Below are 72089 nucleotides of genomic sequence, written 5' to 3' on the forward strand. Positions count from 1 at the left end.
TCAATATATAACATGCATACAGACATACATACCTACATGGAGACATATATGCAAACCCCTACCCTCTTCTTGCATGGGATAAATATTGTGGCAAGAGGTTGGGCTTCTTGAGATTACACCCTCACTCTTCCTCTCATATGAGTCACCTTGGGCTGATTTCTTAAAATCTCTACCCCTCATTTTACTATCCACTATTTTTAAAATCTCTACCACTCATTTACTATCCACTATTATTAAAAGTATTAATAACAATACTTTCCTCAGTAGATAATTATATGTATAACATTGGTTAATGATTGTAATGAAGATATGGAGAGTGGAAAACACTGCAATAGTTCAGTAAATTTCATAATTATTGCATTATATTAAATTTCATAATTACTATATGGTGAGTGGCATGTATGTTATCTCATACATTCCTAACAATAATATTATATGGAATGTCTTCATATGTTGCAGATGCAGAATTTTAAGATCAGGTAGGATAAGTAGTAGCTAATATCACATAAAATGTTGACTATCAGAACCAGTCTTTCTGGCACCAGTGTTAGCTTTTTAAATTCAGACATAATTAACTTATCATAAAATTCACTATTTGAAAGTGTACAATTCAGTTTGTTTCTTCTTCTTTTTTTTTATAAATATTCATAGATCTTATTCATTTATTTGAGAGAGAGAAAGAGCACAAGGAGTGGGAGCAGCAGGCAGAGGCAGAAGCAGGCTCCCCGCTGAGCTAGGAGCCTGATGCAGGGCTCAATCCCAGGAACCTGGGATCATGACCTGAGCCGAAGGGAGATGCTTAACCATCTGAGCCACCTAGGTGCCCCTCAGTGTTTCTTAAATTGATGTTTCATCATCATCTAATTACAGAATATTTCCGTCATCTCCAAAAGAAACCCCATACCCATTTTCAATCACTGCCCACTCCCCCATTCTCCCCAGTTACTGGCAAAATAAATCTATTTTCTAACTGCAAAGATTCTGGACACTGATATAAATGAAATCACGCTATATGTGCACTTTTGTGTCTTGCTTTCTTCACTTTGTATATTTTCAGGGCTTATGCACATCACATGTGTTCATATTTTATTCCTTTTTTCCTAGATATATTTACTTATTTTAGAGAGAGAGAGAGAGAGAGCAGATAGAGGCAGAAGGAGAGAAAGAGAAACTCTAGCAGACTCCTTGCTGAGCTTGGAACCCCATGCTGGGCTTGATTCCATGAACACGGGACTACAACCTGAACTGAAACCAAGAGTCAGACACCCAATCAACTGTGTCACCCAGGAGGCCCATATTTTATTCCTTTTTAAAGATAAATAATATTTCATTGCATGGATATATTACATTTTGTGTATTTATCAGCTGATGGACATTTAGGTAGTTTCACCTTTTGGCTATTAGGAATAATGTTGCTATAAACATTCAAATACAAGTTTTCATATAGGCATGCATTTTAAATTGGAGGGGGCAGTATACCCTGCAGTAAAATTTCTGGATCATATGGTAACTTTATATTTAACTTTCTGTAGAACTGCCAAACTGTTTACCAAATAGCTGTGCCAATTACATTACCACCAAAAACATATGGAAGATTTTCATTTCTCTAAATTCTCCTCAGCACTTGTATTATATGTTATATTGTAGCCAGCCCAGTGGGTGTGAAGTGATACCTCACTGTGGTTTTGATTTTCATTCCCCACATGGCTAATTATTTTGAATATTTTCTAATGTGCTTACTGGCCATTTTATATTTTCTTTGGAGAGTGTCTGTTCAAGTTCTTTGCTCAAAATTTCATTTGTTTCACTTCACTTTCATTTTACTCATCTTTTTATTCTTGGATTGCAATATTCTGGATGCTAGACTCTTGTCGGTTTTATAATTTGCAAATACTTTCACCCACTATGTAGACTGAATTTTCATCTTCTTGATAGGGTCCTTTGAATCATAACGTTTTCACAGTGTTGGAGTTCAGTTTATCTATTTTTTTTTTCTTTTGTGGCTCCTGTTTTATGTGTCACATCTAAGAAACCACAATATATTCAAAGCCATGAATATGCCCATTTATATTTTCTGATCTATGACTTTTTTTTTTTTTTTTGGTTTTAGCACTTATATTTAGGCCCTTGATGCATTCTGAGGTTAATTTTTATATGAAGCATGAACGAGAAGTCCCATTTCATTCTTTCAGTGGGGACAATCAGCTGTCCCAAATGATTTGTTGAAGTAACACCTTTGCCTATTGAATTGTTTTTGGCATCCCTGTTAAAAATCAATTTTTCTTAAGTATCTGGAGTTTATCCTGGGCTCATTTTCTCTTTCTTTAATCTATACATCTATCCTTATACCAGAACTACACAGTGTTGATTATTGTAAGTCTATAGTAACTTTTGAAATCAGGAAATCTGTTTACCTCAGCTTTGTTTGATCAGTTTGTGAATTTCTATAAAAAAGACATGTTTTGTTAAACATATGCAACCAACAAATCTCCAGCCTTTGCCAAGGTGTTTTGTGTACTTTTTAGGACATGTCTTCAATGTTCAACTCCTTTGTTGACAATGTCACCTTAGTCTTCAATTCCTGCTCACAGGGCAATATTCATGGTTAAGCAGAGATGAAAGCTTAGGGCTTTTTCAGGTGTTTCCTAAGATTGTCCAAGTCCTTGGGTATACATATAACTATATGCATACATAGAGACTTCTAGATTCCCAGAAATATAGCAGACTCTTTCAAAGTGCACATAAGTATCTCAACTCTCAGATTTTGGCATTAAGCTTTTTAGTTGGCCTAATATTTGCTCCAATAGTTATCTACATTCTAGGAAGCTACAAAGTTAAACAAATACCTTAACAATTTTTGGATAAGTGCTTCTGGAAAAATAGCTTTTGTCCTGGATGACTTCCCAATCAGAGCAAATAAAGACAAACTTGAAGTTGGGATCTTCCAGGGAACCACCACGCACACAAAGATAGTAATTTTCTGGGGCATCTGGGTGGCTCAGTGGGTTAAAGCCTCTGCCTTCAACTCAGGTTGTGTTCTCAGGGTCCTGGGATCAAGCCACACATTGGGCTCTCTGCTCAGCAGAGAGCCTGCTTCCCCCTCTCTCTGCCTGCCTCTCTGCCTACTTGTGATCTCTGTCTGTCAAATAAATAAATAAAAATCTTTAAAAAATAAAAATAATAATTATTTTCTGGGGCACTTGTTGGCTTGGTCAGTTAAACATCTGCCTTCAGCTCAAGACCCTTCAGCTCATGGGATCAAGGCCCACATCAGGCTCCCTGCTCAGTGGGGATTCTGCTTCTCCACTGTGGACTATCTGAATTTGTTATTTTCTGTGTGAGTCTTCATTTGTTATAAACTGAGGTTTGGGATGAATTTCAACTGCAACATAGCATGGGTTAAGTAACAGGCTTTACTGAGGGAAGTAAACTCACAAACTGAGGGTCAGAAATGAGATGAGTTAGGGCACAGGTTCCTCTAATTTCCCATCATCCCATTTCTTGGAGCTAAGGTGAAAGTAGATTTGCATTATGGGTCTCTATTCTAGTGCAGGAGCTGCCACAACCATCATATTGCTCCTCTTTATGGCACAGTCATGAAAGCAGCTTCACTAAGTGGAATAAACATTGAGCCGCTTGACATCAAGCAGTCTAACTATGGGTGTCAATTGTGTTAGAGTTGTCTGGGGATAGCTAGCTGCTTTGTCCCTGAGGATCTGGGGCAACAATAGGATGTAGGGTTAACCAAAATTCCAATGGGAATATTACCTTAAGTGCACTCCCTTCTGGAAGAAAGGTGGGAAGATGTTTCCAGTACCTGATAGCTCATTTCACAGGTAGCCTAGGGTAAGCTCTCAGGGTCGTGTTAGACAATTCCATTTATTGAACTACTGTGAATCTGTTTCTTCTGTCAATCAAACTCAACATTTCAACTGACATGAAAAAATCGAACAATTTTTGTTTCCACTGCATTTTCCTCTTAGAAACTGACCTAGTTAAATGGGACTGTCACTAATGTCAGTCTAAGATAGCAGATTTTTGATAGGGCTAGTAGGTCATGCCATTTCATTTAGAGTTTACTCTCCATGGTGTAAGCAGTTGTTTTGAATGACATGGTAAAGATATTTTTCAACCTGAAGAAATTAGAGATCAAATAAAAGTATGTAGTTGTCAGTAAAAAATTTATATTGGAAAGTGTTATTGCTGAAAAATAGATAGATGTATCTTTTTGGAGTTACAAGATCACAGAGACCTAACACAACGGAATTGAAATGAGCCCAATGGCTGGTCATCTCTCTCATCAGTGATTTTTTTGTAAGAACTCTCACCAATGTTTCACATCTATCATATCTTAATCTCCATGTTTCAAAAAACCACTATTCAAAGTTGAAATATTTGTAACTGTAATTTAAGCAAAATTAGAGATATTCAGGAATTCATGCAAACAAAAATCTGACAAAATAAGGCATTGTGATTCTAATTTTATTCCATTCTTAGTATTAACTTTTTGCCCTCTAATTTTGAGTTGTAGGAGTATCTATGTAGGATCATTACTTCCTTTACTATTTGTTCAGTTCTATCACCATGGCCCTAACTCAAACTTGTTATTTCCTGTTTAGTTCTGAGGTTTAGGTGTAATTGTTTTCCTGGTGCACATACCTGTGTATGCCTTTCATATGTATAAATAACACTTGCTACTTCTACGGTTCTCTGCATTTTTTTTTCTTTTTTTACTTGAAGTTTTCTGGAAAAAATGAACCTCTATACACAAAATCCTTCTGAAAACTCTGTTAATAAATGTCCCACCTTTATTCACTCAGTGATTGGCAGTTAACAGAGGCTGGCCAAACATAAAGTGCCCTCAGGGACAAAAATTCAACCAATGCAATTGGACACAGGGAGCAAATATTCAAAATCCTCTTATGGGGACAGATGCAAATGCAGGGAAATAGATAATCTTTCATACTATTATAGTTTTAAAGAACATATATATATATATATATATATATATGATTTGTGTTTATGTTCTCTACTATGTTATTAGGATCTCGCAAAAAAAAAGAAAAAGCAAGTATATGGAAAGGGGAAGATTTTTTTTTTTAATTGCAAATTCTGACTTATCTGAAATAAGGTAAATCCTTATTGCCCTAAATCTCTGTTAAATTAATGTGACTTGGACTTAACTTGGACTGTCTTGCAATTGAACTTTCATGCTTTAGTCACCTTACCATATAGGACCAATATTAATTCTTGCCAACTCCAGGACTCTGAATACAGATTTGATTCTAAAATAGTTAAAGATGAATAACCTTCAGGGGGAAATTTTTTTTTTTCCCATCCACAGTGAAGAGACTTTCAACTTCTTTCAATATTGTTACCACCCATAGCCAAAGTTATTAAATTTTTAGACTAGAGGTCCAATGCCAGTCGGTGAGCATGTGCATTGCTCTTTATTAATAAAAATATTAGAAATAGTAGAGAAAAAATAAGAAATATTTCCAAGGGCTTTAGAAAAAAAAATAAAAGGTAAACTTACCAAAATAAATCATATGGAATATGAAGTCTCCACAAAACACAGAATAGAATAATGGTAACAGAGTATATAATAACCAAAAACTGGCAAAGTATAGATCTGTTGGATATTCTTCACCAGGGGATTCCAGAGGGACTTATAACTTGGAATCTATACATAGAAGTGTGGTTGAGACACAGGACATTCCTCAAAGTATTTAAAGAAAGACCTATAGTTCACCTGGCTCATACATAGTTACCCTACCCAAGCTATCCAGGATACATTATGCTAGTTTCTTTGAGTTTAAATCAATCAGAAACGTTTTCTAAACCAAGTAATAATGTGCCTAAAAGAATTGTGCCTGAATAGAATATTAAAATTAAGCAGAACCCAATGTAAGAATAACAAGCATAGAGCAGAATGTCAGAAAAAAAATCAATAAAAGAAGAGAAGTTTCAACCAGGAATGAAAAAAATACCAAAATAAACTTAAAAATTTAAATGTGTGGGCATGTGTACTGGCTCCAAACTATACCTTTTATTGACATAAAACCAGCCTATCAAAATCCCTTACTATCTAACTGAAACCTAACCTTAAGAAAATTATTTGTACACACAATACATTACACATTGGTAAGAAAACCTATAACAGCAATTTATTGTCATTGATAAAGAATTTTATTAATAAGATTAAATAAACAATCATCTTTAATTTTGAAAAATCTAAAAAAACCCAGCTTGGAATGAAATTAAGAACATGAACAATTGGTTCTGACTGAAAGAATGACTGAAAATGAAATACATGTAAGGCTATTTTTGAAATGTGAAATTTGCATCCTTGACAAGATTTTTAAACAACAAAACAAGGAGGAAAGAACTGGACAAAGAATACTTGCAAACAAAAGAAAAATAAGTAATTAGAGTAGACAAATACCATGAAGGCTTTAGACAAAATTAATACATTTGAAAGGTGAAGTTGGAACAACCCCATAAATACAACGAATTCAGAGGCAAAATTATTCAGAGTAAATAAAAATCAGAAATTATAAAATGTGAAAGACAAATCCTGAAAAAATAATATTCAAATAATAGCATATTCAGAAAGAACAGACAAAAGAAACTAAGAATATGTGATCATTTTCATTGTGGAAAAAAAAAACTCATGTTTGAAATTGACAAATTATTTCTAAACAAGATTAATTTAAAAATAAAACACACTTAAAAATAGCCATATAGACTGAGTGTTTGCATCTTTCCAAAATTCATATATTGAAATTTAATCCCTACCATGATGGTGTTTGGAAATGGGACCTTGAAGGTGATTAAGTAATGAGTCATGTATCTTACAAACAGAATTAGCGACCTTCCCTTATCCTTTCTGCCATGAAATGACAGAGTAAAAAGATAACTATTTATTGAACTAGGAAGCAGGTCTCACCAGACAATGAATCTACTGGTACTTGGATCTTGGACTTCCCAGTCTCCAGAACTGTGAGTAATAAATGTTTCTTGTTTAAACCACCAAGACTGTGGTATTTATGTTATAGCAGCAGGAATGAGCTAAGCCATATACTTCTTAAATTTCTGATTTTCAGATTGAAGAAAATAAAGCTCAAATATTTTCATAACTGGAGATACTGTAACCTATGAATAAGAGATATTTATATTGGCATAACATTTCAAACTGATAACAAATGAAGGAGCACTGTCTTGAAAACTGATATGGAGTATAACTGTGAATGTATAATTTATTTATCTAGACAAATTACTATTCAAATATATGTGTATATTAATAAAGAAGCAAGGTTATACTGAGGGGGGTATAAAAAATTAAAATCTCAGTGAACCAAGTATGATCATTCTCCTTCTCTAATTACATATTACTGCAAGTAAACTGTTGATATTTCTACTCAGTATATAGTCCTTTGGTGATAGAGATGTACAGAGAAGCCACCTTTTCAAGCATTAGAACCCATCCGATAAGAAAGTAATAATGCATAATAATTTGTGCATTCGTTTTTAAAAATTACATGAACAACTGTTAAGTTTCTAATAGCATTATTTACAATAGCCAATATATGGAAGCAATGTAGGCAATCCAAGTGTCTATTCTTAGATGAATGGATAAAGAAGATGAGATATGTACGTATGTATACACACACACACATACACACAAACACACATACAGAATGGCAATATTACTCAGCCATAAAAAAGAATGAAATATTGTAATATGAAATAACATGAATGGATGCAGAGGGTTTAATACTAAATGAAGTAAGTCACAGAAATACAAATACCACATGATTTCACTCATATGTGAAATATGAGGAAAAAACAAGCAAAGAGAAAAGAAGAAAAACAACAACAACAAAAAAACCAGACTCTTAAATACAAAGAACAAATTGGTGCTGCCAGAGGGAGGTGAGTAGGGAGCCAACTTTTTTGGCTCAATGTGTCTGCAACCCTAAAACTACTTACTCTAAAAAAAGAGTTTATTAATTAATGAAACAATGCATTTTAAAAACTCTCATTGAAAAATGGGGGGAAAAAGTGCAGAGCAGGAGGACAGATTCATGAGTTTCCCTTATAAACCTGGTCTGTTGAAATTCTTTCTTTTTCTTCCAACTTATTATTCAAATTCCAGTTAGTTAACATACAGTTAGTGTGACATTAGTTTCAGGTGTAGAATTTAGTACTTCAGCACTTACATACAATACCTGATGCTCATCACAAGTGCCCTCCTCAATCCCCATCACCCATTTAATCCATACCCTCACTCACTTCTAGAGTTTCAGGTAATTATCAATTTATTCTCTATAGTTAAGAGTCTGTTTGTTAGTTTTCCTCTCTTCCCCCAACCCCATGTTCATCTGTTTTGCTTCTTAAATTCCACATCTGAGTGAAATTATACAGAATTTGTCTTTTTCTGCCTTATTCCACCTAGCATAATATTCTCTAGCGCAATCTATATCATTGCAAATGGCAAGATGTCAATCTTTTTTTACTGCTAAGCAATATTCCATTGCATGTATATTTGTGTGTGCACGTGAGCACGCACACACACACACACACACACACACACACACACACACCACTTCTTCTTATGCATTTGTCAGTTAATGGATATTTGGGCTTTTTACATAATTTGGCCATTATAGATACTGCTGAAATAAACATTGGGGTGCATATATCCCTTTGAATTAGTATTTTTTGTTTCCTTTGGGTAAATACCTAGTTACCTAGTAGTGCAATTGCTGGGTCACAGGGTAGTTCTATTTTTACCTAAAAAAAAATTGTATTTATTTGACAGCGAGGGAGGGAGAGAGAGCATGCACACAAATAGAGCAGTAGGCAGAGGGAGGAGAAGCAGTCTCCCCATTGAGTAGAGAGCCCCATGTGGGGCTTGATCGCAGGACCCTAATATCATGACCTGAGCTGAAGGCAGATGCTTAACCAACTGAGCAACACAAGAGCCCCTATTTTTAACTTTTTAAGAAACCTCCACTGTTTTCCTGAGTGGTGGCACCAGTTTGCATTTCCACCAACAGTGTAAAAGTGTTCCCCTTTTTCTGCATTCCTGCCAACATCTGTTGTTTCCTATATTAATTTTAGCCATTCTGACAAGTGTGAGGTGATATCTCACTGGAATTTTGATTTGTATCTCCCTAATGATGAGTGACGTTGAGCACCATTTCATGTGTCTGTGGGTCATCTCTATGTCTTTTTTGGAAAAATGTCTATAAGTCTTCTGCCTATTTTTTAACTGGATTATTTGTTTTTGGGTGTTGACTTTTATAAGTTCTTTATAAATTCTGAATACTCAGGGAACAAAAGTTTTAATAGTCTTGGAGAAGGTGACTAAATTAGGGTACCTGGGTGGCTCAGTGGGTTAAAGCCTCTGCCTTTGGCTCAGGTCATGATCCTAGGGTCCTGGGAGCCCTGCATTGGGCTCTCTTCTCAGCAGTGAGCCTGCTTCCCTTCCTCACTCTCTCTGCCTGCCTCTCTGCCTACTTGTGATCTCTCTGTCAAATAAATAAATAAAATATTTAAAAAGAGGGGGGATAAATCCCATTATTTCTGAGTTCTCAGGCTCTGGGAGGGGATACTCAAATCCACTGTGGTTTGTAGCCCTAGTCTCTTACATCTTGCCTCTCAGAAGTTCTGCTTTTTCTTTAAATTTCTGGCACCTTCTAAATTGTGCACTGGAAAATGCCCCAGGTTATTTAAATCTGAAAGGGACAGAAGTTATTTGTTTTAAATTGATAAATATTTTCCAAAACAATTGTCTCAAAGGTGTGGTACTGTGTGTGTGTATGTTTTTGTTTTTGTTTTCCCATTTATTTCTATCAACTTTTTTGGCTAATTGCCACAGTAAAAGGGTTTATTGCTGTTGTTTATGTTTAGTTCTTAGATTTCTCTCTTTTGCTGTCTCCAACAATCGATCTCTCTCTCTCTCTCCCCCTCTTTCTCTCTCTGCTTCTCCCTCCCTTTCCAAAAAAAAAAAAAAAAATTAAGTTTAGCAGGCTTTCATGGGTCCATCAAACACTTAGCACTTACAAAATTTGCTTTTAGTCATTTTGTCTTATTAAAAGGGTTTTACCTGATAATGCCTTAATCTTTTTTCATGGGTTTCTAGCTATGGATGGGACAGCCAAACCCCTTAATTTGATTTTAGTTGCAAACCGAGCTTTACTAGGCCTTGTTGCTGAAAATCTTTCCTAACTGTATATATGATTGTTTGGGCTTGAGAAGCAATAATTTAGGCACACCCTATAAATTAGTGGATGTGTATACTCCTTTTCTTTTTTTTTTTTTTTACTATTATGTAATCTTATCTCTGTCTTTTTTTTTTTAAAGATTTTATTTATTGGGGCGCCTGTGTGGCTCAGTGGGTTAAGCCGCTGCCTTCGGCTCGGGTTATGATCTCAGAGTCCTGGGATCGAGTCCTGCATCAGGCTCTCTGCTCAGCAGAGAGCCTGTTCCCTCTCTCTCTGCCTGCATCTCCATCTACTTGTGATTTCTCTCTGTCAAATAAATAAATAAAATCTTAAAAAAAAAAAGATTTTATTTATTTATTTGACAGAGATCACAAGTAGGCAGAGAGGCAGGCATAAAGAGAGGGGGGGAAGTAAGCTTCCTGCTGAGCAGAGGGCCCGATGCAGGGCTCGATCCCAGGACTCTGAGATCACGACCTGAGCCAAAGGCAGAGAGGCTTAACCCACTGAGCCACCCACATGCCCCTCTTATCTCTTTCTTATAACTACTTTTCAAACACAGAGGAGAGCAGAAAACCCACAATGGTTAACTCTCACTGTTGCTGATGTTTTGTTTTATTTTTTAATTTCTTATTCTAGAACTACATGACAAATCATCCTGCCTCCTATAATAGATTTCTTTATTTTCACCATATTTCCCTTCTGAAATTGATACATATGCTAGCTTTTTGTTATGACTGCACCTGATTTTAGCTAGTATTTCATATTATTCAAAAGCAAACAGATGATGTTATATACTCAGATATCCTGCAGCTTAAAACAACAATGGATAACTTGTTATTCATTCTACAGGACCTTTATGATTGTTTGAAGGAAGTGGGGAGATATTGTTCACTGTAGATGTTAACATTTCCACACCAGTGAAGAAGCTATCATAACATTGCTATTGCCATAGCAGAAATTTAGAGATTTCTGGATCACATCATACCAGCATTTAAATATCAGCAGTGTGGAATTCCTGCTCCCTTCTTTTTGAACAGAACCAATCACATGTAGTGGCTGAATCAGAAATAGATAATTATGAGAAATCTTAAACATCTGTTTAATATAAAGATATATCTTAAAAGTAGGCAAAAACACAAAACATATTACTTATGTACACTACAAAAGAGGAAAAATATAATATAGAAACACAGAATATTATACCGAAAAAGAAATGAAATAAAAGAAAGTTTACAACCGAGACACCGAACTTTGTAAGATACTAAAAATTTATTAATAATGAATTTGTGAAATTAACACAACTGTGAAGAACTGAATTTTTTAAAAAAGAAATATTCATAATACACAATCTTAAATTATCTATCTGAATTTGAATTTTTAGGTAATTTAAAAACATAAGAATAAAAATTAAGGAACATGTTTAGGAATAAAGATAATGAGTAATGTGTATTGTTAGTATTTCTGTGCGTGTATATGTCTGTGTGTGTGAATAGCTGTGCCGAGAAAAAAATTTTGATATTTATATTAACAGATATAAACCAAAATTCAAGGTATAGTCAAATAAGATGTATACAAATATTGCAGCACACATAATCAAATTGTACAGATTTTAACCAACCACAGATATAAACTCTGGAATATGGTTAAGATATTGCTAACTAATCCTCACCCTCTGAAGGATACACAGGAAGACATAGAATACATTCTTGACAATGTGAATTTATACCATCATTTTGGAGGAAGTCAACTGGAGTGATAAATAGCATAGAGGAAAATGGCAGAAATGAATATAAAAATAGGATTGTCCCCTCCACTGTTCCCCATAAAGCAATTTGAAAAAAAAAAAAGCCAGATTATATAAACTCAAATCCCATGACTTACTTCATATTTAATTCAAATTCAAACAAGAGACATTATAGCCTGTGTGATTTCTACTTCTTCCTCTGGCCTCTCTTCCTTCCTTCCTTCCTTCCTTTCTTTCTTTCCTTTAATTGTATTTATTTATTTGTTGGGGGAGAGCACGGAGGGAGAGTAAGAGGGAGAATGAGACTCCCTGCTGAGCAGAGTCCAATGTGGGACTCAGTGCCAGGACCCTGAGATCATGACATGAACCAAAGCAGTTGCTTAACTGATTAAGCCACCCCAGGTCCCCTCTCTCTTGTTTTCTTACCTCCACAACCTGCTGCTACGCTTTACTGTTCTTGGAATATTCTTTCAACTCAGAGACTTTAAATGTGCTCTTTCTTCTGCCTTCCTGCTCTGTCCTCAAATATCCACTGATTCATTGCAGAACTTTTTTCAACTTTCCACTTCTCAGTTTATCAAAAAAACAAACAAACAAACAAACAAAAACTCCCACTCTCTACAAAATAGCAGTTTCTTATCACAATTCCCTTACCCCGAATTAGTTTCCTTATAATACTTATCAACTTCTGACATGTCACACATTTATTTCTTATTTTTTCCCTTCATTTGAAGGTCAACTCCATTAATCCAAAGGGATTTTTTGGCAAATTATATCTGATGTATCTTTCACATTTTGAGACATGTTCTGATTATTGCTTACCTAATATCTATTACCTGTATCTGTCTTATTAGCAACATCTAAAGTTTAGGTATACCTAAAAATTTCCCAAATGAAATACTTCATTCCATAAATTCATTGAGGTTAGAATTTCTGCAAATGACACGTAGAAATTTTTGTGCCGATTCTAGTAAAACTCTTGCAGTGTTAGCAGGCTCACTGGTATGTGTTGTTTGCTCTTTAATCTTCTCATTATTTTTGCTTGGAACATGGGTCTGATGCTTGCAGAGCTGCAGCTATCTTGTGAAAGCAAGACAATTGGCTATACAAAGGATGGCTGAGAAGAAAGATAGAAGGGCCCTGGGTCTCTAATCAAAATCTTCAGTAATTGCTCCAGATTTCATGAGAATTTCTTTGATGAGAAATTAGTTTTTAAAGATCTATTTTTTAACACTTAATTTTGGTTTCCAAACAAACATAACTTCTATCTCATAACCCTCTTCATTCAGTTAGTTTTTTAAAGATTACTGAAAAAGTTAAGAAAGTTCATTTCTGTCAATTATAATTGTAATTATAATTGTATTTCATCATCAGTGTTCATCTGGATAGGACAGAAGGACAAGTAATTAATATTTCTCCTTAAAGTGTTCTAGGATTATGAAAGTACATAGGTTTCAATACAAAATCTGCAAAAAAAATAAAATTCAAATACTTATCCTAACAGCCTCTGAGCTGTTTTTTATGAAAAAATATCAATCCCACACCCAAAAACGTTCATGAAAACTCATGTAACATTATTTTCATTAATATTAAAAATATATTAAGACAGCAAAGTATGCATATTAAGAATAATATGCATATTAAGCCATATTCCAAAGGCACAGCATGAAGATCTTAAGTGTTCTGTGTAGTACCTAAAAGTTGGCATGCACTTAAATCAATTTACTTTCCAAAGGCACATATTTTATCACTCATAAAGATTAATGCTAAGCCCTGATTAAAATGAGGTGCACAGCCTTAGAAGCTTACAGAAGTTGACACACAACTCAGAGATAAGTCAATACTAATCAAAAGGTTTAGGAGAATCATATAATGCTAGTGCCAAGAGAAACCTAGTTAACACAGATCAGATATAATTTCCTGTGATGATTATGTTTTACAGACTACAGTCAAAAGGCTGCAATCAACGGTGTTGTAAATAAAATTATATATATATATATATATGATGAATATATAAAATTTTAGGTGAATACATAAAGTTTTCTTTTCTAATTATTCTAGACCTTGACCATCTCAGACAACTTGGTGGGGGGAGAATAAAAGAAAGAGTGAAAGACTTTAAAGTAATTGTCTTATTTCAGCAATGTATGCATTATATGAATAAAATAACAATAGGATTTTAGGTAATGTCATTTATATCCCATCTTCGCTTTATATTTTAACTTACAATTCACAATCCCTGAAAGCAAACAGTCTGCAATGTGCATAGACATATTTTTGACCAGTGGCTTTCCCTAGAAATACTTTGAGCTATACAAATGAATAAATTGTACTCATTAGCTTTAATGTATAACCATCACAATTATAGAACAGAAAATATTTCTCTAGAACAGAAACTTAATATCTAAAATGAATGGAAAATTAGAAAGGTGTTTTTCTCTTGTTCTGGGGCTGGTATTAAATCAGACTGAGTCTCCTCACCTTAGCATCTTCTATCCTTTATTGATTCTGTTCCTACGATGATAGCATATAGTAGATGATTGGCATATAGTAAGCATTCAAAAAATACTCCTTTATTGAATTAAGGTAAGAATAGATAAATGACTACAAATAAATTGGGAAGGACATTGAATTGGACATGACATCTTACATAATCTCTCTCTTTCAGGAGAGAGGAAGAGTGAAATTGAGAAAGAGATTACTTATCCCAGTATCCCATGTCTCAGGAACCCATCTATCCCCAATCATGTCTCTGACGTTGGCATAGTAGAACTTCCAAGATTGAGAATTAACCCTATTTTGGAACTCAGCTACACTTAAATCTTGGATCTGATCCTCTCTGCCCTCTGATTGTAGGAGGTGAGAGTCAAAGAACTTCTCTGACTTCCATATTTCACTTTCAATTGTTGATGAATATATCTGTTTTTCTCCAGTATGTAAATATTCCCCAGCAGTAATCATACAATATCCTTACAACTATTAATTATAAAAAAAAAAAAACTTCTCAAGTGCTTAATCCATTATGCCTGTCAGTACATTCTCTTCCTGTGATGTCTCTATAAAAATATTATGCTATTACAACATGCCTGAAACTTTTCATGTTTCATTTACTACTGATGCTAGCCAGCCAATGGATGATTCAGTTCTAAAATCCTTTTCTTCATATCACTTCTGGAACTAACAGTCTTGGGTCAGAGTTTCTGTACAGAAGACTCTGAGATGAAGATTTGTATCCAGGTGGTTTATTGAGTCAATCATTGGTATCAAAAAATGATTGGCAGTGGTGGAAGAAGACCTGGACAGAGTGAGAACACTAGATTACAGTCACAACGGGGATGCCAGACAACCTCCCAGTAAACTATGAATAACTTTCAGAATTGTCTGCCTTGAGGCAACCACACTGGGCCTTATATGCCTCCACTCTGACCAGTCATTGGATCGTGGAGGGTGATGACATAAGATGAGGCAGCTCCCTCTCTCTTTGACTCTCAGACTAGCAAAGAGTCAACAACATTTGCCACAACTCCACAACCTGGAGAGATGAGTGCCTCACTTCTAAAAGTGTGGGAGGCCATGCAGCACACCAGATTGTAGCGTAGATTGGTCCCAGAAGAGAGAGATTTTTTTCCCTGTTGTTTGTGGGTCTTGTGAATATTACTGCCTTATTTATATTATACATATTACATTATTATTATTATGTGTTATGTATATGTATTATTTGGACTATAAGATGAATAACTAGAAGAATAATTATATTTTGTAATTATGTGTGTACTTATAGTAAACAATGACCTAGTAATGTCTTTCTTTTAGAAACTCACAGAAAAATTTTGGTAAATATTTTTACATCTCGAAGATTTTATTTCTTGTGTTTTCCTTGTATTGTAGCAGAGAAAATGTATTTATTTGGAAAATCAGTACAAGGAACTATATTTTCTCAAATAAGGAGTTCATGTTTGGAAAGCAAGTATTATTGAAATAAACGCCCAATAAAATTTATAGCAACACATTTTATTAACTTTATCTAACATGACAAAATATATTATAATGTGATAAGGATAAGCAATATCCTTGATGGCTTTGACAGTGATGATAATCTTGGTAATTTCCCTTAAAATGCAGTATTATGCAGAATGGTGTAACAGGCTTCTTCAAGGGTATTATAGTATCTTTAATTGCTTTTTGTTCTTTCTGCTACACTTCTACTTTCACTACTGGTACTATTAGGGCTATTTTTGCTACAACTACTAGAACTACTACTACTACTACTACTAACAGCTCTACATCTGCAATTAGGGGAAATAATAAAATTTCTTACTCAATAAAAGGCTGTGTGTGTTTTATTTTTATTTGTTTTAAGATTTTATTTATTTAAGAGAGTGAGCATGAGTGGGCAGGGGGACAGAGAAGGAAAGGGAGATTGAGAAGTGTACTCCTTGCCAAGCAGGGAGCCAGACTTGGGCTCAATCCCAGGACCCTGAGGAACATGACCTGAGCCAAAGACAGACACTTAACCCACTGAGCTGCCTGGGTACCCCTAGGCTGTGTTTTGTTGTTGTTGTTTGTTTTTGTTTTGTTTTGTTTGTTTTTGTTTTGTTTTGTTTTCAATGTAATGACTCAACATGGTTTATTTTTAAGGGTTTTGGTGGAATCAGAGGGTTTTTTTGTTTTGTTTTGTTTTTCATTTATTGTCACCCTGCTGTCAGGATTTTTATTATTATTATTATGGTCAGTTAGCCAACATCTAGTACATAATTAGTTTTTGATGTAGTGCTCAACAATTCCTTATTTGCACATAACACCCAGTGATCATCACAACACGTGCTCTCCTTAATATCTATCACCCAGTTACGCCATCCCCCTACTTCCTTCCTTTCTGTAACCTTCAATTTTTTTTCTCTGGAGTTCAGAGTCTCTTATGGTTTGTCTCCCTCTGATTTCTCCTCATTCAGTATTCCTTCCCTTCCCCTATGGTCCTCTGTGCTACTCCTTATATTCCACATATGAGTGAAACCATAAAACGATTGTCTTTCTCTGCCTGACTTATTTCACATAGCATAATCCCCTCCAGTTCCATCCATGTCAATGCAAATGGTAGGTATTCATCCTTTCTGTTGGCCGAGTAATATTCCATTGTATATATAAACAAATAAGTAGGCACAGGTAGCAATCTATAAAAAATATGACTGACTGATTTTGTTGCTTCCTGGTGTCTGATTAAATGTTTCCTCTCACATGATTTTATATATATATATATATATATATATATATATATATATATATATAATCGTATTTTTCCAATGGAGCATGGGTTATCCAAATTTATCTTGATCTTCACTACAACTGAATTTCCAATTGTTATTATAGCCATTCATGCTAGCATACCTGGCCTGCTGATGCTAGGTCACTTTTTAAATATTCTGATTTTCTTCAACACCATGAAGAAGGGGAAAAATAGTTTGTCCATAATCTGAAGGAGACACTGAGAGAATCCATGGGCCACATACCCATAATAGAGCCAATCTAAAAATTTATTATCCTACAATCATTAAATGCCTTTATAATATTATGCCAAGAACTTTTCTTTTCTAAATCTTTTTTTTCCAGAACCCAGCATATAAATCCAAAACAAACTAAAACCATTTTAAAGAGAATATATCCTCCAATTTAGAACTCTGTAGGTAAATCTCTTATTGAGCAAGATCATATCAATAATTTTGAAAAGCAGATAAACACATTTGCAAGATTTCTTATAAAATTCTATATTTGTACATACTTTATAAGTAAAATCTTTTTCTTTGCTATTCTAATGTTTTACCTCCAAACCCCTAAGGACTGCATGGCATTATCCTGGTTTCTTGGTGAATTTTTATGAAATTACTAGGAAAGGGACTTTGAGCTTCATTTATTTTCCTTTGCAAGAGAAAATAGCTTTGTTAGACAAGGTTTCCACAGTGGAGGAATTTCTCCAAGCTTTTAATATCCATCATGATAACAGTCCTCTAATTTTTCTTCTCCTATTTTTTATCGATCAGTGTCTTCAAGTTCATACACAGTAGCACGGTCAATTGTAAATTCAACTGACATTATAATGCAACAACCGAAAGAATCAACCAACCAGTCTGCCAAAAAAAGATGTCATTTTTAGAGTCACAATGAATAACAGGATCTTTCAGTTTGAATAGAGAAAAAACACTGGGTTACATTCTGGATGTGTGGTGAACTTGATTTCAGGAGCTCAGCTGAGCTATAGGCACAGAGCTGATATCCTATGTATGGGGGTACATGACTTTACGTAACCAGGAAAAAAAGAATGAGTTAAGCCTTTAAGCATTTACTGCAGTGGCAATAAACAAGAGTTTAAAACTGGGGAAAATAGACTCTCTCTATTCCATTTTCACCCATGAAATAATGGACTGGTAGACTGATCAGTGTACATAACAGAGGTGGATTGTGCCACTGTTGAGAGAGCCCTGAAACAAGAAGCTTCAGAAGTTTAATAGACTCTGGCATGGGTGGAAGGTCTAGAAGTGGAAAAGCACTGAAAACAGAGAGGGAGGATAGTGTCTTTAAGTTTTCTCCTTCCCCCCTCCTTTGTAAGGAAGCCTCTAGAGGTGCTTGAAGAAGACTTCTACTTAAGACCTCAGATAAAGACTTAAGAATTAAAGTGCTTGGGCTAGGAATGCAAACATACAAAGAGGATGCCTAGCCAGGAGCCTCAAGACTGCCATTCCCCTCAATGACTGCAGCTCATTGGCTGTACACCAAATCTAGTGTGGGGTGGGCAACATCCCCCCATAGAGCCTGCCAGGGAAACCATGAGTAACTGTCTAAGGTCAGAGCTAAAATATCCCTCAGATTTTCAGCCAAGAACAGGACCCTCCACTTGATATTTAAGGGTATAGATTTCTGTGTTTTTATTAATGTCAAATCACCTTCCTTAAACTGTGTCTCCAATATTTATATTAACTTTTAAGTCACCCTATGGTAGTAACTATCTTGCTCACAGCATCTCCTTCAATAAATTCATGGTCCCACATGATGACACATAGCTTGAGCACCTAGTTTTTGAACTTCCCAAAATAAACTGTTCTTTTACCACTTTGAAATATGAATCAGACACTCATTGCCATTCACTAAAAAGCAGCTCAGTATTTAATTCCAAACACATCATATATTCCAGAGGGAATAATACCTATAGGGTCGCTTTCTGCAAACCAATTTCAATAATTTATTGAGTTTTCTGTTTGCCAGCTACAGAAACCAACAACGACTAATGAAAAGAAAATAGCTTATAGAATTAAAGAGTTTAACCGCAAGAATTTTGTAAGTTTTGAAGAGATGACAGTCTTTTGATTTCAGCAACAGAAACTCTGAATTATCTTCCTAAGAGGTCCAAGGAGTGATTTAACACATATCTGTCCCAGTTCCTAGTAGAAATAATTAAAGTGGTCTGGAATGTGTCATATACATACACGTATTAAGTGAAGGTGTGAATCCGGGCATTCAGGGAAGAAAATCTCCCACCATAAAGGTCTATTTAAAAACAAATATATCTGGACAAATAAATGGTGAACTTCCACAATTCCCAAATCTGAATTATGAACTGTGATCTCTTTTCTGAGATCAAGACATGTATAATATTAATTTTGGATACCTGTATTTGTCTGCCTCATAACATGTCCCCAGATTAATTCTAATTTTTTTTAAAGATTTTATTTATTTATTTAACAGACAGAGATTACAAGTAGCAGAGAGGAGGAAGCAGCCTCCATGCTGAGCAGGAAGCCCAATGTGGGGCTCAATCCCAGGACTCTGGGATCATGACCTGAGCCGGAGGCAGAGGCTCTAACCCACTGAGCCACCCAGGCGCCCCCAGATGAATTCTAATTTCTCACTACTGCCTCTCTCACTCACTTTTACCATTGCCTTCCACAACCCCCAATCTATTTAATATCATGTCACACAGTCAGTCCAAAGAAGAAACAGGAATAACTTCTAAGCTTCCTTCCATTGTGCTGCCAATGCTCAGTTTCCATGTACTGTTGATTTCTCTTTAAGTTATCCTCAGTATATAATATTTTACCTCACTCCCAATACATTGTTCATTATCTAATTATTGGATACTTGAAATATCCTTATGGTGATATCCTTAGGACATATTTTCCCTGATGACATAATGATTATCTATGGAGTAAAATACTGAATACCTCATTTCCCAGTGTTTGCTCTGAAATACAGTGTCTTTGCTTATCTACATGCCCTTAATAGTATAACACTTTCTAACAATCAGCCATACTTATGTCTACATGTTCATTACAATCAGCTTCAACTATTTGCCTTTGATAAGTACATCATATAACCATAATGAATTTAAATATATAGTGTGTTCTTTCTGCTATAGTAGATTAAACAGACACACAATCAGTTACTAAAATAATTTTATGACTTCATACGGCATCTCATTTTTCTGTATTTTATTTACCTTCTTTTGTTTTTATTTATTTTTCCTTTTTCTTTTTTCATGTACTAGATTTATTTTGGTTCAGAACATTCTATTTTTATTCCAATTCTAATTCTAATTTTTATTCTAATTCTAATTCTTCTAATTGGAGATTGATATTAAGCACTAGTTTGAACTCTTTTTTACCCCCATATGTCCACATATGATTTCACACAAACACCCAATACCTCATCTATTTTTGTGTTTTCTATTCAGTAATTTTAGTTATTAGAGGTATATATGCACATGAATTGATTTATGTGTATGTGTGTCAGTTTGTGTTATATACCATATATAATTTTCTGATCTTAAAGTTTTTTAGAATATAAACATTACTGAATACCTTTGCAGTCATTTCCTATACATCATTCAACTCCTTCCCTGATTTATCAATTTTCTGGAGTATGTTCTCAATAAATATTTGCAAAAACAGGTTGTTATGTTGTAATCTCCTGAAACCATATATGCCTGTCATTAATTGTATTCCACAGTTATTTAGATGATGACCAAGAAAGATTCAAATACCCCATCGCAGTAATTTTCTGATGCCTAATAAGCATTTGGGACTCAATGTCATATCTTGACAAATTCCTTTTTTTTTTGCATTCTCAATATTAGTAAATGAAAATACATTTCAATCAGGTTTTAAAAAGGTAGGAGTTCACATTACCATTTGGTTTCCCTTGCATAGTCTATCCTCAGCAATTCTCCTTAGTGGTTTTTATCAAGGCAACTTAATCACATTGCTCTCAATGGCCATAAGACTCTCATAGAATTTTACAAAATCATTGATTTTCATGCTTCCAATTTCCTCCACCAACCACACTTCACTATAAATGAGATTAGAAAATGTAATTCAAACCATACACACCATCACTCTCCTGAAAACTTCTGTACCATTGATCACAGACTTACCTGGGGCCATTGCTTTTAAGGTCTGACATGAGAGGACGTCCATGCACGTGTCCTTCCTCACTTAATATTTTCTTCTTGCTCCCAGTATTCCAGTCTTTCTTCCAACCTTCCAGGAATTGAAATAATTCTAATTTAGGGTGGTACCTATTCTCTTTTTTAAAAAATACATTTCCAGTGACTATTTTTCAAGTCTGCCCTATGTAACATCCTTACAGACGATGCCTTTTTCAATCTATCTGAAGTGGTCAAAATGCCAGTCACTTACTCCTTAATGAAATATGTTCCATTTACTTATTTACTAGTCTATAGGTTAACTACCCAGTTAATTATATCTCTAAGAACTAAAACATGCTAAATTAAATGGATGGATAGACAGGTAATAGACAACAGATACACATACAAGTATAATCTACTTAAAATAAAGTTAGATATGAACACTGTTCACTGTCATTCTTTTCTAAGTATTATAAGCAAATATATAATACAAAGATAAAAGTTGCTTGTAGTTCTGAGTATACTTTAAATATTCCTATCTGTTTTTCAGTTTATTACATGAAGCTTGTGAATTTATCTGCCATATCATCACGGTATTGCTGACATAATCTTGATTTAAATATATTACCCTGAAGCCTTATACACACAGAAAAATATTGTGAAAATTAAATTGAACTCATGCAAATTAAAATGTCAACCTTCGAAAAATCATTTCACAGTGACTGGACACATATTTAATCCCTTGTTATTTCAACCTGAAGAAATTACATACCTTTCAATTAAAGTATTACTATTATTTTAAACCCAAGTAGAAGGTGTGGTCATGCTATAACTGGTTATTTCAAGTCTTCACTTAAGAGGAAATACAAAGTTTAACATCTGAATGGGTTCATATGTGTTATGTAAGAAGAGATTGATATTATATTTTCCTAGTAAGTCAGAAGTTTTATAGGATATTCAAAAATTAAATAGTGCTTGTTGCTTCTCCAAAGTGAAACTATACATTAGTATCAACATAACACAGTCCCTTTTCAGATTCAAGAACTTGAGAAGAGCTACTTTGGAATTACAGGTAAAACTGAGTAGATCAAGACTGGTATACTAAACACTCGCTCATGGAGAAATTACAGTGTTTACAGTTTTTATTTGTTTTTAATCACTGAAAAAAAAAAGATTTCAAGTTAACCAACTTAGGGTATCTAAAATTTTTATTTTAGTAAGGGAATGTTAAATCAAGAGCAAATAACTGCCTTACTGGTTTGATTTTATACTATGATAAAAACTGAATAAATAACATGAAGAAGGAACATATGATTTTCAATGGATTTGGTTGAATAATTTGCAAAATTTATAAATGTTCAAGAAGAGAAGAATTATGCAAATTCTAACATTTATCTCTCTCATGTTTTTTTATGTAAGGAAGACCATAATAACCTAAATGAGTTTCTTCTTGAGTCTTAATAGATGAAGTAAATCTTTCTTTTCCAATTAATTTATCTGTGGCAGTTAAGAGAACCAGAAAGTTCATTGGTTTGGGAATAAAACTTAACAGAGTTTAATCACAGTTTTTGTCTGACTAGCTTTGTACCTTCTGACATACTACTTAAATACATTCTGAGCCACAGATTTCACTTAAAAATTAATAATTATTATAGCTACACGTAGGTTATGTAAATATTTTAAAACAGGTTAATCGGTCAAATATAGAAGTGTACATTTAAAAAGAATAGAATGGATGCTTTAAGGCATCTTCTTTCACTTGTTCTCTGAGTCACTACAAACAGCCTCCCTCAATGCAAAGATATGCATTTGTTTTTGTGTATAGACACATGTAAGTTTTTAAAGAATACTTTATATTCTTAATTATTCTATATTGTAAGTGAATAAATTTAATATTTATGAGTAAAAATATTACCTAATATGACATTTCTAGTTTCTTTCATTTCATGTTCTGTCACCTTCAGTGTAGGCACTGAATAGGACTACTGTGTATTTAACTATTCAAAAGTGGATATTATTCTTTGATTATAAAGCTCTATTGAAATACATCAGAGTTTATACAATTTCCCCATTAAAAGTATGTAAGACCCATGAGAGACTGTGGACTCTGAGGAAAAAAAAACTTGAGGGTTTTGGAGGGAAGGTGGGTAGGAAGTTAGGTGAGGCTAGTGGTATGTATTAAGGAGGACACATATTGTATGGAGCACTGGGTGTGGTGCATAAACAATGAATCTTGGAAAACTGAAATAAATTAAATTAAATTAAAAAAATAAAAGCATATAAGACAATGGATTTTGGTATATTTAGAGTTATGAAAACAATAATACACTCAATGTTAGAATATTTCAATCTCCCCAAACAGAAACACTATTCATTAGCAATCCATAACAACTTCCTCTATAGTTCCAGTTCTAAGCAATAAGAATTCTTTCTGTCTCTATAGATTTGCCCATTTTGAACATTACATGCAAATAGAATTATATGATATGCACCCTTTTTTTAATGGTACACTCTATAGAAAAATATTTTTCAACATTCATTCATGTTGTGGCATATATCTGCATTTGATTTATTTTCATAGCTGAATAGTATCTCATCAAATGCAAATGCTACATTTGATTTATCCATTTATCAACTGATGAGCATTTGGGTTGTGTCCACATTTTGGCTGCTATGAATAATACCATTTTGAACATTCATAAACAAATTTTGTGTGAATACATTTTTCATTTATTTTCGGTAAACACCTGGGAGTGGAACTGTTGAGTTATATGGTAATTCTATCTTTAATATTTGTGGAATAACTAGACTATTTAACAAAGCCATTGCATCAATGTATATTTTTACCAGTAGTATATGAGGATTTCAATTTCTTCACATTCTCACCAACACTTGTTATATAATTTATTATTACTATTACTATTATCATTTTAGTGGATTAAAATACTTTCTTACTGTAGTTTTTTAAAAATTTTCTACTCTTCTTTGTAAAATAAAATATAGATACAGAAAACCACTCAAAATAAATGCATAGTTTACTGAATTATTTAAGGCAAAAACTCATATATCTTTTCACCCATATCACAGAATGTTGCCGGCCACCAGAGAAGTCTATTCAAGTATTCCAGCCCTAATGGAATTTTTATTTGAATTTTACTGATGGCGAAAGATGTTGAAAACTTTTTTATGTGATTTTTGTGCATTTACATATCTTCTTTGGAAAACTACCTATTCATGTAATTTTCATATTTTGGGGTTTTTTTTGCCTTTTTTAGTTTTGAGTTAGAAGTGTTCTTTCTATATGTGAATAAAAGTCCTTGTAAGATGTATGAATTGAATTGCTTCTATGTGGTCTCTTTTTTCAGTTTCTCAAAGAGGAGAAAATTATAGAGAAATAGTATTATACATTATATATCATCAAGCAATTATATATACATATATATGGAGAGAGAATATAAAATATATATAAATGTATACATGCAAATTAATGTGTTTACAATGTATTTGGAGTGTTTAAAATTATTAATTATGGATCAATTCAATAACATTGTTAACTAGATTTACTAGAGAGAGGTGAATTTGTAATGATATCTAAATTAGTTTTAATTGTCTGTATTACCCCACACCTTAGATATTTCAGAGGCTAAGATAATAAAAGCTATAATCACAACAGCCTTTCATATTTGTTGGATATTATTTATAGAAAATATTCTAATAAATGCAGGTAAGTGATTCTATTTAATGTGGATGCCACAGATAGGTGTCATTATCACATCTACTATATAGGTAGGAAAAATGAAAGCACCTAATAGGCCCCTCTTCCTTGAAAGCAAGACATAATGTCCAAGAAGTTAAAAAGCATTTCTGAATTATTAGTTGCAAAATAAATACCATTAGGAATTCAAGTTAGAAAACTGAAAAATATATCCATTAATCTCTATAAAATATATATTATACTTTGAGTATATCAATTATATCTTTACAACTGTGACTATTTAATAACATACATAAAATTCTAGACATTGTTAATAGCTATAAACAAGTTCTGTATTTATTTGAGGGTGCAATTATTATAGATGATATGTTTACAATCAGATTAATTTATTTGCTGAATAAAAGGTGGTTTGTTAATATTTTATTGTTTTTGTACACAAAAACATGCATCCCCTAAATTCATAATATGATGGGAGAGTCTTTTCATTCAGGTTATGTTTTCTTTAAATTATTTATGGTGCCTGGGTGGCTCAGTGGGTTGAAGCCTCTGCTTTTGGCTCAGGTCATGATCCCAGGGTCCTGGGATCAAGCCCCACATCGGGCTCTCTGCTCAGCAGGGAGCTTGCTTCCCTCCTCTCCTCTCTGTCTACTTGTGAGCTCTCTCTGTCAAATAAATAAATAAAATCTTTAAAAGTAAATAAACAAACAAATAAATAAATAAATAAAATTATTTAGGCTTTGGTGCACCCGGGTGGCTCAGTCGTTAAGCATCTGCCTTTGACTCAGGTTATGATCCCAGAACCCTGGGATCCAGCCCAGATCAGGTTCCCTGCTAGTGGGAAGCCTGCTTCTCCTTCTCCCACTACCCGTGCTTGTGTTCCCTCTCTCACTGTATCTCTGTCAAATAAAAAAAGAAAAGATAAAATAAAATAAAATATTTAAGCTTTAAGGAACTAGTGTAATATTGTCACAGCTTAGATTAAATTATCTGTTTAAGAGGCAGAATGAGGTGTTTATTTCAAACTATTTTAGATTTTGTTAGATAAAAAAAAATGAGCAAGGGTTAAAAGGGCACTATTTCAATCAGAGTGCCTTAAGAAAATCAAAGGAGATTTAGTCAGTTGAGTGATTTCCTTAAATATCCAATTAATTTTGGTAGCTTCCTCTTTCTGTGAATTGTCAAAGCAGATTAATTTTTACAGTATTTATGTCTGTTAACCTTATTAGATCATGGTGTTAAGATCCTAATGAAATGTTATGACAGACACAGATATTCCAGATCTCTAAGCTGTTCATAAGGTAGTTATACCCAACTCTTATTGAAATTAAAAAAAAAAAAATAGGACTTTCATTAATCAGTTATTTCCCCCCCTCAGGAATTTTGACTTATGGTAGCCATTCTGATGAATGATGTCTTCTTATATTATCTCAAAGTTTTTCATGTAAAAATATCAGTTATTTTTAGTAGTTCACAGCTGTTAATAAGCAACTGATTTTATCTATCTAGTGAAATACTAAATATCTTGTGAAAAAAATCAGAATATCTTCTAATTAATGAAATTAAGTAATTTCATGCTTGTATTTTAGAAAACTAATATTTCTTCTATGATGGCCTTATTACATTTAATCAAGAAATATCTCACAATTATCAATATATTTAATATTTATAATCTTGTTATTATATTTTAAAATATAAAATAACAAAATGAATAGAATTTGAAAATTATCACATTCTCAAATCAAGAAAAATTGTGTAATACTGATACAAACAAAGCAAGTTATATCTCAATTAAGTTGAAATAATTTCAAACTTTAGATATATTTTTTACTTTGATTACATATAGATGAGAGCTGAAAGTTTATCATCTAATTATATGCTAGGCAAATAGTAAATATCAGAAATATTTAAGTATTTTAAACAATTTGAAACAAGTGCACTATATCTATTTGTTTGACACAGTAACAAAATTCAAGCTATATTAGATATAACACTAAACATAATTACATTAAAATGTAATAATGTAAGACCTGATGACAATAAAATCTATAAGCTTTTTCTGATGAACTAACCATGCAATTATAGTATATTTTAACTTTTTTTACTTTATGTTTTTATTTTAATTCCAGTTAGTTTACATACAGTGTTATATTAGTTTCAGGGGTACAATATAATGACTCAACACTTCCATACACTGGCTTGTGCTCATCACAAGTAAATTCCTAAATCCCCATCACTTACTGAACCCATTCTCCAGCCCTCTCCCCTCTAGTAACCATAAGTTTGTTCTCTAAAACTAAGAGTCTGTTTCTTGATTTCTCTTTGTCTCTTTTTTACCCTTTGCTCATTTGTTTTGTTTCTTAACTTCCACATATGAGTGTAATCAAATGATATTTGTCTTACTATGACTGACTTAATTTTGCTTAGTATCTAGTTCCATCCATATCATTGCAAAATACAAGAGTTCATTTTTGTGGCTGAGTAACATTCCATTGAATATATAACCAGCCCTTCTTGATCCATTCCTCAGTCGATCCATGCCTGGGTTGCTTTCATAATTTCACTATTGTAGAAAATGTTGCTATAAACATCAAGGTGCATGTGTCCCTTTGAATCAGTTGTTTTTTTTTTTTTTTTTTGTTCCTTGGGGTAAAGACCTAGTAGTGCAATTACTGAATGATGGATTAGTTCTATTTTTAACTTTTTGCAGAAACTCCATACTGCTTTCCAGAGTGTGTGATTAAAAAACAAATAAAGTAAATGAATATTATAACTTATTTTTAAAATTCACTAAACATTAAGTTTTATGGAAATCCTACATGAAGACCTGATCTTACTCTCCTGTGGAAATAAAGAGTAATTTTCTCAGTGGTCTTGGATAAATCATATATATCTTCCCTCATGAAACTCATGGTCTCTTGGTGGACACAGATAGAATAATGATGAAACTTAATGGTTTAAAAATGGTATTAGTTGAGATAAAGAAATTGAAGAGGTTATACATTAAGAGGTATTAAGATTTCAATAAATATCCTCTCTTTCCCGTGTGAACAGTACACAAATACCTGATTCTTCAAATTAGTCATGCCTCATGTCCCAGTGTAATAGTCAGCAATGCAATCATAACTTTCTAAATGATAAAGAAGTGACCATAAACATAGGCTTCTTTGGGGCTTAGGTTGTAGGATGATAGAAGAAGAGTACATCACTTCTTTTATCACTTGGCATTAGTAATCACAGTTTGCTTAAATTTTAGCCACTATGATTAGAGAAGGGTGAATGGAGTAAGAAGTACTCATACCACAAGGCACTGAAATTTCTCCAGTATAGCAATACATTAATAAAATTGCATTAATAATTTCATTGTTGCAGTTGATGTATATTTTTTACTGATTGAATTTTTATATCTTCCTAGTCAGCTTTGTGTTTAACTCAAAATTTATTGATTCAAATTAAATTTCTATTCTGTAACATTATTATATCTATTGTGGTACAGTGTCAAACCTCTGGGTTTAGGATTTGATGGTAAACTCTTCCACATTTTATTTAGAGAAAGACATAAAAAAAAAAACAATTTCTTTGTTTTCATGACACTTTGTATATAAGTAACTGATTAACAGAACTCAGTGACGCAATTTATTTTTTTTATTATTTTTTTTAAAGATTTTATTTATTTATTTGACAGAGAGAGATCACAAGTAGGCAGAGAGGCAGGCAGAGAAAGGAAGGGAAGCAGGCCCCCTGCTGAACAGAGAGCCCGATGTGGGACTCGATCCCAGGACCCTGAGATCAGGACCTGAGCTGAAGGCAGCGGCTTAACCCACTGAGCCACCCAGGCGCCCCTCAGTGACACAATTTAAAGACAGATATTTTCAGTACTCACTTTTAGCAATTTAATTAAATACCCATGAACTGACACTTTATATATCTTTAAATTGATCTTCAAATTAAATTTTTATCTTTAAATTGAAAAAAACTATGTTCTCTGAATATTCAATTCACCTGTTTATATTTGTTAATTTTGGATTAGTTTAATAAATGTATATGTATACAAGAGACAAGAATGAGAAGACAGAGAAGAAGATAAGAACTGACTTATTTGCTTAACCTGGAACTCCTCAATAAGACAGTTTGCTTTTGTCAGGAAGTTGCCATGTTTTTGGAGGAGTCAGTCTTTTCATAATAAATTGTATAAACTGTGTAATTAAAGTTGTACTTTTTAAATAAAGTGTAATTCATACTCGACTGTAAAATAGATATATTATCGAATGTTCAATCTCATTATTAATCAAGAAATTAACAGTTCCTCAAGGTAAAACTTAACACCATACAAACTGATTATTTTTTTGTAGCCCTATGAATTCCATTTTAAGATACAACTTAACAATACCATGAAAAAGTGAGAGGTCAAAGAAATACAACCATCCTATTTTCAGGTTGTTTATCTTGGAGGAACTGATGAATGTGGATACACGTGCAGGAATGTAGATTATAGCACTACATTAATCCTCCCAAGGTAGAAATAACTTAATTTTTCTTCTGTAGGAGGGCATATAAGTAAATTATGGATTAAAAATACAATGCCGTACTAAAAAACTAGTGAATATACAAATTATACAGGTCTAAGTATGAATAAATTTTCACTAATATTTTCAATAGAAGCAACCTGTTTAATGACCTAAAATAACATCATATATTATCATAAAATAACATCATATATTCTTATGACTGTATATTTAAGAAAATACAAATATGCCTATTTATGTGATGGGTATTGAGGGCACTTGTGATGAGCACTAGTGTTCTATGTAAGTGATGAATCACAAAATTCTATTACTGAAACTAATATTACACTATATGTCAACTAACAAGTTTTAATTTAAAAAATTAAAAAAGGGTGCCTGGGTGGCTCAGTGGGTTAGGCCGCTGCCTTCGGCTCAGGTCATGATCTCAGGGTCCTGGGATCGAGTCCCGCATCGGGCTCCACAGGGAGCCTGCTTCCTCCTTTCTCTCTCTGCCTGCCTCTCTGCCTACTTCTGATCTCTCTCTGTCAAATAAATAAATGAAATCTTAAAAAAAAAAAATAAAAAAAATAAAAAATTAAAAAAGAAAAGAGTTACGTGGCATAGAGGTGATCCCAAATGAGACTTAAAAAAACAGAAATTCAAAGAGAGTAAAACGGAGATTGTTACTGAGGCTAGTGAAAGACATTATTTGTAGATATCAGTGTTGTCCATTCCTTCAAGGTAACAAATTTTTAAATAACTGAAAGCCAGGAATTAAGATTAGATATAACAATATGCAGGTGATATTAGCTGGAGTCCCTTCAGAAAAGTGTTGTGTATGGATGCTAGTACTTGGTGCACTGAGGCCATGAGAAGTGAGTGAGAGAAGACAGAAAATCTTTCCTGGAGACCTCTGTCTATAGCTATTCAATTAAAAATTGAGGGGATGAGGCCCATCAATCTGCATTTTTTAAAAAACTCCAGATGATTCTGAAAGTGTTAATGTTCAAAACGTTCTATGTTTCTAAAAATATAGACAACACTAAATCTTAAGAAAGCACTCACGAATAGAGTATGGATAGATATATAGAAAGGGGGTAATAACTGATCGACGGCGGTTGCTGAAGATTTTATGTTTAATTCCAAGCAAAGATGAGATTCAGGGAGTTCTCAAATTGGGATGGATTGAAAAGGAAAGTCATTAGTGAGAAGGAGATAAAGGAATCTATTCCAGTGTGTTTTGGGGGACATAACCATTGATGGAGAAATAGTGTATGAAAATATCAGAAATTGGCAAATAAAGAAAAGAGTGATCCAGATACTCCTCAGTGAATTTGGGAAGTAATTAACATGTATGAACAAATGACAAAGCTGGGGTGATACAGTAGTTTAATATTGTAGTTGTCCCCTGAACCTTGGGGCAGCAGAGAACAGGAGAGTAAAGCCTTGGAAGCTACACTGGGAGCAAAGAGGGTCTCTCACCCTTTGTACTGAATGATTTAGTGTTTGTATTATAAAGTACTTCAAATGAAGATTGCTTTTGGGAAAAAGCTGACCTCAACAGACTTTCAGGTTTCAAATAAAGGAGTTGGATGGAGCAATAAAAACGTTATTTGAATAAAAAAAGCAAATTTTGGTAACCAAGAATTCCAGTTTCAAGTGGCATAATGTTAAAATAGGGAAAATGGGAGGTGACTGGATTATAAAAGATGTGTGCAGTACAATGGAAATCAGTTTGTGGAAGATGGTGAAAAACTGAAGATGCTTGAATTTAGGAAAGAGAATCAGAAAAATGAGAACTCTATTTAATCAGGAAGGAAAATGTAAATTATAGCAAATTATTTTTAGGTGAGGAGATGATCGTCAACATTTGAAAGAATTGATCTGAGTGTTCCTCAATGAATGTAATCCCTGACAGTTATGGAGTGTGGTGACCAGAGGTAAGAAGGAAGTCTGGAGATGAAGAAAATATTTCAAAGAGGGTAGAAGAAAAGCAGGTCACAGAGGATTTGACAATGGCTCAACCAAGTTTAACCTGTGTTTTCTGGAGTGTGTTTGATTTTTTTTTTTTTTTTAAGATCATCGGGCCATCACACATAAATTCTTCCCAGTGGAATTGGTTTCTATAGGAAAAATTGTTTGAACCATATAAAAATAAGATTATGCAATAAAATATTATATGAATGTTATTAAAGGCAAATAACTGTTTCTAAGATGATTAAGAAATAATACTGTAGGATGTATAATGACTATGTAACTTTCCAATTCTAATAAATTTCAAGATTTTAGGCACAGAATATCAGCTATCTCCAATCCCTTAAACTTTCAACATCAATATTAACTCCTTATGTTGGTAGATAAAATAATTAAAACTAATTAGATACCATCTGCATATAGATTTAGAGCTTAAATGAAATTTCCATATATAAGTGTATATATATATTTATATATATGAATATATATATCTATTTTTGTCTCACGAGTAAAGGTATAGTGTGGATAATATAAATAATTAACCCCAAGCCATTCATTTTATTATAAATGATCCAACCGTCTCTTATGCCACACACATTAGTTTTTACGATGCATTAAACTTCCTTTGTTTTTCTTTGCATTATGCTCAAATGATTGAAGAATGAAAGAATAAATGAACAAACAAGTGAGTAAGTGAATGAATCTCTGGGACCCTGATTTATACTTTTATTGCTATAATTGTAGTGACTATTGTTTCTGTATCCGTAACTGGGAAATATATTTTGTACTAGACCTTGAAAATAGGCAACATGTGGCATGCTACTGCATGAGACATTCAGTCAAGTTAACTATAATGTCATGGCTGATGATGTAGCTTCCATTTGGCTAAACTGCTTTGTGGTTAATAAACTGAAAACTTCTTACTTCTAAGGTATATGCATAATCTATCACTGTCTACAGCTAATATTAAATGGGAAACAGTTAAACAATGTTTGGGAGGAAAGAATGAGTCATTCACAATTCAATAAATACTGATCAATATAAAGTGTCTTTTGCATCAGTGCCTTCAAACGCCCTCTATAATGAAAAATATAGAAGTCAATTTTAAGTTTGTGTGTGTTTTCTAACTTAGGGCAAGTCAACATTTTGTAAAATAAAAATTTGACTACTTGCTTTTATTTCTAAAAAAGAGCAAATTTCTCAAGGTTTTCTCAAAAAATATCAGGGAAATAGAATTAATAGAAGTTTATTAAACACAATTTGTAAAAACAAAAGTGCTTGTATATCTATTTGTAAATTTTAGAATTAATTATATGTGAAGGACTGTTCACAGTTATTGAAAATATATCTGTTTAGGGGAAAAGGAAGATATTGTCCCACTGTGGATTAATAAGTACTCCTGCCACTTCCAAGCAAGCATGAATGTTATTAGCTCAACTCTTCATGCACCAGTGATAAAGAACACAAGGATATCAATGGAGGCCTTGTATTTGTATGCAAGAATGAACACAATAGACAGACATCCTAGAACAGCTGAGTTTTGCATTCATATAGTACACTGCACCCCCCAAAAGGAATCCCTTTATAAACAAATGGCTCTGTGAGAAGTAAGTTATGTAATAAAAGCTCACCTGCATGCTTGCATTTTTCTTTCTCTCTCAATCTCTCTCTCTCTCTCTCTCTTTTTTTTTTTTTTTTTGGTTGAGGATGGATTGAAGTCACAATTAGGGAAACAATCTCTCTTCTCTAGAATGTGGAAGTACATCTTCAATAATTTTATTTTAAAAACATCATGATTTTAATGCTCCACCCAGCAGATGAGAAGTTCTAGCAAAAAGTTGGTAAGAGCTTGAAGAATAGTTCTGTATAGAGTTCTATAGTAGTACTGGGTTGGAAACATTGACATTACTTCTGGAACTAACCTCATGTATTCAGTTGTAGGCTCCTAGGAGAGAAGTGACTGTATTTCACTTTGACTCTGTTAGGCAGGGCTTCCCTTCGCAGTCTCCTTTTGGCTATAGATTACTGGAACCATTCTAGATCTCATTCTGTAACTGCATGAAAGAGAAAAATATACACCCAGAAATTTCCTTTTACACTAAAGTACTTTTTAAAAATTATTCTGAAGGTTGTTCATAGATTTCTCAAATACAATATTTTCTAATACTATTTATCACATTCTGCTGAGAAAAAGTTTTAATTTAGAATCTGACTTGTATGTATGATAGTATGATTCAGACATGTCTAGGTTTGTCTGCACATAAGCCTATTATTTTATTCTTGCAGAATACATATGAAGAGAGTATTGTAAGCACACTGGTTTTACAAATGAGGTAACTAATAATCTAGATATTAAGTACATTATTTAAGATCACTTCCTTAAATACTTTTACATAAATTAACGTATTATTATTTAAACACAAGCGCTCCTTTTTCTTTTTTTGTACTTTTGGGTAGTCATTCATAATCTCATGAAGATCAAGAGTACAATATTCTGAAAGAAAATTTGATATTCAAAAACACAATGTATTTATAACAAGGTGCCAAAATTATTCAGAGGAAAAGACTACAAGTGTGAAATTAAAATCCAATCCTTCGTTCCTCAGGCAAAATCATTTGAATCACTGTCTACATCATAGAACATTTCAGAACAGAGTAGTATCATTAATGAAAAAATTATATTTATCTGTAATGACTTTACACATACATATGGGAATTTCTGTTTTTTCACTGTTTTCTTTTCTGCCAATACAGATTTATTAGAAAAGAAACACACACACACACACACACACACACTCAAATCTTAAGTTATTTTAAAAATTCTGATTAAGGCAAAATCTTTCCTGTTTGCCATTAATCTCTTTTCATGGACTCCAATTAAAAAAAAAAAACTGTTACATAAATTTTTAAAAAAATGAGTTGAAGATCTGAATAGACATTTTTCTAAAGAAGACATACAGGTAGCCAATAGGCACATGAAAAGATGCTCAACATCACCAATCAATAAGGAAATGCAAATCACAACCATAATGAAATATTACATCATACCTGTCAAAATGGCTATTACCAGAAAGCCAAGAAATGTGTGTTGGAGAGGTACAGAAACAAGGGAACATACAGTGGTGGTGGAAATGTAAATTCCTGAAACCACTATGAAAAATAGTATTGAGGTTCCTCAAAAATCATAAACAGAACCACTATCTATCTAGCTATCCCATTTCTGGGTATATAATCACCACCCAGCCCCCTGAAAAAAAGCACTAATCCAAAAAGATATATCTACCTCTATGTTTACTGCAGTATTATTTACAATAGTCAAGATATGGAAAGAGTCCATGTGCCCATCAATGGATGAATGGAATGGATAAAGAAGATATAGTATATATACACAATGTAATATTACTCAGTCATAAAAAAGAATGCGATCTTGCCATTTGTGACAACATATGTGGACCTAGGGGGCATTATGCTAAGTGCAAAGAGTCAGGAAGATAAAGACAATGGTTTCACTCATATGTGGAATCTGAAAAACAAATGAGAGGTATGTGGGTGGTTCAGTCCATTAAGCATCAAACCCTTGGTTTTGGCTCATGTCATGATCTCAGGGTCATGAGATCAAGTCCCTCATCAGGCTCTGAGCTCAGTAGAGAGTCTGCTTAAGATTCTCTCTTTCTCATCCTCTCTGTCCCTCCCCAACACTTCTAAATTCAATAATTAAATCTTTAAAAAATAAAATAAAAAACAAATGAGCAAACAAACCAAAAAACAGACTCTTATATATAGAGAAAAACTAGTGTTTTTCAGAGGAAAGGTGGGTGGAAGCTGGGTAAAATAGATAAAGGGGAATAAGAGGTACAAACTCTTTGTGTAGAGATAAAAAATACAACATGGGGAATATTGTTAGTATTATTTTAATAATGTTATATGGTGACCAGTGGTAACTACACTTATGGTGAAGACTAAGTAATGCACAGAATTGTTGAATCAATATTTTATACATCCAAAACTAATATAACAGTGTATGTTACTTATACTTCAATAAAAAAGTAATAAAAAGAAAAAGTATTATCTAAATTTAAAATAATTCTGCTTTCAAGGGCATCTGCAGGGCTCAGTAGGTTAAACATCTGCCTTTGGCTCAGGTCATGATTCCCAGGGCTCCCTGCTGAGCAGAGTTTCTGCTTCTTCCTCTGCTTTTGCCCCTCCCCCCTCCTCACTCGTGCTCTCTCTAGCTCTGTTTCTCTCTCTAATAAATAAAATATTTAAAAATAAATAAGTAAATAAACATTCTGCTTTCAAAAAATAAACTACTAGGACTTCATCAAAATAAAAACCATCTGCACCCCAAAGGAAATAATCAACAAAAATAAAAGACAACCAACTGAGTGGAAGGTGATATTTATAAATGACATATCCAACAAGGAGTTAATATCCAAAATACATGAAGAACTTACATAACACCTAAAAAACAAATAATCCAATTAAAAATGGGTGGAAGACATGAATAGACTTTTTTTTCCAAAAAAGATAAAAAGATGGCTAACAGACATAGTGTTCAACATCACTAATCATTGGGGAAATGCAAATCAAAACCACAATGAGATGCCATCTCACACCTGTCGGAATGACTGAAATTAAAAAACCACAAGAAACAAGTGTTAGTGAGGATGTAGAGAAAAATGAACCCTCATGTACTATTGGTAGGAATGTTAACTATTGGTAGGAATGCACACTATTGGTAGGAATGCACTAGTTTGCATATATTCCTGTGGAAAATAGTATGGTGGTTCCTCAAAAAATTAAAAAATACAACTACTCTATGATCCAGTAATTCCACTATTGGGTATTTACCCCAAGAATAAAAAGCACTAATTGAAAAGATACATGCACCCCTATGTTTATTGCAGCATTATTTATAATAGTCAGATTATGGAAGCAGCCCAAGTATCCACTGATAGATAAATGGATAAGAAAGCTGTGGAACACACACACACACACATACACATACACACACAATGGAATAGTCAGATGTAAGTAAGGATGAGCTCTTGCAATTTGCAATTGCAACAGCATGAATAGATCTAAGAAGTATAATACTAAGTGAAATAAATGAGTCAAGAGAAAGACAAATACCCTGTGATTTCACCCATATGAGGAATTTAAGAAACATACAAAGAAAAAAAAAAAAGAGAGAGAGAGAGACAAACCAAAGAAGAGACTCTTAACTATAGAGAACAAACTAATGGTTACCAAAGGGGAGGTGGGTGAAATAGGCAAAGGGGATTAAGGATATACTCGTGGGGGTGCCTGGGTGGATCAGTCAGTTAAGCATCCACCTCTTGATTTCAGCTTGGTCATGGTCAGCATGGTTATGAGTTCAAACCCTGCACTGAACTCTGCATTGGGCATGGAGCCCCCTTGGGGATTTTTCTCTTTCTCTCCCCCTGCCCCTCCCCCACTGTCCCTCTCTCTTAAAAGCAAAAAAGATTATACTTATGTGAGCACTGAATAATGTATAGACTTGTCAAATCACTATATAGTATTCCTGAAACTAATATAATGCTATATGTTAACTACATCAGAATTAGAATTCTAAAAATTAAAAAAATTCTGCTTTCAAAATAAAACAAAATTTCAAACATTTTTGTTGTTCAGACACCTCAGTATGTTAAGCACTAAACTTAATTAGTTTTTTATTTTTAATGAAATGTACTTTGTATCACCTGACAACACAATTTCTCAGCCCTAAGCACACTGGACACGATCCTCATAAATTATGTCCTCTCTAAACCTAAATAATTGCATGTTTCCACTCCTTGAAATGCTTTTTCTTTTCTTCCTATTTCAATTTTCTAATAATCTTAATTTAATATCATTTGAAATTTTTACTTACTATAAGCATCACTTCACTAAATGCTATGATTACACCAAAACTGTAATACAGATATTTTTTACATTTTACACCACTCATTTGACTTTTGGCAAATTAAAAAATTTGTGATTGTTTCCTTGCTAAATAAACCATATGCTGGAAATCAATATGTTGTCTCTTTTATTCTCCTTCGATGTCATAAAGTTACAATTGTGCTTAATATATACTAGGTGCCAATAACTATTCCCTAACAAATATGTGTGACCATATGGACTCTTAATACAAAACTATTTACTGGAAACCATATAAATTTGTGACATGAACATAGTATTTAGCAGTGAGTATTTCCATATATTGTTTATGTGTACATATGTGTATAAATGTAATATGTATATATGTTTATAAATGTACATATAAACATATATATCTATATTAAAACTGGAACATAGTTGTTCAGTATAGTTTATTATTGTTTTTTAAAGATTTTATTTATTTATTTGACAGAGATCACAAGTAGTCAAAAGAAGCAGGCAGAGAGAGAGAAGAGGAAGCAGGCTCCCCACTGAGCAGAGAGCCTGACGTGGGGCTCAATCCCAGAACCCTGGGATCATGACTGGAGCCAAAGGCAGAGGCTTTAATCCAGTGAGCCACCCAGGCGCCCCAGATTATTATTACGAGACTACTACTACTAGAAGAACTAGGCTTGGTGCATAACCAAGGTATACATTGTATTATAATTTTTTTTTAATTTTTAAGTTTTCAGTCAGGCAATGCTTATTAAGTATTTTTCTCAATGTAAATGTAATTTGCATTAATTATTAGCTATTGTCATCATATTCTGAGAAATTCAGATTTATTTTGCAATAAGCAGAGAGGCAAGTAGCTCATACTTGGTGAAAGTAAACACTTAGGTAGTATTTTAACAAGTGTGAAAAAATAATATAGAGGCTTAGATTATATTTAACCAAATTGAGAAGAGAGTGGGAGCTGATTTTGTTTCATATTTTTGTTTTCACTCCTTCTTTTGTTTTACCTTTCTTTTCCTTTCTCCACTTTTCATTTTCTTTTAAACCAGAAAAAACAAGCTGATCCTGCGGGATAACAAAGGAATAAACTATTTGAGCTCCATTCATGGGATAAAGAGACCTCCAACTGATACATGTGATTGTTCCAAGTGAAGAGTCTGATTACTCATGAAAAGAGTGAAAAAGTGGTAATAGGGGCATTGTTTTCACAGACAGCCCATGGCTTCTGCGTTTGCATCCACAGCATAGTAGGAAAAGTAAAGAAATCAGAGTGGGACGTTTCAGAACATGGGTTGACATGAAAGGAAGCCAAGGCACACGGGACGACAGAGCATTAGCCTCACCTCAGCAGCTTGAGTTAGTCACATCTTTATTTTCCAGCGATTTGTATGCTGGAACAAAAATGATATGCTGTGCACACTATACCCAGCTTCTCTCCATTACTTACTGTTCTTTGGTCAGGTCAATTATTTTCTTAGATATTTTGAGCATTGCTCAAAAGTAACAAATTATTCAAATACAAGTAACCTGAGCAATTCTGAGTACTTTGGCTGATGTAGTAGTTCTTCCACAGTGATTTAAGTCACTTAGATGAACATCATGAACATCATAAGAATAGAAAATTGTGTGTGTGTCTGTGTGTGTGTGTGTGTGTGTGTGTGTGTGTAAAGCTTAATATCTTGGATTTAGCTGGTAGATAAGTAGAGTTGGTACAAATAATGTTACAATGTCAAATAAAGGTCTAATTCATACATGTTTTCAATTATATTGGCCTTTTTGAATGGCATAAACAGCTCCACTTTACATTACACTAATGAAAATGGCTTCAAAAGAAATGCAGCAAACACATTTACAACAATATTCCTTACAGAATTTATTTTTTTAATTATTTCTTTAAAGATTTTATTTATTTATTTGACAGAGAGAGACATAAGGAGAGAGGGAACACAAGCAGGGAGAATGAGAGAGGGAGAGAAGCAGGTTTCCCGCTGAGCAGGGAGCCTGATGTGGGCCTGGATCTTAGGATCCTGGGATCATGACCTGAGCCAAAGGCAGAGGCTTAATGATTGAGCCACCCAGGTGTTCCCAGATTTTATTATTTTAATCACAGATTTTTAAAAGCCTACTAAAAAAGTAATCTAATGAACAATGTTGCATAACTTTATTTATTTACACATATTTACCAGGTTTCTATATTAGATTTCATCATATTTAATCTTCATCTTTGATAGGCATAGCAAAGTGAACTTAAGAAAGATGCTAAAGTTACTCTTTCTTGTTACACAGTGGAATATCAGCCAGGGCAAACTTGTTGAACTTCATCCAACCAGTATATTCGGAAGTGAAATTGGCTAAAGAAGCTTAAGGTCTTAACAAACAAGCACCATCACTCCGGGATAAATTTATGGTTCACTCATCTATGTCCCATTCAGACATGTATATTATGGCAGTTATTGTAGTGTGTCTCCGTTTTTTGTGTGTGTCTGTATCTACAAAAATGTGATGAGCTCCCCCAAACTGGAGAAGTCTGTGATTCACTTCTGTATCTGCTATGTAAGTACCCAATAATGTTCTAATAGCTTATGTAGATTAGTCACTTAAGAAATTGATTTCATACATTTGAGATAAGGAATTTGAAGACTTAAAAAAAGATAATCAATCCATTCCATTATTTATAAGAGAACATCCAATGAACATTTCCTTTCAGTACTCTCTTTATGCTATTTCTATTGAAAAACTCAGAAATTAAAGAATAAACTGTGCCACACACCAACTGTGCTCATTCGATTCTGATGATAAGAAACGATGCACTGTGTAAAACATCTTTGTCAGCAGGAGGCTGTCTTTTTACAATTTGGCTCTATCAAGAGTTGTTTCTTTTTGAAATGGTAATGAGCTCATTATTTATCAACTCTTGCAGAGTTCTACTTAATTCCAAAAATTATATCAATGTTAATTTCAAGTACATTTTAAATCATGCTTATGCAACCATTTCCTTTGTTTTCTTTAATATCTTAATTTGTATAATATTTATTCATTTTGTTCTTATGCACAATTTGGTTTTAAAAGAAAAATAAATGATGCTCAGGTTGAGATTTCCAGGCATTGGGTATGAATAAAATATTGATTAGATTATATAGATATCTGGGGTGCCTGGCTGGCTCAGTCAGTTGAGCATCTGACTTGTGATTTCGGCTCAGGTCATGACCTCAGGGTTGTGAGATAGAGCCCCGAGCCAGGCTCCATGTTCAGTGGGAAGTTTGCTTGGAATTCTCTCTCTCCCTTTCCCCAACCCCCACTTTTTCTCTCCCTCTCTCAAATAACAAATGCATAAATCTTTAAAAATTAAAAAAAAATAGAATACATAGATATCTAAGAGGTTTAAAATTTAGTAATTTTTTTCAATCTTAAAGCTTTGACTTTCTTGGGGCATATGGGTGGCTCAATCTGTTAAGCTTCTGCCTTCAACTCAAGTCATGATCTCAGAGGGTCCTAGGATCAAGCCCCACATCAGGCTCCCTGCTTTGCTTAGTAGGGAGTCTGCTTCTCTACCTGTCCAACTACCCCTGTTGGTGCTCTCTTGCTCTCTCCCTCTCTCTGTCAAATAAATAAATAAATAAATAAAAGCTTTACATAAAGAATTTCTTTTCCCATTTGTAGATTAATATTTTTATAAAATACACAGTTACTGCAATATCTATTTTGTTTAAAGGAACTCCTAAGAATTTTGTTAAAGCATATTTTTGAAAAACTGAATCAAAATAATTTATATTTTATTTCCAAATATTGTATTAAAGTCCATGAATTATTCCCCAAATAAATGAATGGGCTGATACATAACACATGATCATCTGATTTTTGCATGATATCCAAGATGGATCCAATGCGTTTAATGTCAGACTGTAGAGACAGTTATGATCTTAAACAAAAGAAGGAAATGTTTTATAAACAGAACAGAAGTTGGACGTTTAGCTGTTTGCTGCATGTACTTGGTGAGACCATCCTTCTTCATCTCTAGAGTTGAAGCACATAAAACAGTGAAACATAAATGTTAGGTGTTGTTACTCTAAAGCAATAGGTTGAAAGGATTTAGAGTGCCACTTCAGGCCTAAATATAACAAGAGGGACTAGATTTGCCTTCTTGTATAAAACACATAAAAACCCAGGCAAAATTTATGATACTATAGTTTTCATGACACTGATGTATGGTTAACAAAGAGCAGTGAAAAAAAAAAAATGATAAAATGAGCCCTATGATTGCATATAGACTAGTGCCTTAGGAGAGTTAGTTGGCTACAGTACATGAAGGTGAAAACCAGGAGGAGTCAGCAGAGTCCCAAATGAGGAAAGATATAAGTTTAGAGTGACTATAAAGTGTCTAAAGTTCACTAGGCTGAGCAATAAAAAAGAGAAAATTGCAGAGATAGAACTAAGGAGATCCATAGATGGTCTCCCTCAAGAATTCAGGAAACTGCCCAAGACCAGGGGATAAAAACATAAAATGATTAAAGAAACATTGCCTGTACACACAAAAGACTGTGAATAGCACCTGTTCCTATCAGTCAAAGTAGAATGCCACATAATTCAAGGCTCATTAGGTAGAATATTTAAACCTACTCTAGATTAAATCCTTCTTTGTATTGCCTGACAAAGTTTAATAGCAAGCCTCAATGGGAAAAAATATCTGTCTTCATGTAACTTAAACTCTATTCCAGGACAAGGATGAAAAATATTGATTGTAATATAAATATTTATGGTAATAGCACCCAATAAAGTAATATTCACAGTGTTTAGAATTTATTAAAAACTAACAGTCATACATACATATATACAATCCATAAGAAAAATCAATTTCTCAACACTAAGCTGAACTGATGTCAAAATTAGCAAAAAAAGATATCAGAACAGTTATTCTGAGTGTATTCCACAAGTTTAATAAGCTATAAAAATGATTGTGTCACACAGAGAGAAGCTATACACACACACACACAAATTAAACCGGACTTCCATATATAAGGATGATGATGTCTGAGTTCGATCAGTATGTGTGTGTGTGTGTGTGTGTGTGTGTATTTGATGGGATAAATTAAAAAATGTTTAATTACTTGGAAACAAAGAAGTAGAAACTATCAAAAGTAAAACACAAAGGGAAAAGAAGCTGAAAAATAAAATTGAACAGAGTAGCAGTGGACTGTGAAACAACTTTAAGATGTCTAATACATGGGTAACTGGAATTCACAAAAGAGGGAAAGTAGAAGGGACCAAAACAAATTGAAGATAAGACTGTGGAGTATTTTCCAACTTTGGAAAAATAGTACTAAACCACATGTGTAAGAAATTCAGAGAATAAGCACAGGAAACATGAATAAAACTACCCTAAGTCAATTTATAATCAAAACAAGTAATAAATGGAAATAGAGGAAGACTATAGTCAATGGAGAAAGTGTTTACAAAAGTTTAGCAAGTCCAGAGCAAGATATAAACATGTTACTTCCACCGAGCCAACCAGGGCAAGATCTCTTTCAGTTCTTACACTCACTAAAGGTGTAAATTGTGAGAAATATACACTTGTTTCTTGGAAAAATATTGGGTTCCTGCTGATATACACACATTCCCAAGACTCTCTCTGAATAATTTGGAGAAAAATAATGACACAGCACCACCTGAGGACTCAATTTATGGACTGTTGACTACAGTTATTATTGCTATGCACTTTGTAGGTTGGGTTTAGATTTCTAGTTATTTTTCTCAGACACCCTAGAAAAGTACTGTCAACAAATTGAGTAGGGTGTTGATTACTAAACAGCAGAGGTACTGAATTTTGTATTTCAACAATCAAGGTAGCACAGTTTTAAGAAAGCTTCCTAGTGGGGGAATAAAGTAGACTGTACTTCATTTCTCCAAACACTGAGAAGGACTGGTCTAAATTTCTCATATTAGTTTCTTTCTCTGAATCAGTCAAACGTGAAAGTGGACAGAATTTTTTCTAAGAAAATGAAAATAATACTTTGACAGTTTCAGGAAAGATGGGGTCATGACATTATAGATAACTATTCTCCAAAGTTAACACAAAGAACTTTAAGAAGAATGTTATGGTATCTTCCTCAAACAGATAAATTGGGAAAGGGTGGTTAAAATATACAGAGTTGAGAAACTTATGGCACATAGAGTATCTTTTGATTCATAACATATTTCTATTATACTAATGCCATAAATATATAATGTGAACAATACACATGATGTTTTTGATCATCCCTGGTCCATGTGCTTCAAGTGTCCTTAGAGATGTTAGTCACTGGTCTTGCTCTATTGAGTAAAGCTGATATAACATCCCTGGACACTCGCTAAAAATTAAAAAACAAAAACAAAAACCTGTAAGCAAGGACAATAGAGATAACTATGTTCCAGGATACACCCCATGTAAGATAAGCAGCTTGAAGAGAAATACAAAGCACTATTTGGATGGACTCATCATATAATAATGGCTCTAATGGAATATCATATTCATCAACAAGCTGTGAACATTCTTGTTTCACACCCGTAAAGTTTTGTGGATATTGCAGGAGCTATGGAATTGAATGTTTTTAAAGGTCACTGTTGGGGAAGGCTGTACTTGAGAGTTAGATCAAATAAGTAAGTTTATGGGGAACTTGACAAACCTAACTTATGGCAGAATGTCACTAAATGTCGTGGACTTGATCACTGTTCTTTAGCTTTCCAGGTAGTATACATTGAAAGAACCGTTTTCCAGGGTTCAATCGTGTGGGGTTGGAAAGAAACAACAAATGGCACTAAATTGGGGAACACAGAAGTGTTACATCATGATACCTAAAAACCAGTGCTACTTAAGTTCTACTGAGACATCTGAGATACTGCTATATTCCAAATTCAGAATGCAGAATTTACTAAAAATATCTTCCAGTCACCCTCCTGTTTATGAGAAATGTTAGGTAAATGAGAAAATGCTGTTATTTTGAGAAGGGACAAAGAACAATGCAGTAATTTTAATGGTTGTTGGTTTATAAAGCATTATTTTAATCTTTCTATCACAGTTACTTGCAATAAAGGAACTTCTAAGTCACTCAACCAATGAAATTAAAACCAGATTTATATAAACAGTGATTCTCAAGAAGACAATATGTGTTTGGAAGGTGACTTGAAACCCCTGATTGAGAAAACACCTGCAGGGCTGACCAAAGAAGGAAGAAAATCTTTCTTGGAAAAATTACATATTGAATTAAGTGCTCTCATCAACAAAGGATGATGGAGCTGAAGGAATAATTGAGCTGGTAAAAGGATGTTAGAAGGTCTGCGAAAAGAATGTTAGATAGATGTGGTTGAGATTATTGTATTCTGAGGGGACTGGTCATTAGGGTTTTTTTCTTTACATAAAACTTTGCAGCAAATATTTTAAGACAAATAATAGCTATCTAGAAAATACTTATTGAGGTGATAGTGACTAAGGTCAGAGGATAAACTAAGGAGGTTGGACTTATACTGGCTGGATATACTGATAATATTCAGAATAATAGCAATAAATATACAAAGAATTAGAAAAGAGGCAAGAGAAACAAGGGTCAAAAGTTTAAATATGTAAATTAAATTATATAGAGAGAACTGAACAATTTCTGTACAACACGTAACACCTTTATCAAAAACTAATTTAAATTAAGAAAATTCTTAAGTGAATATCCTGGAAGACTGGTAAGGTTTAATTTCAAACTTAGGTATTTTAAGATTTCCTGGATGGATAGAATTTGAATGAGACCAGGTTGAAGGAGGGACTGAAGGATCAAACACTTAAAGTAAGAAAAATAAATTCTCTTCAGAAGAATGTAAAACCTACACTCCCTAGCCCACTTGGTGGGTAAAGAAGAACTAAACTTCTCTACAGTGTACTACTTCAAGATACAAGGTTATACTTACAGTGAGATCCAAGGACATGAAAATCTGCAAGTAGAAAGTTAATGAAAACTATAAAGGATTTTGAAACCATAAGATATGTTTCAGACATAATACAAGCATTAAGAAGGAATTAATATGGTATTTAGGGAAAAATTTACATTGAGGATCGGGAATCTCTGTTGGGACTGTAACAGTACTCAGAGGAGCATCAATTACTGAAAAAAAAAAAAAAAAAGGAACAAAGGCAGTTTTCTGTTTGACTTACCAAAATGTTGCATTTCCCCCATTCTTTTCATAGGAATAACTCTGCCCCAACACACACCATTATGAAAATAAAACACATGATATAGGCTGTGTTTTTCATGAAATGAAAGGCATCTTAATCTGCATGCAATAATATAGAAAGAAAGGCTATTAAAGGCATTGGCAGTCATGTAGCGTCTATAGGAAATGAAGAAAGAAGGTCTAATTGTTGCATTTCAAGAAAAGGACAAGTAGACCACATTTCTACAGGGAAATGGCACATCCTGAGATTTAAACTCGACCTTATTTTGTGGACAGCATTGGGTATTGGATATATTGATTCTTCTTTAATCCCTATGGTGAACAGAGAAGAGAGTGGAGGAGAGAGAAAATGAAAAAAAGCTAAATGCTTAAGAAATCTCACAAGCAAGCAATATTAGCATAAAGCTCCTTCTCAAAAAAATCAGTGTGTTGGATCTTTCATCTCCATTCACCTTACACACACTCATGTACCACAGAAGAGATGGCTGAGAATTGTGCATTGTGGTATTCCTTGAAAGCAGGACTTCAGGCTAGATTGAGACACGTTTTGCAAAATTTGAAAAACAGAAGACAAGACATTACTTTCTAGCTGCAGTTACCAGAAAATGCATAGGCAAGGTAAATCTTAGTTTCCAGTTGAGTTCCTGTGAATGATTTGTTTTATTGTTGTAGGTAGGTTAGACACTGGTTGTAGGTTCCTAGAAATTTAGGCACTTTCTAAACGCACAGATTTCCAACTTTCACTCATCTAGCCCTTACAATGTTTAAGATTCTCTGATTCCCTTACTACTTAAAACACCCCAAGTGAATCATTTCTCCAGCTAGAACCTCACTGTTATTGTACTTAGTATCAATATTTGGTAACAGACCCAAAAGTTGGGAAACTGGTATTAGTTTATCTTGCCAGGTTAAATATGAAAGAGGCGTGTGTAGGTTTATGTGTTTTCCACCAGTAGGCAATGGAATATCAATAGTCCACGTATACAGTAGAATGTTACTAACATTCATTAGCACCTTCATTTTGGAATATAAATGAATCCCCATGGGTGAGAGCATCGCGGAAAAGAAATAAGTCTCTGGCTTCACTTCACTGCATTGTAAGTAACTGGTTCCTAGGGATATAAGACTATAAATCATTTGTAAGAAATACTCAATCTCCAGTTTCCAGGGCATATTTACTACTCAATCAATTTTTTACCAAGTCTACCAAGTAGTTCTTTTTATTCCCAAATCCCAGACCATGAAGGGAAGTGAAAACATTCATGAAGAATTGTCTCCTACCGACTTTTAGGGGGGAAAAGTATTTTAAGAAAATACCAAGTCCAAATTGAAGTGTGAAATTAAGAATTTAAATTATAACATGGTTGATTGTTTTCTTTCTATGATCATGTAGACAGAATAAATTATAGGATTTATCCAGAGGTTGAGTTTCAAGGCAAGTAAGGAAAAAGTGAAAAAAGGGGATTAGATAATTTGTAACTATTTAACTGTTCTTATAAATCACTGATTTTAATCTGGACATGGAGAAAAAAATAAACAGGAAAATGGAAATAGTAATAGGAAAAAAGTGTTGTAATCCATGAATATGTCATGATTCTGCTGCAATCTAGAGGCAGACTTTAATAAAGCACCCTGAAAAGGTGACATGAAATAGTATAAAAAGGAGTGAAATATTTCAAAGTATATTATTATAGATAGTATGATTTGTTTCATAACAAGATTTTTAGTGTGACCATGACCGAATCAAAGAATTAAGCAGAAAACATGGTCACCATTTAAGAGGGTAACAAGCAAAAGAATAGCAAGTCATACATGTGGTTGATATTGTAGTAGAAATAACTAATTTCTGATTACATTTTAGAATGCAGAGGACTATGGATAGCCAGGGAAGCTGTAATCTCTACTGAAGCCAAGGTAAACCTAGTTGAAGAGCATGAGGGAATTCATTAAGATTGTAGCATACAACTAGTCCTTCAGGTGCAATTTTGCACGTTTTCTTATGGGTATAAGACTGTTAGTCCAAGATACGATCTGTGTAATGTTGGCTCATAAAAGCTTAAAAACAATATAGTTGGCTCTTAGCTTCTTGAGAATGTGCCTTACAACAGAAATGGAATTTTGGAGTTAACGAAGACTGAGGTGGACATTTTTCCAAAGATATTCAGAAATGTTTTAACTTACATACTATTTTCCACATTTTAGAGACAACAAAAAAAGTGCTTAAATAATATTCACATGTGATTTCATGCTTAAATCACAGCAGTCAATTACAGCCTTGTGGGACAGCTTATAATGGGTTCGTGGTATAACCTAATGAGTTCACAACCCAGGAGACTAAATTTGTAAGAGTTAGAACTGATAATATTTTTTGAAATAAAAAGTGCGCAGTTTAGAATATTGTGGACAGTAACTTCCTTTCAATTTAAAATAGGACGAAGGACATTCAAATCCCTTCTGGGGTCTGCTATGCTATTATTTCCAAAGAATCAACAAGAACCATTAACATTTTTGCCTCTGGGGACAGGGTATATCAGTACGTCATAGGGATCTTTACTATGTAATTTTATAATATTTTGTGCTGCTTTCTGTTATTAGACATATGCACTTATGTGTGTATGTGCATGTGTGTGTGGCTTATTTATTCAAAAGCACGATGTAAATGCTGACTAATTTAAATAAACATTTGCTTCATAATTTTATATTAAAATTAGTTATAAAATAAAGAAAATATAAATGACTCAAAATACATTTCTATTTATTTCTATTATTTTTTATTCCAACAGTGATTAATTTGATTTATTCCTTTCAGACTTTAAGAATAACTCATGGTGAACTCACTTGCAATTCTCATATAAAACAAATCAAAAGTTGATAAAGAAAACTTTCTAGATGATATTCCTATGTGAGCTGCCAGCACTCAGTGTGAAAGAGCATTAGTGTCATTTATATGAAAAGTCTTTCAAGTCAATGACAGAACTGGGCCAGAAGCAATGAGAATAAATTAAGTGAAACGATGTTCAATGACCATCTGAAACCACAGTACAGAAGCTGCCAGAGGTTCTTTTCTCTTACATGGACTAATAGAAACAAAAACCTAACCTTCATCTTTTGGGGAGGCAAAACTATCATATTTGTACTTTTAACCTATCAACACTGATCAAGAGAAAAATGTATTTTATTTATTTTAGCTGATACCAACAAAAGTCTCAATCAATTGATTACAAATGTTTGAAAATAGTCAGGGTGCGTCTAGGTGGCTCAGTCATTAATTGTCTGCCTTGGGTTCAGGTCATGATCCCAGGGTCCTGGGATCAAGCCCTCATTGGGCTCCCTGCTTGGGCAGGAAGCCTGCTTCTCCCTCTCCCACTCCTCCTGCTTGTGTTCCCTCTCTCCTTGTGTATCTTTCTGTCAGATAAACAAATATAATCTTTAAAACAAACAAATGTTTAAAAATAGTGAAACCCAATGCATAAAAAATGCATGGCTGAAATGGCATTCAATATACTTAAAAATTTTTAATGGCATTTTATTCTATTGAACAGTTCTAAACATGGCATCAAAATTTATCAAATATTCCCCCTACCCCTGTATACACACACACACACACACACACAGAGGATGTGGCCCAACACTGAAAAAGTCCATTTCAAAACTCATTAACTCCTTTGTATTTTCTATATATCTTACCTTATTCCTCTAGAAAACCTCCTTCTCAAAGAACTCATGTATCAGGAATTATTCTAGTTCCTATTCCTTGACCACAACAAATTCATTCTACCTTTATATTATTTCTCAAATCTGTCTATGCATTTATGTCATCATTTTACCTACACTGTTATTACTAGTAGCTAGATGTGTGTATATTTCCATAAACTAGAACTCTATCCCAGGTTCACAAAATTTGTGTACTCTCTCTCTCTTCTTTATTGTTTAAGTATTCATCTCTCATATTTACTATATTTTCCAGATAAAAATAATGTTTTCCTTTTACTTGTCTACTTAATCCACATCACTTCTTCTCTTGGCTATTACTTTGGTAACCATTAAGTCCCCACCTTTCAAGAACATTGCATCTGCCATAGACAGAGCCAATGTGAACACAAGCCCCAAACCAGGGCTTTTGGAATCACAAGAACAACAAAACCAGCCTTTCTCTTCAGTTAGAAAGGGATTGCAAATCTGATGGCCCAAAGCTCCAATTTCCAAACACAGAAAACCTGGAGTTTAATGTAAAAATGGAAACCGAAATGTATCTGAAATGAAAAATAGTACCTCCTCATGTACTCAAGGTCAAGATGGTTCTTAATGAATAATTATCTCTGATTATCCACCTGGCCTCTTGCATCAGGAATGGTCCCACTCCAGCATTTTTAAAGGAGAATGCTTTTGTTTCTATTTCATTTCCCAAAGGGGTATAAAATCTACTAAAAGAGATATAATCAATCAAAATAAATCAGCTCACTCACACGATACTGCCAGATAATGACTTTTTATTGCTGAGCATAGTCAAAGTTCTGGGTAATCTGAGAAGAGAATTCAAAACTGACAACTACATTTGCTGACAAGTTTATGTAAGACACATTTTTTTCCAGTGTATGTGTCAAAGGATGAGGACCCCAATCATCAAAATAAGTTACTTTGTATATTATGGTGCAAGGAACAAAAAGGGAAAGAGACGTTATCAGAGAATGACTGAAAGGCATTTTGCAAAATGTTCCTATCACTCTGAAGCAGAAGGATTGGAGCCCAATGCCTTGTGGTCCTCATTAGCTTTACACCTGCTCTTCTTTGGTTGCAGGGGCCTCAGTGGGAGCTGCCTGTTCTAAAAGTTCTGCTGGCATCACCTCCTCTTCCTCTTTCTGAGGACAGAGGTAGTGGTGTTTCTGCATGCATTCTTGCATGGCCCAAAACTGGTCGACACAGTCTGATGGCTTGGTATCTTCTGTGCTATACTGCAAGCAGAAAAGGGCCCACTTAAATTGTTTCCCATAGGGGCCGCTGGCCATACCCCACAGGGGCCCCTCCCATGGCCAGTTCCAGTTAATGTCCCCATTTGGCAAGATCAATCCATGCTCATTAGGATTCTTGGGATCATCAGGCACCAGCTCCCACTGCTTGGAGCTTCGTGATTGTCATAGGTCCCAGACAGAATTCACCCTTTCCCTTCCTGTGGGCAGTAGGCCATGGCTGCAGCCCCAGACTCAGACCTTGAAGCTCCAGCGCCAGTGGCGTCATTACAAAACGCAGGGGCTCTCCCTACAACCCTTCTCAGGCAGGGCTGTCCGCTGCCAGTCCCGGTTGGACCTGCCCCCAACTGGCCCGCCCACCACTTGCTTGCCTCTGCCTGGTATTTACTATTAACAGCTCAACTTATCTCGCATATTTTTGTTTTTTTCTTCCCAAAAAGCTTTCACTTTTCCTCTAGCACTGGAGTATTTTCAGGATTTTTGAGTCATACGCACTGTGTCATTAACCTGTGTGATCTTAATATCCGCCTTACATTTTTAGTATGAATAGCATCAGTAAAATATTTTAAAACTTAGTGTTCACCATTTTAATGAGTCTGTACAAGTCTATTATTTTTTTTAAGATGTTATTCATTCATTTATTTATTTATTAATTAATTTATTTGACACAGAGAGAGAGAGACAGCACAGAAGGAATACAAGCAGGGAGATGGGGAGAGGGAGAGTCAGGCTTTCTGCTGAGCAGGGAGCCCAGTGTGGGCCTGGATTCCAGGACCCTGGGATCAGGACCTGAGCCAAAAGCAGACATTTAATGACTGAGCCACACAGGTGCCCCTGTACATGTCTTTCGATAAATTTGCTAAATAATGTATCATAAAGCAAGAAAATTTGTTTTTTTTTTCCTTTTTTTCACGAATTAGCGATGACAGGCTCAAAGATATTAAAGTAATATAATACACCATGCCTAAGTTTATAGACATAGTAAGTGGTGAAATCATACTTTGGTCCATTACTTATGGCCCATACTCATTTCATACCTTCATATTGCCTGTGAAAAAAACTTTTAGAAAAGGTCATAAAATGCAAACAAACAAAAAACCTGTTGTGCCTGCAGTTATTCAACAAAATTATTTTGATTTCTGCCAATGCTTTCTCTAATACATATTGTGACTTTATGTAACTTACTTATCTGCATATCTGTACCTCCTTTGATTTCGATCAAACTAGGGCCATTAGATGATCTATCAAATTTAGGAATTAAAAAAATTACTGAAATTACATCATGACAATTATACATTTCCTCTGTATCCTATTCTTTTGGTGGTTTTTACCTTCAGCTTTATTGAGATATAACTGACACATCGTACTGTGTAATTTAAGGTAATTTAATACACATATATATTGTGAAATGATTACCAAAATAATGTCAGTTACCACATCCGTCACCTGACATAATGACCTGTGTGTGTGTGTGATGAGAACAACTAAAATCTTGAGTATTTTAGATCTTAAGTATTAAGTATACTTAATTATTTAAGATTTTAAGTATATATTATTAACAATAGTCACCATGCTATACATTAAATCTCTAGAACTTACTCATCTTATAAAAGGTAGTTCGTACTCTTATCACTATCTCTTGATTTTCCCCAGCCCCGCAGCCCCTGGAAATCACGTCTACTCTTTCTAGGAGTTTGGAGTTTCAGGATTTGCACATTAGAGGGATCATGCAGTATTTGTCTTTCTCTGACTTATTTCGCTGGTAATGCCCTCAAGATCCATCCATACTGCCTCAAATGTCAGCATTTTCTTTTTCTTTCTTCCTTAAAGATTTATGTATTTTTATTTGAGAGAGAGAGCCTGGTGGGGAGGGGCAGAGGGTGATGGAGAGAGGAACTGAAGCAGACTCTGCAGAGCCCCAAGGTGGGGCTTCATCTCAGCACTCTGAGATCAGGACCTGAGTTGAAGTCAGGATTTTCTTCTTTTTATGGTTGAATAATTTTTTGAGGAATCTCTACACTATTTTCCACTCTGGCTGTCGAAATACTCATCCCAACCCATAGAGCACAATGGTTCCCTTTTCTTCATCTTCCCCAACAGTTGTTACCTTTTGTCTTTTTAATAAGTGCCATCTAAGAGGTGTGAGGTGATAGCTCATTGTGGTTTTGAGTCACATTTTCTTGATGATTAGTGATGTTAAGCACTATTTTCATGTACCTATTGGCTATTTGTATGTTTATTTGGAAAAATGTCTGTTCAGGGCCTCTGGAATGATGCCACCACTAAAACCGATTATCTGACAATCTTTTAGTAATGAAAAGTCAAACTGTTCTCACTTATCCTATATATGCTTACACTTAAAATTAAGCAGTGATGTTTCTGGTGTTTACAGGAAACATCTGAACTTTTTTATTTACTAAAATATACATTAAATTCAACACAATTTTTTCTCTAATATTTGAACTAGTATATTGGGTGGTCTGCCTGTGCCTTTTGTGGGTCATGCATCTACTTTAATGAACCATTTATTCAAACCTACAACACTACAACAGTTTTTGGTTTTGTTCTGTTTTGTTTTTCCAGATTAAGTAATGTTTTAAAACAAAACACTATTTTGACTTGAGAGAAAGCCTGGATAAGAATATTTTTATTTAACTTTTATCATATGGGTAGTAGAAATTCTTTCTTGGTTTTGAAATTTCATAGCTTATATGTCTGAATGTCTAGGATTCATGAGTTGATCTTTTATTTGGTTTCACAGAAAATGCTACAACAGACAGTGCTTCTCAACTGCTACTTTAAATTAAAAATTCTAAGACATATAAACCTTTCCAACTAATTGGAATCAGAAGGGGTAGAAAACGAGTGTTTTCTAGATATATGATTACATCATTTCCAAAACAACAACAAAAATTATATTCAATTGAAGTAATTTTACAATTACTTACTGAACACTAGATGTATACTATGCCAACTATGGTATTAGGTATAAATTTCAACGGATTCAATTTGTATTTTCAAGTAGCTCTAGTTCTTTCAAGAGACATAGACATGTAAACAATTAATTGTGAAGCAATCCAAGAGTGACTCTGTTAATTATATTAACAAAGTTTAATGAAAGCCTAAAGGAATCTGTCACTTGGTCATACCTAAGTTATTGAGTAAAGTGAACAATCTATTTTTTTCATTTTCTACAAATAAATTGGATTATATGATTCTGTGAACAATCTGACCCAAAGTACTGAGAATTAAAATACCATATTTAGAGAACATGTTCATTTACTACTTTCCATATGCAAATTGCTAGGGCTATTTTATAATGTGAATCATTTCAAATATAGGAAAAATTTGCATATCCAGTTTGTTTTCTGTACATTCTATCATATCGATTGGTCTCTGAGTACTCAGGTTAATTAACTAATCACTGCATTGTCAAGCCTCTATTGTGCTCTCTGCTATAATCCTATCACTGACTTGTTCTGGGTTGAGATTTATCTTAGGAACTGAGAGCCAAGACTGGAACACTCTGAACAGAATGTTCTATTTCTGTATAAGATGATAGATGTTGCTCATGCCCAGAATGACAACACTTTGCACTGCTCCCAATCTGTAAATTGTTCCATTTGCTTGGCATAATAAGTATACTGATGTATTTAAGTCTTTCTTCCAGGACCATGCTGTTCAATTCCTCTCTGCTAGCCAAATATAGCAGAAGTCATAAATTTATCATCAATAGGGAGACTAAATGTGATCTCTTTCATATGTAAAAGTAGTGCTAATATCCTGCTATTAGTGTTTTTAAGTTACTTCATTTTCAAAATTCAAGATTAGAAAAAGATTTCTTGTGATCTTTTCACTTTTATCAATTACTTTGTGGAAGTCTAGAAAAGGTCCTGACAAAGTTAACTGTCTACAATCACAATCTCTGGAATGATTCAATATTTACTTAACAACCACTTCTTTTCAAAATGAACGTTCATTTCTTTGGGTCCCATTAATATATAGCAAATGAAAAAAAAAAAAAGAGTGCTTGTTTTTGCTTTACATATAAATTGTACAATGATGTAACTTCATTATATTCAGCTACGGTAACATGGTACCATTTTGCTTTCACTTGTATCACAGTTTCTTGGTTTTGTTGTTTTTATTTTTAATTTAATGAGCATGGAATGCTTTTAGTTCTCCCAAAAGGAGAATTCCTCAAGGAAACAACGTTTGGAGTGTTTAGTGTCAAGTGTTATTGGTTTCCTTTACACTTCCATACAACCAGAATCATATTCTGTGCTTACCATCTAACATAGGAGACACCGAATTATGACCCACTGGCTCCCCCCAGACCATTATCTCATTTTGTAAACCAAGTTTTATTGGAGCAATGGCAATGATTCAATGTTATCTATGGCTGTTTTAGTACAACATTGGCAGACATGACTTTAACTGCCATAGAGACTTTGTGGCCTATAAAGCCTAAAATATTTACCTATATGAGATTTACTGAAATATGTTGTTGATTTTGATCTAGCTCAAAGTGCAAAATTGGAGTTGTTTCTTGTGTTATTTAGTCCTGTGTAGTTATTATGTTTAGTTTTTGGAATTCACTGAATTAGTTCTACTCTTTTTACACATATTGCTGTTAGGAAGACCACATTAATTAAATAAGCTAATATTTGCTAGTAGTTAAAAATAAAAACACCTAGGTCTTAAGAAGGGCCATATAATGCTGTTAACAAAAAATGGAAATGAACTTAGCAAATATACTAATTCAAAGAATGCCAAATTCCTTGGTGTCTATTAACCGAAGTATGGATTCTGGCAGTGTTCACATATTCATTATTAAAATCAAGCATAATCTTGACTATATCAGGGAAATTATGAGAGATCAGAAACTCTTTTTCTAAAGATAATTACTAATAAATGTATGTAAGATAAAAAAAGGCTTTATGTATTTTGGGGCACAAATGTTCTAGAGGAAATTATACATGTATTCGCTAACTAGTCAGAAGCTAAGAAACAGTAAGTTTTTGGAATGTTTAAGTAAATAGTTGAATATATCATAGTAATATTTGGTTATTTTGAGATACTACTCTTGTTTACATCACATTCAATGAAAGTGTTCATTTGATATTAAAGTGTTATAATGCCACAGTTACACACACACAACACGCACACAAATAAATATTTGAGAACTTAAGAAGTAATAAAAATTTTGTGAATAATTTTTATGCTTTAAATGTCTGTTTATTTTTCCAGAACTAAGTATAGTACGTGTAGTCATACAGTTCCATGCAAATCTGGCTGTGTTTGGTTTCAGGTGCTCATTTATGTTAAGGTGATATACACCTTTGGATTAATAAATACAGGATGCTTTTGCATACTTCGGTTTCCTCACATTCTTTCTAAACTACTTTTTTAGGAAAGTAATGAGGAAAAATTTGCTTCTCTACTTATAAAAAAATCTCCAAATTCTTTGTAGTTTAATGATTGCAGATTTAAGTGGACAGTTTACTAAAATGTCTATATGTTTTGACTGATTATGAGTCAGTTGTATATAGCTTCTACAGCATTTAATGGAATATAGATCAGAAAGAAATATGCAAAAAATGTGATGAACAGGTAACATTTTCATGTTGTATCAAAGAATTTAAAGACGACATAATATTAAACAGTGGCTTTATACTTCTTTAAGGAACAGTAGCTTATTTTGAGAATTTTTTTTTAATCTAATATATTCAAATATTAAAGTGGAGATTCTATAGTTGAAGAATGTTGTTGTTGACTGTGTCTACCAGCTATTTCCATAAAAAATCTGTTCGACAAACCATCTTGAAACTCAACTATTTGACATAATAACCATTTATTCTCCCTTATTTGTCTGAAAATTGGCTGGGGATTGATCAATAAAGGCTGGCCTCAGCTTGGCTTGACTCCAAAGTTTACATCTGCTCCATATGTCTCATCCTTCTTCAATCAGTGGGTTATCTGGACCATTTCTTCATGTGACAGCATCAGATTTACAAGATCACAGAACCAACTGCAAAAATACATTTCAAACTTCTGACTGCATAACCACTGTTGACATCTTAAAGAGTAATACAAATTACATGAATAAGCCTAACATCCAAATTTAAGGAAAGAGATTTCACTAACGTGAAGCAACAGCTAATCACATAGAGTGTCAATGCAATAGGGACAATACCCTCCCCATCTTGGTTTGGTGAGTGCAGGATTTAATATTTTTTAAAAGTAATTTAGTTTATGCAGTAACCCCTACCCCCACTAACCTGATCACCTCTTCAATACCCCTTTATCACCAGTAGCTCCATAAGTCTCACTGAGGAAATTTAAGTTTCTGTAGAAAGCAAGCACTAGTTTTGGAATCAGACTAGAAACTATCAATTCTAACTCTAGACATTGAAATTACTAATTTTGTAACCTTAAACAAGTCACTTAAATTTTCTATGCTTTAATTTCTTCATCTTTAAAATGATAGAGGGACACCTGTGTGGCATAGTTGGTTAGGTGTCCAACTCTTGGTCCTGAGATCTAGCCCTGAATCGAAAGCTCTGTGCTTGTCACAGAGTCTGCTCAAGATTCTCTCCCCCTCTCCTGCTCATGTCCTTTCTCTCTTTCTCTCAATTAAATAAATTAAAAAAATTTAAAAAAGGTAGAAACATGCTCCATGAAACTGATGTCCAAGATGACCAGATGAGGGATATAGATACAGAAACAGATACAGATACATCAATAGTCAAATAGATATGCAAACCCCTCAATCATTACTGGGCCAGGGTCTACAATAGAGTGTTACTGTGATGCTTATTAATTATTTATCTCAATTACATTTTCTTGTATCTATTTCCTTGAACACGATCCCCTTTTCCAATTTTTGGTTCTCATTGAATGCCTGGCGTTTTCATGAAAATTTCTGGTCACTTCCATGGACATACTATACAAAAATCTTAACTCTTCATCATTATTGCTTACTATGTCACTCCAGAGTATGATTTCTCATAGATAGAATTTTTTGTTAGAGCTACACATGATCTGTTTTTTTTAAAGTGGGGAAAATGCATTTCCTTCCATTTATGCAATGACATTCTTATTTTGACACATATATCTTATTAATTTCTCCTCTGATTTCTTATTCTTATAAAAATGGGACCAATCAAGAAAACTATCTGCTTTAAAAAAACATGATAAAATGTTAGGCCAAATTTTATTAAAGACATTCTTTTCAGAGAATGAACTCTTTTCCTGATAGGCTCTTTATACATTCATATAAGTAGATTCTTGTCAAGAAAAAAAATTTAGCCTACTATCAGTCAAATCTATAGTTTGTGTCTCAATGTTGGTGTTAAATTAGATTGAATTAAATATTTTTATCTGCATGACTAATGTGTTTAATATTTTACTAGGAATTTTATACAATTTTTAAAAAAAATATTTGTGATTTATTCTTCTATTTTTTTTAAGATTTTATTTATTTATTTCACAGACAGAGATCACAAGTAGGCAGAGAGGCAGGCAGAGAAAGAGGGGGAAGCAGTCTCCCTGCTGAGCAGAGAGCCGGATGTGGGGCTCGATCCTAGGATCTTGGGATCATGACCTGAACCGAAAGCAGAGGCTTTAACATATTGAACCACCCAGGCGCCCCTATATAGTTATTTAAATGAATTTTATTAATACTTAAATTAGTTAAATAAATTATTTAAATATTATTTGCCTCAGTACTAAGAAGAAAACTATTTTAATACAATTTTCATGTATTATTTCTGAAATATGAAACTCAAGATAGAATAAAAGATTCAGTCACTTAAATGAAAAACAAAAATAAATGAAGTAACAAACTATTTAAAAAAGATATTCCCATTTGATTCTAAAGCCTATTTGTCATTGAATAATGGGATATACTTACACTTCAACAGAAATAGCTTTAATCTGCTACAATAGCCCTGTGGCTATGCGTTGCCACATAGTTTCAGAAATTTCATTCTTTTGAGTGACAAAACTATTACTATTGGATTCTTGCTAGTTGACAGGAAATATGACTTTACAAATGGTAAACAGAAAATCCCAAAAAGGACAGCTACCTTTCTTTGTTGATGAATCCTCTAAGGAATATTGTACTATTGTATAAAGAACCAATTTACTTAGCCAAGAAATTGGGATCTCTTACTAACCTTTCATCTGACCCCATTATAATTGTATTTTTGTGATGAGGGTGAAAGTTATCTTTCTTCCTTCCATCACTGACTTAATTTGAAAGAAAAAAAAATCACTGGAAAGAATAATCACAAATAACTATTAATATTTTAAAATTTTGAAAAAACTAAGAAAATAAGTAAACTCTAATATTAGAAATTCTCTACAAACATCTTTTTTTTTTAATATTTTATTTATTTATTTGACAGAGCGAGATCACCGTAGGCAGAGAGGCAGGCAGAGAGAGAGAGAGGGAAGCAGGCTCCCTGCTGAGCAGAGAGCCCAGTGTGGGACTCCATCCCAGGATCTTGAGATCATGACCTGAGGTGAAGGCAGCGGCTTAACCCACTGAGCCACCCAGGCGCCTTCTACAAACATCTTTTAATTGCACATTTTTTTTTTTTGAAAATTCTCCTTTAAAACAGTTTTAAACTGATCTAAAAGACATTTTCACTTAAGCTATTGTCTTTTATAAATCACAAACCAAATAGCTTCACTTATTATGATGTAATATAATGAAGTCTCCACTTATTATGATGTAATATAATAAATTCTCAGACAAAACTGGGATTGGACTTCTGAAAGAATTATATAATTTTATTATATAATTATGTAATTTAAATATTTCTGATTAAGAAATGACTGAAGTAAGTGGGAAACAACTTTCACCCCATAGATTCACAGAGGGTGACAATTCCTGGGCCTGCCTTAGACAAACGTAGCAGTAACTGTTTCTTCTAGCTTAAAGTGAATGCAGAGTTTAGCTAAACTACTCCATGATGCCTCAGTGTGATGCCTCAGTGATGCCTGAGCATTTATTTTGTTTGACTCAATGGACTGCAGGGACCTTAAACTTACACTAGCCCCTCACACAGCATCCCACAGCCACCCGCAGTCCCCTAGACAGCAACCCACAGGCCTCTAGACAACAACCCACAGTCACAAGGAAATGCAAACCTTTTTCTTTCTGTCTTTCTTTCTTTATCATTTTTTTATTTTTTATTAAGTTCAAGACAACATAGAGTACACCATTGATGTAGTGTTCGAGGATTCATTAGTTATGTGTAACACCCAGTGTTCCATGCAATACATTCCCTCCGTAATACCCACCACTTGGTTATCCCATCTCCATGCCCCCTCCCTTCTGTAACCCTCAGTTTGTTTCCTAGAGTCCATTCTCATGGTTTGTCTCCCTCTCTGATTTCTTCCCAACTGATTTCCTCCCTTCCCCTATGGTCCTCTGCACTACTCCTTATATTCCACATGAGTGGAGCTGTATGGTAATTGTCTTTCTCTGCTTGACTTATTTCACTTAGTATAATACCCTCCAGTTCTGTCCAAGGAAATGTAAATTCTTAATAAGACTTTCCCAACAGCCCTTGAGATCAACAGTCTCCCTTAACTCTCGGTGCCCTCTCCTCTTGCACACTTTAGGTAAGACCCCAGAGGAGCTTATCAAAACCTGCTCTTTAGGTTTGAATTTCCCAGTCTGGCGCTATCTCAGGAACTGCAAATCACTTCCACTCACAAACCCTAAAAGTCATGAAGCCCAGATCCTGTCTCTACCTCTGCTTGTGCCTGCTTTGACATTCTTGTGCAGCCCCTTGAGGCATGCCAGGTACTTCCTTTAGGATCTGTGAGTGATAAACTTCTCTATTCAAGTTCCCTTGTGGTCTCTTAATGAACCTCAGCTCACCATCCAGCACCCCATGCTCTATTTAAAGAGTGTGTTAATTTGACAGATTCATAACAAGGTGTGAACGGATATTGTATACTTTGACAGCCTGAATGAGAAATTAATTCCAGTGCAAACTAATAAGAAGAATTCCATGATAAAAATATTAATAAACATGGAACAGTCAATAGAGTAATAAAAGCATGCTCACCTCAGTAAGTACACTATATTTTTAAATCTTCTTGTTTCCTTTAATTTAAAAAATATTTATTGCATGTTAAATTTTCATTCCTGGCTTTAAGATATGCATTCACATCATTTCTAAGGTAAAATAAATTTTCTCTTATAATACTTCCCCAAAAATAGTTGTTTTCCTCCTTATACATAAAATACACTGCTGGCTTCTGATAAAAGATGACAGATTAAATATACTCATTATTTCATGTTATCCCAAACTCCATTAAAACAACTATTTGAACATATAAACTTGGGTGGGGGGGTTGAAAAGCAGATGCATGGATGGTCACTGAATTAGTGGCCATGAAAATGCTACTTACTAAACCATGAGAGACTGTGGACTTCGAGAAACAAACTGAGGGTTGTAGAGGGGAGGAGGCTGGGGGATGGATGAGCCCAGTCCTGTGTATTAAAGAGGGCATGTATTGCATGGAGCACTGGGTGTGGTGCATAAACAGTGAATCTTGGAACACTGAAAAAAAAAATATTTGGTAAGAGGGAAAAATAAATTGGTAGTTGGAAAGTCAATGAATAACTTGGGTTTAGAATGCAGAGGAATTTGCTGAATCAGCTATTCAAACAGAATCTCACAGTAGATGTTTTAAATAAACCATTTTAGTGTTGCCAGATAGTATCTGCCAAGATTATGAATTAGGACAGTTTTGTGGCTCTATAGTTCTAATCGACTGAAGATAAATCATAAGAAAGGCAAACACGAATTACAACCGATAAATGACAACCACAATAAAAACAAAAATTTTTGAAAAATACTTAGGGGGCAAAAAAGACTTCAAGGCCCAGTGTTCCTGTGCAGTTTGGGAAAGGTTAGTGGTTGAGGTATATGGTAAGATGATATTTAAAAAGTTAAGTTGAAGGGAAAAATTAAAATTCATGCATTTCCTTCTTTTTTTTAACTGTCTGTAATCACCACTGATGGCCTTTCCTTATGGAATCTGTTGCAACAACTTTGACCACTGATGCTGCAGTAAGTGATGTCCACTGGATAAATTGCGAGATAACATCAAATCATTGGGGCACAGGGAATTGGAGGGAAAAAATGCAAGCTAATATTCTGTTAAGTAATGAATTTCTTTGTCCCCAGTGCAAATTCTTCCTAAGGATTAAAAATGAAACTTAACAGAAGGGCTACTTTGTGGAAAAGACAAACCGGAAGGACCAATACAACTGAAGTCATTATAGTATTTTTCACATGGTGTACTCTGAATTGCATAAAAATGATATACTTTGAATTGCATAAATCAGAAGAGCAGACAGAGGCAGTCACAGAAAGGTTAAAAAGCAATTTCACTCAGTAATGTTTGTGTAAAATATTGAACTTGGAGGGGGCGCCTGGTTTCAGCTCAGATCATGATCTCAAGGTCTGGGACTGAGCCCCACATCAGGCTCTCTACCCAGCAGGGAGCCTGCTTCCCCCTCTCTCTCTGCCTGCCTCTCTGCCTACTTGTGACCTCTCTCTCTCTATGTTAAATAAATAAATAAAATCTTAAAAAAATATTGAATTTAGCAAGAGGGGATTATAAAAATCACCTTGTATTTCTACAAAACGGTTTTCTTTCATGTGTTTATAAAAATACCATACCTCTGACAAAAATGGGTAGGTTATCATAACGTACTTAGAAACATTTATATCTTCTAGGGGTTTAAAAATTTAAATGATGCAAGAACATTAACATACATTTGGGTATTTGTACAGTGTTTTTCACAATACTTAACTTTGTTATGGTAGGAAAATAACCATATGCTAAAATCATATTGTCTGTATAAACTATGCAGAATAAATTATTTGCTTATATTGAATAGATACATTAATGTATATTTCCAGGATATCAAGATTTCCTGAGTAGTTCAAGAACCAGAAATATATCATCATGTAATAAGCAACTATATCCTCTCCTAATTCAATATTTTCAACATTAACATCATAAATTTATACCCATGTATATTATCAGAAATATTTTTATAAGAATATTTATTCCAGGAAATGGGATGCTTGAGATTCACCAGCAAATTTATTGCAATTATGATAGTACTATGTATTTGAAATGACCATTTGAATAATCCTAAATGTTAGAATATAATGGGAATTATACTTCTAGTACTATCAATGCTATAAATACCTGAGTACAGTGGTAAAGTAAGCTCTATTAATAATAAAAGTGAAATGAAATACATCTTTATATGATCATACAATTATTAGATGAGCTACATTACTAGAAATTCCAGAATGGTCAATCATATAATTTACATTTAGTATGTACATCAACTTAAAAATCACTTAAGACCTAGTATGCGAAGGATTCAATGACAGTAACTGTGGAAAAACTGAATGTGTTTACGTCAACTGCCTGTAAATATAACTCACAGACCAGAGAAACAGCTAAAATCATTCCTTTGATCTATGTAGATTTCTTTGTGTTTAGCAAATGGTAAAGAGAGAATAAATGGATTTCTTCAAAAGGATTTTCTTATTAACTACTGTGGAAGCAGAAATTTCAGTCAGTATATTACAAACAACCATTTAAAAAAGAGAACTAATTACTTCCATGCAATATATAGCACCATTTCTCTCATTTTCAATAACAGAAATTTTAAGGCCTTAAGAAATGAAGATAATAAAACTTGAAAAAGAAGAAAACCCAAAAGCTCAATTTTAATTAGAAATTGAAATAGCTTTAAAGTCACATAAAATAAATAATTCTAAATTTTACTTATTAGAACAAATTTATAAACATTTTTAATAAAACCACTATAACATACTATATATCTCTCACTTTCTCATTGTAAGAAGACTGTTACAGCTTGTTTCTAATGTTACTAAAAACTTCCATATATATCTCTTTGAGTACAACAAAATTTGATCAATTAAAACACAAATATTTTCAACTACCTGCATGGTATCTTATTAAGTATTGACAACATAGTGACATATTCATATAGTCGCTCTTAGAGCAAAAAGCATGAACAAAATATAAGACTTCTGTGTATGAACCAACTACCACAGATACTGATTACATAAACTAGCAAGAAGGTTGGCATAATCTTCTGTATTCAAACTTACTGAAAAACAGAACAGAACAAAACAAAACAAAACAAAATAACAGGAAAACCAGATCAATAAAAAATACCCTAATAAAATGAGTCAAATGAATTTTCTGGTTTCCCAGTGCATACTAAGTTAAGTTTCCACTATACTATAGACTGTCAAATATACAAAAGTATTGTGTCCGGAAAAACAAGGCACATACCTCAATTAAAAAATTATGACAAAAATGCTAACTTACATCATCTGAACTTTCAGCATAATAATAAGTAATCACAAATCAATATAACACATATAATAATAAGGAAGAAGTTTGATATATTGTGAGACTTAGCAAACCTTGACACAGACACACAAAATGAGCAAATGCTAGTGGGAAAATGGCACCAAAAGATTTGTCCATGCAGAGTTGACACAAACCTTCAATTTGTAAAAAATACAAATTGTGCTCTGCAGAGCACAATAAAATGAGATATGCCTTAATGCTTTAAAATACCTAATTTTAAAGCATTGAAACACTTTTTTTTTCGCTAAGGAAATCAACTTTAAATACAGTCAACCATGTTTCTATAAAAGTACACTGTCAGCTTATTTTGTTTGCAAAACGGATTATTTTATTATTCGTTGTATAATACTATTTTCTCTTCTAGAATTTGAATAGTTAATTATGACATAAACTGAAAATAATATGAATATCTTTTTATGCAAAGGGTCTAAATTTAACTCTTTAAGGATGTTTATTAATATTTTCCTAATAAATATATGTTGACAAATAAATCTAATGTGTGATTTGATTCTGAACTACACCTAAATCTATGCTTATCCCTAAAATCAGTAAGACTGATTTATGTAACTCTATATTGTCAGAGGTTGACAATTTGCTAATGGTAGTAAGATTTTCTTCTTTAATAATGTTTCTTTAGGTGTCTTACTTTTTAAGCTGGAATTAAGGTAATATTTGGAACTTTTATAATACAAGACAAGTGACATAGCTGGTAAGGGAGAAAGAATATTTCAGTTGAAACATAAAATATACTTTTCAATATACAAACTAAATAAAATTTAATATATGTACTAATGTGTTTAATCTTTTGGATATATAAAGTAACTTTTTAAAATTCTCTTCCTGGCATCTGATTTCCACTAAGTAAGAAGTAATGAGAATATTAAAATATTGTGCTCAACTCTTAGGTCAGTAAAAATACTTTTCTACATCTATATCATATGAGTATTTTAGTAATCAGATGAACAGTGATTACACAGCTTTTTCCCAGTCTTCCTTGTGCCAAGATATTATATTGAAGTTGTTTTATGGTGATAATATAATCTATCATCTTAAAACTTAGACTATATTAAATTTAAGAATTCAATTTAGTATTTGTTTGTATCTCTAGACCTAGAAAATTTAAAATAATATATATGTACTTGAAGTAGCATAATTCTGCCTTTTTTTAAGATTCTGCCATTTTTAAAAAGATTTTGTTTATTTGACAGAGATCACAAGTAGTCAGAAAGAGAGGGGGAAGCAGGCTCCCTGCTGAGCAGAGAGCCTGATGCAGGGCTCAATCCCATGCAGGGCTCATGACTGAGCCAAAGGCAGAGGCTTAATCCACTGAGCCACCCAGGTGCCCCTGCTAATTTTTTCTGTAAAAAAAAGAATGATCAGGAACAGATGACAGAAAGTGATCTCCGCTACCATAGTGAGAAATAAACCATTCTTTACCTAGGTCCATATTTGAGCCAATTCTCAGACTCAAAGATCCTTGATACAAAAGAGTAACAGTGTCCACTTGAGAAAAGAGGGTGTTTGTAATATGATAGCAAATATATAAGTTATGGATTTCTTTAATGCTTTACCAGAGGAATTTAAGGCCATTTGTATGAATAAGTGTTCACTGAGGAAAGGAAAATTTTCACACTCTTTGAAAAGTACTGATTACAAGTTCTGGACTGTTACTGACACCACAGGACCCCAAAAGTCATTATGCCCCACTACATAGGTTTGAATGGCTTACAGAGTCAAGAAGACAAGTAACATCCTGTATCAGACGAGCCCAGTGAATCAAAGGTAACATTTAAGTTCCATTTTTCTGTTCACTGCATTCTGTGAATTACTTTATTCTGGTCCTTCCAAATAAGTCATAAAAGTCAGCTTCTGTACTTTCAAACTGTTTCCAAATAATTAATTGAGAACTATAACAAACTCAAGAAAATTTATAGAGGTGTAAAAATATTCAGAGCCTAACAAGATAGAATTCACAATTTTTGGCATCTAATAAAATATTAGCTGCATACAAACAGGTTTGAAGACAAAATCCATAGTGAGGGCAAAAAAAAAAAAATCAATCAAAAGAAAAAGATTCAGAAATAACACAGTGGAATTACTAAACAAGGATATTAAAAGTTACTATAACTATACCGAATATGTTTAAGATGGAAGAGAAATACAGATTTAGTATGTTAAGTAAGGAAGCAGAAGATATCCTTAAAAATAAGCAAATTAAAATTTTAGGGATTAAAAATATAATGTCTGAGGGTGCCTGGGTGGCTCAGTGGGTTAAGCCGCTGCCTTGGACTCAGGTCATGATCTCAGGGTCCTGGGATCAAGTCCCGCATCGGGCTCTCTGCTCGGCAGGGAGCCTGCTTCCTCCTCTCTTCTCTGCCTGCCTCTCTGCCTATTTATGATCTCTCTCTGTCAAGTAAATAAATAAAATCTTTAAATAAATAAATATATATATATATATATATATATATATATATATAAAATGTCTGAGATGACAAATGCACTGAAAATTACTGGTAGCAGATTAGACACTAAAGGAAAGAAGTTTAATTAGTAAACCTGAAGACAAAAGAAGAGAAAATATCAAACTTGGAGCTTAAAGGAGAAAAAAGAAAAAAAAAGCCTGCAAATAATAAAGTACTAGTATACTTTGGGAAATTTTTAAGCAGAGAGAAATACTAAAATATTCTTAAATACAGCAAACATCACTGGGGTCTTTGAAGGATGGCACTGAGAAAGGAAGAGATAAAAATATTTGAAGTAATAGTACCTGAGAACTTTCCAAATTGGTGAGAACTATAAATTCACAGATCTAAAATATAGATACAGATCTAAATCATACTCAAATTGTTTAAAATGATGATGAAAAAGATACCTTAAAAGTTGCCGGAGAATAAAGACACACTGCATACAAAAAAACAAAGAACCAAATCAGAATTCTTCTCAGAAATAAAAAAAGGAGAAAACAGTGGAACAACATATTTAAAGTATTGATTGAAAAACAATACAAAGCCATGGGCAACTTGTATCCTATACTTACAGAAGGTATAATTCAAATATAAAGATAAAGACATCTTACACATACAAACCTTGCAAGTTTACTCAAGAGAAGACCTACACAGGGCACCTGGGTGGTTCAGTCATTAAACATCTGCATTCCTCTCAGGTCATGATCCCAGCGTCCTGGGATCCAGTCCCACACTGGGCTCTCTGCTCAGTGGGAAGCCTGCTTCTCTCAATCCCACTCCCCCTGCTTCTGTCCCCTCTCTTGCTGTGCCTTCCTCTGTCAAAAAAATAAATAAAATCTTTATAAATAAATAAATAAACCTACAGTACAAACGGATAGGAACAGAAAAGATATCAGACTAATATCTGATCTACATAAGGAAAGGAAGTGCAGTGTGTATACCTGGCGATTCACAGACCTATACCCTTGAGGATGAAAATATATGCTTATAAAAAAATAAAAAATTAAACAACAACAACAACAAGAAAAAAAAAAAAAAGGAAGTGCAGCAAAAGTGATAAACATGTAGGAATATATAAACCATGTGTTTTTCTTATTGCCTGAGTATCTTTAAAATATAATTGACAGTTTCAGACAAAAGTAATATGGTGCAGGATGGACTGCATACTATTTGCAATACTGAAATGCATAGCACCAATATCAGAATAATACAAATCAGTTATTGGTGTAAGGTTCTTATTTTAGAGCCTAAGTAGTATAACTAACTGAAGGAAGACTGGAAAGTTGAAGATGCATGGTGTAAAATTCTAAAATGGTACCCAAATTTCCTATCTTCTGTTGTCTGTGCACTATAAAACACCTTCCCTTTGAGTATAGGTAAGAACTGTGAATACAGATACTCCACTCTTTTTTTTTTTTAATTTTTTTATTTTATTTTTTTTTAAAGATTTTATTTATTTATTTGACAGAGAGAAATTACAAGTAGATGGAGAGGCAGGCAGAGAGAGAGAGGGGGAAGCAGGCTTCCTGCTGAGCAGAGAGCCCGACGCGGGACTCCATCCCAGGACCCTGAGATCATGACCTGAGCCGAAGGCAGCGGCTTAACCCACTGAGCCACCCAGGCGCCCCAGATACTCCACTCTTGAATAGGTTGTTACATGCAATAGGTTATGGGAAAGTCTCTCCCATTAACATACTACACTATATAATTCTTTTAGAGTAAACTTTTGAATAAGATTCTCCTACAGGCTTTGAAGAAAAAAGCTGCCCTGCTATAAGAGGGACATGTGGTTAGGACCTAAGTATAGTCTCTCACAGAAACCCCTGGTTAACAAGAAAGCAGAGATCTCAGTTTTAGAACCACATGAACTGAATTCTGCAAAAATTCTGAAAGAACTTGAAGAGCACCTGAGTTCTAGAAAAGAATTCAGCCTGGCCAATACCTTAATTATAAATTTGTTAGATCCAAGGCAAAAAATCCAGTTATACCATGCCCAGATTTCTTACTCACATTAAGTGCAAGATAATGTACTGGAGTTATTTTAAACAGTATAGTTTGTGGTATATATAACTGGGAAGCTGTCCTAACAAATACCTGAATATGTCTAAATAGAGTTGGAAAGGAGCAGAAGGTATAGATAGGGGAATTTTTAGGAACAGGACAGATATAATTTAAGTTATCTTAAATATACTGTTAGTAGAAACATGGACTTTAAAGATGCTGCTCTTTAGGGATCAGAAGAAAATGAGCAATGTATTATTGGAGATATGGGAAAGAAGAATCCTTGTAACAAACATAGTGACTAAGAACTTACTAAAATTGTGCACTGAAATCCTGTGGAAGGCAGACTCTGCAACCAAAGAACTTACATAATTAGTTGAAGCGATTTTGAAGTAAGTGTTGAAGATGCATGATTTCTTTGCTTAGAATGAGAATAGAGAAATAAACTTATAAAAGAACCATTAAACAAAAAAGAACAAGGACCGGGTGATTTTGGAAAGTCTCAGCCTCCCATCTGACAGAAGATGCTAAGTGGTCAGAAATGGCTGCTCAAAGGGGCACAGAAAAACCAAACATAACAAACAAACAAACAAACAAAAAAAAACAAGTGTGTCATTAAACTTTCTCTTATAACAGTAAGTTCAAAACTTTAGTGCATTTAGTCACTCAAAGTGCCCGTTTAAGACATTAAGGGTGAAATTCATGAATCTCAACCAGACCTGAGGACTTCTAGGAAGATTAAGAAAAATCCCCCCCACTCAAGCCATCACAGCAGGAGGCAAAGGTAAGGAAATGGTCATATCTCTCTCTCTCTCTTTTAATCTCAAGTAATCTCTATACCCAATGTGGGGCTCCAACTCATAATCCCAGATCAAAAGTCTCATGCCCCCACTGACTGAGCTAGACAGGTGTCTCACCTCTCCCTCCTTTTTTTTAATTAACGAAATTTCAGACTTTATTTTAACTCACAAGAGATCCCAAGGATCTCCCTTCCCTAGTTCAGGATCCAACCTAGACTCTCACATTGCATTTATTTTAAATAGTTTTTAATTAAAAATGTATATATTTAAGGTGTATAATATATTATAAAGCTATAATAATTCAAACAGCAGAGTACTGCAAAAAAATAGACACATAGAGCAGTGGAACAAAATGGAAAACCCAAAAATAAACCAAAACATATAATGCCAAGTATTTTTCAAGAAAGGATTACCTTACAGTGATTTGTGGGTGTGGATTTTCTCTAATGGAAACAATCACAAAATACATGTAAGACCCCCAAGTTCTTGAGAAAAATCGTGTCAACAGAATCACTGTCAGCTTGGAGTGAAAGACAGAGTACAAAATGCAAGAAGCCGTCGTACTGCACAGTTTACTGGAAACACATTCTACCTTTTATGAAAAAGAGGACGGCACAAAGAATAGAGTCAAGAGCTAATGAGTTTGATTCCTAGGCTTTAAAACCTAATTTGGAAAGAGTCAACTTTCTGTTGGCTGGATTTCATAATTGCTGTAGTTTCTTGATTCATTTTTTACCATCTATTCTTCCCTTTTTGAGTTATAATGCCCATAACTGTTGTCTTATGTCTTTCCATTATTATTTATTTTGGCACTTTGAGATAGATTACTTGTCTCGATAGATTCACCGTTCTATAGAAAGAATACCTATGCTCTATCAGCTGCACTTAATAGATCACAGCCAGGAACCTCATCCCTACCTGGATGTGATTTGGATTTCTGACTTCCTACTGATGAAACAATGAGATCTGGTTGCATGTAATAAGATTCTGAAATTTGAGCTGATGTATAACAGAATTATACTCTTGAGAAACTTGGAGATGACTATATTTTGCATTTTAGAGAGAGGACAGTTGTGGGCCCACAGGGAAAACTGTGGTAGGCAGAATTCTAAGGTGGTCCTCAAGGTTTCCAGCCCCTAATGAATAGGTCTTGTATGCTCTCCTCCCCTTCAGAGTGGGTAGGACCTCAAATATGATGGGATTTTGGCTCTTTTGATTAGCTTATCTCCACCAGCAAAGATGAATAGATGGTCACTCCAATGATAACAAGATGTTATATAGGATTTCTTCATATTCTTTACTGGGTTTTTATTCTCTCATGTCCTCCATTACCTATTTTATCTTTTTAATCCATTTATCTACCTACCTACCAACCATTTACCCATCATCTCTATCTAACTACCTAATCTCTCTAATTTTGCTCTTTAGCTAAATGCTTATCATTGAAGAACTAATTACCTTGGAGCTTTGGGAATCCTTCTCTCATTATTCCACCATTTTTTTTCACAGCTGGCAAACACAAAAATATACATTTTTTAAATTAATTAATTAATTAATTATTGGGTAATCTCTGTTGGGACAGAAGTTAATTAGAAAAAGTTTTCTTCTTTAAACTTTTCCTTTCCACCCCATACTTTTTACACTTTCTCAAACTGGATTTTTTCAAGATAAAAATGACAAGTTTTTCAAGATACAGTTTGTTCAATTAACCTCTGTTTCTATAACCTGTATAGTTTGGAACTCTGTTGAAATGCACTGAGCTTCATGTATTCTGATAAACATTCACTTCCTATCATCATTTTAATGTGATGAGCACTATTATTTCCATTACAAAACTTCTTATTCTTTTTTGGCCATTTGTGGGTTGCTTGTCTCTTCAATTTTTCTTAGAAGGAACACATTAGCTCTGCATTTAACCTATGATCTTACACTTGCAGGGAAAGAAATTTTGATGCTTCCATTGTGATATCCCTATATAAGTGCTATAATTTTCAATTTCAAGTACTTTTTAAATTCTAATTTTAGTTACTGCTAATATATTTTACAGGATTTATTATATTACAAATTTTATTCAATAATCTTGGTCCAAAAGTGTATTTCTAATTTGCACAATTCCTATACTTAGATTTTTGTTGTGAATAACTAATTCAGTGTTTGACACTTATCCAAACATCTGGCCACTTACTTCAGATCAGTTCAGAGGCTGTTAAACCTTGGAGCAGAAACACGATTTATGAGAAAAACCCAAGTAAAGGGTTATATTTTTGACCACGGTTTAATGGGAAATTTATCTAATCATTAAGAACTTCTTTGCAAGAAAAAGCATAAATATTTATTTTGAATAACATAATTTGTTTCACAAGATTATGATTTGGGGAAATAAAGCAAATGCAAAATGGCAAATGCAGATGTCAAATCAATTTAGGGTTTATTAAAGAAAACTATTAACTTAAGTATTTTAAGTGTTTCAAAACTTAATAAATCAACTCAGTTTAAATCATGCCTTTAAACAGAAGACAGATAAAAAGAAAGTGATACATACATACTCATGAATTTTTAAAAATTCTATAAGCATAGATGGCATTAGAAAGCATTATAAAGCATGAGGAAAATGTAGCATTTGTTTCCATTAGCAAATGCATAGAAGGGGAGCCAAACACCATGCCTTAAATTTCTAAAAGAAGCAAAAGACTGTGATTATATATACATATACATATGTATATATATA

General features: G+C 33.8%; 1 pseudogene; it reads right to left on the reverse strand.

The window, feature by feature from the left end:
- Positions 1–50439: 50439 nt before the first annotated feature.
- On the reverse strand, positions 50440–50852 carry LOC101684803 (annotated as a pseudogene).
- Between the last annotated feature and the right edge of the window lie 21237 nt (positions 50853–72089).

This window comes from Mustela putorius, unplaced genomic scaffold (genome assembly GCF_011764305.1).
Source record: "Mustela putorius furo isolate JIRA1106 unplaced genomic scaffold, ASM1176430v1.1 tig00003974_pilon_pilon_pilon, whole genome shotgun sequence".
Taxonomy (NCBI): domain Eukaryota; kingdom Metazoa; phylum Chordata; class Mammalia; order Carnivora; family Mustelidae; genus Mustela; species Mustela putorius.